Source organism: Lolium rigidum, chromosome 5, assembly GCF_022539505.1.
Source record: "Lolium rigidum isolate FL_2022 chromosome 5, APGP_CSIRO_Lrig_0.1, whole genome shotgun sequence".
Classification (NCBI taxonomy): Eukaryota; Viridiplantae; Streptophyta; class Magnoliopsida; order Poales; family Poaceae; genus Lolium; species Lolium rigidum.
The window spans coordinates 72,601,664-72,653,578 of NC_061512.1; the positions used below are offsets into that span (position 1 = coordinate 72,601,664).

Genomic DNA, 51,915 nt, shown 5'->3' on the forward strand with positions numbered 1-51,915 from the left:
CCGAATACTTAATCCAACCTTTATAACCACCCATTTATGCAGTGGCGTTTGATGTAATCAAAGTACCCTTCCGGCATAAGTGATTTACATGATCTCATGGTCGAAGGACTAGGTAACTATGTATCGAAAGCTTATAGCAAATGAACTTAATAACGTGATATTATGCTACGCTTAATTGGGTATGTCCATTACATCATTCAGCTAATGACATAACCTTGTTATTAATAACATCCAATGTTCATGATCATGAAACTATGATCATCTATTAATCAACAAGCTAGTTATACAAGAGGCTTACTAGGGACTCTTTGTTGTTTACATAACACACATATATCAATGTTTCGGTTAATACAATTATAGCATGGTATGCAAACATTTATCATAAACATAAAGATATATAATAACCAATTTATTATTGCCTCTTGGGCATATCTCCAACATTCTCAACCCTAAAGAGTAGTAGCACCAGGAAATATAATGAACAAACAGGAAAAATCTATAAACAGATTTACTCCAACCAAGAAATACCAAGTGTTGATTAAAACAAATGGGTAGTAACACGGGCCCAAAAATATTTCTAAAAAATATGCACTCATGGTTCATGTTTGTACCTCAATACTAAGTTTGTAGTTCAAAATAAACCTAGATGAATTTTGGTACAAGAAACAATACATGATTGGACTTTATAAATCCTAGAGCTCCAACGGGAGGCATGACTGGAGGAGAACAACAAGTGACATAGGCACCCCCAATGGGCCTGCCGAAGATGGTACCCGGGGTTTACTGAAGGCCCACGACCCGAAGAATAAGAAGATTCGGAAGCCCAAGATGCTATTAAGGAAAGCTAGAGTTGTATTAGGAAGTATAACTTGTAATCTAGCGGGACGGGTCAGAAACCTTCCCGGACTCTGTAAACTTATGTATTACGAAACCCTCGGCTCCACCTCCTATATAAGGGGGAATCGAGGGACAAAGAAAGAATCGAATTTACTGTCAACACAACCCTAGTTTCATATTCGTCGAGTACTTTTCGGCTGAAACCTTCGAGATCTACTTGCCCTCTACATCCAACGAAACCCTAGTCTACAATCCGTAGGCATTGACAAGTTGATACCTTGTCAATTGGCGCCGTCTGTGGGATCTAGAGGCGACAAGGAGCTGATCTCGATGGCACGTTCAAGATCGTCGACTTCATCGGTAGCAAGCAACATCATGGACGAGAGGTAAACGGATCGAAACTGGTCTCGTTGATTTTGTTCCTCACCCGCCCTCCCGTTTGGATGCATATGCGTATCTGGAGGAGCCCATGGAAATGACGTTTGGAAAGTTCCACTTCCGCGTCGAGAAGGAAGGATCATATCGTCTCAAAATTCCGATCTCGTCGGGATTATCGGCGGTCGATCCCGATATTTCGGACTCAGCATCGTCAACAGAGTCAAGCGACGGAGAAATTTCGTCGCCACGCTTCATCAGCACCAGGGCAAGTGAAAAGCTCGCCAAAATCTTCAGCGACATATCCTTCGAGTCATCCGCGGACTCCGATATAAGCGATGACTCGAGTAGCGTCGACAGCTTCAACTTCATCGACAGATCCACTACTGTGGGCAAGGTCTTCACCAATCTATATGATGGTGTCACCAAACCCAGCAAAGTTCAAAATTCAAAATATCATCAGGTTTATGCCATTGGAGAAACAAGTCGCGATCAGGAGGAGACATCAGAGGCTTTCGACGAATTGGGAAATCCATATGTCGATCCCTCTGACCTAAGGCGAGGTTTGGGCACTAAATATGTCGGGCCTACACCACGTGTCAGAGTTCAACTTCCACAAGCAGCATGGGATAGAGACGCGAGAGCTATGGATGGTTCTGAACCAATGGAGACAACCGCTACGGCGGAAGAATTGCAAGCATACCAGTATAGGCTCGCCAGAGAAAGAAGGGAATTGGAAAAACAGACAGCTGCTCTGAATAGAAGAAGGGAGGCAGCTTCCGCATCAAGCAGGCGAAGAGCGGAGTTAAGTCGACAGTCAGGAACTTCGGGAGATAGTCATAGAGAAGCTCGTAGGAGAGCAAGATCTCGGCTGCAAAACATACCTGAAGCAGAAAGAGAGACTTTAATCCAAAACCTCGATATGTCCTTTATGTCAATCGACATGAGGGGGAATATTATTCCAAAAACACCGGAAGCAGGATACATGGCAACGCAAGCTTTCATCCTAGCATCCAGGCCACCTCCCGGAGATCCAAGAGAAGCATTGTATAACATGGCCATGGCAGGATGTGGAGCCATGGGAGCAGCGTTCGCAGCTACACCTCCCGAAGGAACTGCAAGACAAAATAGTCCGAGACCTACTGCAGCAGTGCAAGATCCACCGAGAGCAAGTGGAGTTAGAAATACAGCGACTCAAGCTAGGGTGGACAGAGCGCGACAAGAGAGAAGAGAACATCGGCAGTCACCAGAACTTGTTGAAGAAGATATGTGCGGCCTCCCGTGTTTTACGCGACGGGTTCGAAAAACTCGAGTCCCGTCAGGATTCAAGTTACCCGATAGTTTCAAAAAATTCGATGGCCTGCAAGATCCTGAGGATTGGCTAGTCGATTACCTAGAGACGGTGAAATTGATAGGTGGCACCAGGGCAACAGCCATGCAGAGTATTCAAATACACCTGAGCGGAGCCGCAAGATCCTGGATAAAGAAGCTTCCCCCAGGATCCATCAACAACTGGGACAGTTTTGAGGATGTGTTCGTCAAGAACTTCCAATCAACCTGCAAAAAACCGGCATCACTAGAAGAGTTGAGATCGTGTCGACAAAAACATGATGAATCGATGAGAAAATACATCCAAAGGTGGAACATCATCAAAAACTCGGCAGAGAATATATCTGACGAGAGAGCAATAGATGCGTTTGTGGTATGAAATCGGCGAGGAGACTTTGTCGAAGACTTGGGGAGAACTAACCCAAGGACAGTGTCAGCATTGATGGAGATAACAAACAGGTGGGCAGACGGAGAGGATGATGTTCACAATAAGCGACACAGGTCACCAGAGGAGGACCGTAGCCGAAACTTTCAAAATAGAAGACGATTTCCTCGGCAATTCTCGAGTTACGATGCTCTTGGCCAAATATCAGCTGGTTTTCGGGGAAACAATGGAGGAAACAATAGAGATGAATATCAAAGAAGTAACGAGCAGCGAGGCGACAATAGAGATGACTCTCGAAATAACAGGCAAAATAGCGGGTCAAGGTTTCAAAGACCTTTTGTTGGGGCGGCCAGCATATGCGAGGTTTCAAAGACCTTTTGTTGGGGCGACCAGCAAAAGGTTTCAAAGACCTTTTGTTTCAAAGACCAGCATATGATCTGGGGGTTTCAAAGACCTTTTGTAACTCCCGAAGATATGATGAACGGGCCATGCCAGATGCATTTTTATCTCGATAACAATGGGAGAAGGCAGTCAGGACATCTGCAGAAGGATTGCCGTAATTTTCAAGCAATGCTGCGGGTTGCAGGGATAGCCAATGCTCAAGCAACAAATAGAAACCCCCAGGGGCCCAGGAGTGAGATCCACCTACCACCTCCTCCCGCGATCACGGACGAAAATTGACACCAGCTCAGAATAGCGGCAACACCACACCCACCTCCATATGTTGATCCTAACTCCAATGGCGCGGTCTCGATGATTCAGAAAGCTAGGCCGTCCAATAGAGCTCAGAAGGTAATCTCGCGGCAAGTGTTCATGGCAGAGAAGATGTCCCCACCAACGATAGAGTACCTAAATTGGTCGGGACAGTACATCGGCTTCACAATTGCGGATCACCCGCAGCAAGTTCCTCGACCAGGGCAGTCAGCACTTATCTTACCAGCGGTGATCGCAGGATTCGACGTATCTCGAGTTTTCATAGATGGAGGTAGCAGCCTAAACCTTATGTATGCAGATACATTAAGGAAGATGAACATATCCCTGGCAAATCTAAAACCAACTGACACGCCTTTCCATGGAATCACACCAGAGAAGCCGAGTTATCCGTTGGGAAGGATTAATCTCGACGTTCAGTTTGGGACCCGAGAAAATTACAGGATAGAAAGGTTGGAGTTTGAAGTTGTGGATTTCCCGTCACAATATCACGCCTTGTTGGGGCGACCAGTATATGCGAGATTTATGGCGGTACCACATTACACGTATCTGCTATGGAGGCTACCTGGACCTAAGGGACCAATCACAGTTAAAGGAAGCTTCGCGCTGGCCGATAAATGTGACAAGGATTTTCATCGACTATCAGAAACTTTCGGGATGCAAGCAGAGTACATGGCGTCAAGGCTCACGACTGATTAAGTAGGGAGATTTAACAAGGAACCAACCTTTAACACGATGAAAGATTCCAAGGAGGTGCAGATCCACCCGAAAGATCCGAAGAAAACGACGTCCATCGCGACAAACATGGACCTCGCATAGGAAAGCGCGCTCGTCGAGTTCCTCCGTGAGCACTGGAAAATCTTCGCATGGTGTCCAGCTGACATGCCAGGAGTACCCAGGGAACTTGCCGAGCACCACCTAAACTTGGATCCAATAGCGAAACCAATCAAGCAACCTCTGAGGCGTTTTTCGGAGCCAAACCGTAAAGCTATGCTTCGTCAGAAATTGATCGACTAAGAGAAGCTGGTTTCATTAAGGAGCTGCATACAGAGGCCACATGGGTAGCAAATCCAGTGCTGGTCCCGAAGAAAAACACTAAAGTCCTTCGCATGTGTGTCGACTTTACGTGTCTCAACAAATATTGTCCAAAGGATCACTTTCCCCTCCCAAGGATCGATCAAATTATCGACTCCACGGCAGGATGTGAACGTCTTTCCTTCTTGGATGCATACTCTGGTTATAGCCAGATCAGATTAAAAGAAGAGGATGAGGTCAAAACAGCGTTCATTACACCTTACGGCGTATTCTGCTATAGAACAATGCCTTTTGGTCTGACAAACGCGGGAGCAACATATCAGCGGATGATGCAGAAGTGTTTAGCAACACGGATTGGGAAAAACGTACAAGTATACATTGACGATGTCGTCATAACATCAAAAAAGGGGGCAACGTTAATCGAGGACTTGAAGGAAACCTTTGACAACCTCGACAAATTTTGTCTCAAGCTGAATCCGACGAAGTGTTCTTTCGGCGTCCCTGCGGGAGAACTTCTTGGGTTCCTGGTCTCAGCAAGAGGGATTGAAGCTAATCCCGAAAAAATCCAAGTTATCGTAATAATGAGGAAGCCAACAAAATTGAAAGAAATACAGCAATTAACTGGGCGAGTCGCAGCTTTAAGCAGATTCGTCGCCAGGCTGGGAGAAAAGGCGCTACCGTTCTACGCCTTAATCAAAGAAGGAGAGAAGTTCCAGTGGAACGAAGAAGCAGATAGAGCCTTCGAGGATCTTAAACGCACAATCTCGACACCACCAATCTTGGTGGTGCCAAAAGAGAAGGAACCCCTCCTATTATACATTGCAGCTACGCCCCAGGTGGTCAGCACGGTGCTAGTTGTCGAAAGAGAAGAAGAAGGAAAACTCCATGGAGTGCAGAGACCGGTATACTTCATCAGTGAAGTTTTATCGCCTTCAAAACAACGGTACCCGCAGTACCAGAAACTAGCATACGGAGTGTTTACAACCGCAAGAAAATTGCGGCACTATTTTTCGGCACATCCGATAATAGTGGTCAACGAGGCACCTCTATCCAATATACTAAACAATCCAGAAGCTACAAGTCGTGTCTCCCTTTGGGGAATAGAACTTTCTCCTCGGGACATCACGTATGAAAAAAGAAAAGCAATAAAGTCGCAAATTCTACCAGATTTCATCGCGAGTGGATGGAGCCGCAAAATACGAGACCCCGGATTTATCGAGAACCTGGACTATGAACTTCGATGGATCCAAAAGGTTAGAAGGAGCTGGAGCTGGCGTGATACTAATATCACCTGAAGGCGACAAATTAAAGTATGTCTTACGGATAACGTTCCCCAACGCATCTAACAACGAGGCATAATACGAAGCTCTTATACATGGGATGAAGATGGCGAAGGCTTGTGGTGCAACTCGACTAAAAATCTTTGGTGACTCACAATTGGTGGCCCAACAAGTCATGAACCAATGTGATGCAGTCAATGATAGCATGGTGGCGTACAAGGAAATGTATAACGAGTCGGAGAAACTGTTTGATGGATGCGAGGTAAACCACATCAGCGAGCTAAGCAATGATGAAGCCGATGTTCTTGCAAACATCGGGTCGCAGTGTCTCGCGATTCCTCCAGGCGTGTTCTGGGAGGAGATAACAGAGAGATCCACGAAGCCGAAGAAATCAAAAAAGAAGGAGAAGGATGAAAAATCCTCGGGGGTTGTGCAAGAAACACTGGAAGAAGAAGAGGAACATGATTTAGTACTGATGGTGCAGATCCCATGGATGCAGGCGTACATATCATACATCCTAAGAAAAACAATACCCGATGATCCAGTTGAAGCAAGGCGAGTTATTAGACGTTCCAAAGCCTTCACTGTGGTCAAAGGAGAGTTGTACAAACGAAGTATTTCGGGTGTGTTACAAAGATGCGTTACACCCGAAGAAGGAAGGGTAATTCTGAAGGAAGTACACGAAGGAGTATGCGGTCATCACGCAAGCAGCCGAGCTATCGCGGCCAAGGTTTTCAGAGCAGGGTTTTACTTGGTTGACAACAATTGAGGACGCGAAGGAAATAGTGCGAACTTGCGATGCGTGCCAGAGATTTGCCGCAAAACCTCACTCTCCGGCAGCAGAGCTGATGCCAATACCATTGTCTTGGCCCTTTGCTCAATGGGGCCTTGATATGGTGGGAAAGTTACACAAGGCCTCGCCATGAGGATACGAGTATATGCTCGTCGCTGTCGACAAATTCACCAAGTGGATAGAAGCAAAGCCGATAAATTCACCAGACGCGGCATCGGCAATAAAGTTCGTGAAAAGCATTGTTTTTCGATTTGGAGTACCTCATAGCATCGTCACAGACAATGGCAGTAACTTCACATCCAAGGAATTCAAGGCATACTGTGCAGATGTGGGCATCAAATTGCACTTCGCGTCAGTTGCGCATCCGCAAACAAACGGCCAAGTCGAGAAAGCCAATGGTATAATCTGCAATGGTATCAAGAAACGCTTGTTAGGACCACTGGAAAAAGCTCGACATACTTGGCCAGAGGAGCTGCCGAGTGTGTTATGGAGTATCCGAACAACACCAAATACAGTGACACAGGAGACTCCGTTTTTTCTAGTCCATGGAGCAGAGGCAGTACTGCCGATAGAAATAGAGCATGACTCTCCGAGAGTCACGGAATACAATGAAGAAGCTTCCAGGAAAGCATTGGAAGACGATGTCGATGCACTCGACGAAGCTCGAGACGAAGTGTTATCACGAGTCGCTAAGTACCAGCAAGATCTGGAAAACTACCACAGTCGACGTTTGCGACCAAGGTCTTTTCAGGTTGGAGACTTAGTTCTGCGGCTCAATCAACAAAGACATGAAAAGCTTGAGTCACCGTGGCTTGGACCTTACATCGTCACAGAAGTAATCGAGGGAGGCGCATACAGGTTAAAGGACAAGAAGTCAGGAGATGTCGAGCCAAATCCTTGGAACTTGGCACACCTCAGGCGTTTTTACGCCTAGAGTCGAAATATAGTCCTCCTTGTAAAGCTACAATGTACTGAAACGCCCGCGAGTTTTCAGACGCACTCTTTTCTTTTTCGGGGCATCGAGTGGGGCCGGAAAAGGTTTTTAATGAGGTGGGCTCGCGGTGCTGCAATATAGTAAAGATAGTGGAGATATATATCTTTTTCATCGACAGGCTCGGGGGTTCACAACCCATGACAACAAAATATATATATATACTCTCGCAAAATAGTAAATTCATCGAGACGCAAAAAATAATATAAGCTCCGGCCAAAGGCTCGGGGGCTTCGCAATATAGATTATACTTCACAATATATACAACTTCATTATCACGAAGAATTCGACAAAAATACAGACATGATTTCTCGCAATATAGTACAACTTAGTTAACGCCTAATATACTATCTATGGATAGACCTTTGTTATTTGCAACAATTGTCGTTTGTTCAACATAGCTCCCTTTGATAAAGAATTCAGAGTCCATCCGAAGAAGTTCGTCCATCATTTCTTCGGCTACAGGAGTTACAATATCATTGATTTTGTCGATGTTCCTTTTTCGTTTCGACTGCTTGGCCAGGCACTTGGAGACAATCGTCGTCAGGTCTAATTTTCGGTAGCAGATCTGTATCATAATCATTGCGAATCTTGCTCCAGCTGACAATTGAGCTCGCACAAAGTTATGGATACGAGGAGCGTCCCGAAATTTTTCCATCAGACCAAGAAGAGTGTCGGGTGTCTCGTTCCGAGGAAACATTGTCTTGTAAACCAGGGACAAGGTCCTGGTGCAGAAATCAAGGAACTCGCGAACTCGACGAGCGCGATCTTGAAACCTGACAATCTGTCGGGTACATTCTGGAGTGGCCCAGAAAAGAGAACCATGGTCAAGAGAAAGGTTAACGAGGAGATTTGTCCTTGTGTTTACCCTTTCATCTTCAGCAGTAGCGTCGAGAAAAGAACCTATTTGGCGACAGCATAAGAATTTCAAAAAGGAAACATCGGGAAAACAGAAGGAGTTTTGGTTTGCAAAAGCATACCTGACATATCCACACTGGCTTCATTCATCAAATCAAGCATAAAATTTTCTCGAGTGGTCGCTTTTGCAGCTTCAGAAACGGTGGCTTCCTTGGCAGCTATGGCATCTTGAGCCTGTTGAAGCGCAATTTTTTCCCTCTCGGATGATTTTCGAGACTGTTCCATTATCATAAGTGATTGTTTCTTCACAGACTGGAGTTGTCGGCGAAGTTCTTCCAAGTCTTCTGCCGAATTTTTACTCGATGAACCTTCAATACGTTCGACAGCAACAGGTGCCTTCGTCAAACAGGATGACGCAGGTAAAACATCGGAAGGACGAGGAGTTGCAGTATAGTTATCAAATATCAACTGGAAATAAAAGATTCGACATCAATCATCAATCAAAGATAAGATTTCCATTGATTCTCGAAGTATGCACATTGCTATTACAAAATAAGGGTCCCTAATGGACTACTGAAGCAGTTGTCGCCAAAACTACTAGGGTGACAGCGTCAAAAGACAGTTAAAACTAAAAGAGAGGACAAGGTGGTCTACTTGACCTCCGGCTTCGAAGAACTAGGAGCAGGAGTTGGATTGTATCCAAGGTAGGCGGGGATCTTCTTCGAGTTAGGCTTGGCTGCTTTAATCAGTGACTGCCACTTCTTCGTCTCCATCTCCTCCGTATTGCCAACTTTTGCCCAGTCAACTTCTTGCTGTCTGTCAGCAACCAAGGAAATTGTACCCTCAACGCCGACTTTCAACCCTTCTTGACGAAGTTGGAGCCCAAGGTCTTCTCGAGAATTGAAGCACTTGGCGAGAGCGACAAAAGTCGCGGACACCTTCTTCTTGAAGAAGTACGGGAAAAGCCGCGACAGACCAATCTTAGCTTCAGTAAGGCCTTCACGAGCCTCATCGCCGTGAATCTCGAGAAGAGAAAGCGCGTCAAGGAGTTGATCACCTTCAGGGTTGTCCAGCTCATATTCTTGATCGGTTCTTCCTGAATAAAGTAAAAAAGAGTTGGTCAAACAAAAAAGGAAACAAAGACGACACAAGGAAGCAGCAAGGATCTGAGCACTTACTAACAAAACGTCGACATTGCGACTCTAAGCGATCAACAATTTCTGTCTCGCGAGCAGATTGCTGAGTTATATGTTCGCTCAACGAAGTTTCCGCGTCGTGAAGTCTTTTTCGAAGATCTTCGACGGCGGCAACATCTGCTTCAGCTTTCTTGCGAGCATTTTCGCTTTGCTCTAACTTGGTAGCAAGAGAGTCAGCGTGTTTGTTTGACTCCGCAAGATTTTCTGGCATAATCAACGATAGTTAAATGCTATGACAAAATAATGGCAGGCGTGCAACAGAAAAAGCAGGAACAAGATAAAAAGGTACCTTCAAGCTTCTTGGCATGGTCACGGTACCCGACGAATTGGGTACCGAGGCGAATAAACTCCTTCATCAAAGGCTGAAGAGAACCCAAAAGAAAAAGGAGAGTCAATATAGGAAGGAAAAGTTCGATAGGACTTAAGCAAGAAACAAAGAGGAGTCGACAAATTCTGAAATGCTCGGAAAAGGAAGAATCAAAAACTTACATCATCCAATGAAGGAGTCGTGGAACTACCAGTCAGCAGGAGAGGTTCCTTGGCTGGTTCTACCCTAGCTCTCTTTGGTGAATAGGCTCGGGGGCTTGCAGGTGGAGTTGAACGCTCAATGTTTTGCTGAGGAGGCGAAGTTTCATCCCCATCAGGCTGAGCTTCAGATATAATTAAAGTACGCGACGTACTCGTTCGAGCAGTCGCGTCAATAGGTTGCCCTTCTTCCTCGTCACCACTACAACAAAATGGCGACAATATAAGAATCAAGATAGACAAAAACATTGAGAGCAAAAGCAACAAAAAGAAATAGGGAACTTACGAGCTGACAAGGGCATCCTCGTAAGGGTTGAAAAATCTCTTTCCAACATCAGGAGCAGTTTCTTCGGCACATACAACACCGGCTTTGGAGGTGCCGGAATCGACAACCTCGTCCCTCTTCCTCTTGTTCTTCGGAGAAGCAGCTGGGAGAGAAGAGTGTGTCGAGGCAGTGGCCTCAGAATCAGCTTCTTTTTTAAGAGAAGCCACGGATTTTTGTGAACCCGCGACTTCACTATCAGGGCGAGAAGTACCCTGGTTGTCATCCTCGACAACGGTGCGTTCTTCGACTTCACCACCTTCAGGAAGAGGAGGAAGAGAAGCTAGCACAGGGTGGTTCTGCGAAAAACAAAAGAGTGTTGACAACAAGTTATGCCAAAAAGGCGTTAGCAAAATAGTAATCGACAATATCAAAAGCTCGAGAAGACAATATAATAGTCAAAAGGAAAAATTACCTCGGGAAGGGGATTTGTGCTACTAAATGGCTTAACGCGGCAAGAAGTTGGAATGGTGTCTTTCTTGCTAAGCTTCGACATTCTTCGGATCAATTTCTCCAAGTCCTTCACAGGAAGGTTCTTGGAAATCCTCTCGACATCTTCATCACCAGCATACATCCTAAGGGGATTTTTGCGAGCTTGCAGAGGCTGCACTCTAATCCTAAGGAAGTAGGCTGTGATCTGGATACCCGACAATTCCTTGCCACGGGTGTTCTGGAGCTCATGGATGCGAGTCATCAGCGTTTCTGTCGCTGATTTCTCTTCTTTGGTAGCTTCAGCGTCCCAGGATCGGCGGCGAAGAATCTTGGTTTTTCCGTCAAAGGGAGCAATGTTGTACTCCACTGAATCAGAGCTCTCTTCGTGTACATAAAGCCATCTCTTGCGCCATCCTTGGACGGAGTCGGGGAATTTGACGTCGAAGTATTCAACGTCAGAACGAACATAGATAACAACGCCGCCGATGTTATAGGCGACGCCGTGAGAGCCATTACGGCGGACGCAGAAAATGCGCTTCCACAAAGCCCAATTAGGTTGGACTCCGAGGAAGCACTTACACAGTGTGATAAAAATTGACACGTGGAGGATGGAATTGGGCGTCAGCTGATGCAGCTGAAGCCCATAGACAAAAAGGAGACCACGGAGAAACTCGTGGATGGGGCGAGAAAGACCGCGGATGAGATGGTCAACGAAACTGACCCGATACTCCATTGGAGGTGATGGATAGCTCTCCTCCTTGGGAAAGCGCAGCGCGTTCTCCTTCTTGGTGAACCCCAGTTTCTTCAGCAGGTTCATATCTTGGTTCGAGATCTTGGATCTCTCCCACTCCAGATCTTCGGCGGCCATCTTAGACTCCGGAGTGCTATGCCTGGTCAGACGCGCGCGCGGTGGCATCAATGAGCGTGGAGGAGAAAGGTGTGAGCGTGGTTGAGCGCTTGAAGCAATGGGAGCAGTGGGGGATTTTGCAGAGGAGAAGCAGAGGTGCGGCGCAAACGAAAACACTGGCGGAGGAAGACGATGACTTTATATAGGGGTGCGGTGAGTCGACGCACCGTTAGATGAAGAAATGGTGGAATAGATGGTGTACACGTGGACAAGGGGTAAAAAGTAATTTCAGCTAGACGAGAAAAGACAGGAGCTACAATACGTGCGCCAGGAAAAGTGGAGGACGTGTGTCCCCCACTTGCACGACGTGTCAACATGGTATGAAATTTGGGCCCATGAGACAGAGGGAGAGAAGTTCTCGCATTTTCCCGATACAGTGATCGTGGCTATCGTCAGCAATGATGTCACCTTGGCAAGAGAAAATCTCGGATACGAAAGTTTGTAAGAATGGCGGCAGCAGAAGATTGTTGATTATTTCGAGAGCCTTTGATCAAATACAAGTTTTTGCCCAAATGCTCGGGGGCTACTTTGGAAAAAAGAAAAAAATTCGAGTATGACAAAATAGAAATGTCGAGAGCCTATGACCAAATGCAAGCATTTGTTCATAGCCTCGGGGCTACTCCCATCGGGAGCGCTGGTCGCGCACCCGATAAATATAAAAAGTTCGAGAAAGAATGAAAATACATTGACATGAGGCAATAAAGTGTTGAGCCTACAACCAAGCACAAGTCCTTGGCTGTAGCCTCGGGGGCTACTCCCATCGGGAACGCTGTTCGCGTGCCCGATGGAATTATAAAAAAAAAGAGAAAGAAGAAAAAGGAAGAAGTGAGCATACTTCGAGTTATACAAATAACTCTACATATACTCCCATCGGGAAGGCAAAATAAGTCATACATTGACTCGATAAAATGTGCTATTCCGACAGCCGAAAAAGCACTCGACAATATATTCTCAGAGCGCCAAAGTAGCGAATAATCTCTCGAATGCCGCAAAACATTGCGAAGGTAAGACCCCGAGATCCGTTCGAGCGGCGTGGCGCCGTCTCCGACGTCGGCTTGCTACTTTTTCCCGTATCAACCGATACGAAGAAAAATCCTAACGGACGCGTTAGGTACCCGATAAAATATGACCGGGACTCGACGAATGATAAGACCTTAAGCGGCACTCGTCGAAGTTTACACCGGTATCCCGAGATCATGTCCAGGGACGTGATCTTGAAGTAGGTTTTTGCGGATTGCCACTAGAGCAGTTAACTAGTACCTGATCCGTCAGATGAACTAGCCCCAACTACCATTATCCCTGTACAATATAGAATTGTGTATCTAAAGATATGTGATGAATTCGGCAGATGTATTGAATGATTAAAGTTGGAGATTTTCCCTGACTCTGCGATTCAAGCAAAATCTCGGGCATAGGCACCCCCAATGGGCCTGCCGAAGATGGTACCCGGGGTTTACTGAAGGCCCACGACCCGAAGAATAAGAAGATTCGGAAGCCCAAGATGCTATTAAGGAAAGCTAGAGTTGTATTAGGAAGTATAACTTGTAATCTTGCGGGACGGGTCAGAAACCTTCCCGGACTCTGTAAACTTCTGTATTACGAAACCCTCGGCTCCACCTCCTATATAAGGGGGAGTCGAGGGACAAAGAAATAATCGAATTTACTGTCAACACAACCCTAGTTTCATATTCGTCGAGTACTTTTTGGCTGAAACCTTCGAGATCTACTTGCACTCTACATCCAACGAAACCCTAGTCTACAATCCGTAGGCATTGACAAGTTGATACCTTGTCAACAAGCACACAAGAGAAGAATCTCGATAACCTCTTTCTTGAGAACCAACCCGTGGTTGGATTGTTAGGAGGGCAGTGGCACCTCCATGCCAACAAAGTTTAAATCCCATGTTTTACACTTTGTTATCTTATAGTTGAAATATTTTTTCAGTTGAAGGCGACGCTTCCATCGATACGGAGGCCCCTATGATGATTTCGTCAATATCAAGACCAGTCTGATCATCAGTTTCTTAGACTAAGTCCCTTGGAGATGCTCATATGGTAGGGTATGCATGCGTATGTTCATAGGGGTAAGAGTGCATGTGTGCATTTATGAGTTTTTGTCTTTTTACTGTGTTTCACAAAGAAAAAGATGACCTCCGCCTTGTCTTCCAAATCCTTTCCGTAGAGGGTTCATAAAATACATTTCCAAAAGCATAAATATGTGGATAAAATGACTAGTTAGCCCCGTCATCTCATTGGCATACCCTTATCATGGTGGCCATGTGTGACTTTCTGGAACACCAGACAATTTTTGTATCCCTGTTATACATAGTTAATCAATAAAGTCGCGGTTCTTAACCCTAAAAAAGTTGTCCACATTTTCTCCTTGATAATTATGGTTCTTTACGCCAACTGCCGTAGCATTTTTCGCAACAAGGCTTAGAATAGTGTGCTAAAAGAGAAATAGCAGCAATCTCCTTCAAATGTTAAAGACGCTATATTGTGCTAGTAGCGTGCTACATTTTAAATAACGTTTAAAAAACTAAATATAGACTAAAAATAGAAAATTCTAACAAAAATAACAGGTAATATAGTCCAAAATTGATAGAACCATACATACATAACCACGTACAAAAAACACTTCTCCAATTCTTTAGACGCCTAACATCAACATTCGGAAACAACATAGTATAAATATTTGTGAAAAACATCAACATTAGAGATATTATCTTCTAATTTAGAAGATGGACCAACATATTACAGTTCATACAAATAAAAAGCAACTCTTTTTAAGGAGCAAAACTTGCCCCTTTCGGCCAATAGGATGGAAAAAAACAGTGCACTAATGTTTCAATGTGATATCATGCTATTTCACCAATAGCATCATAGCAAGCAAAATTGCTAAAATTTAGCGTGTAATCTCCAAATATGCTATAACACGCTATTATCACACAAACAACGCGCTATTTAAACCATGGTTCATTTTTTAACAGGTTTCCTATTTATCAGCTAGCTGTTTTGCAATTGGGCAACAGACACTTTTTGGTCCGTCCGATTGTTCATGAATCTCGGCGTTTCTCCTCTCATTTACCTGTTCCCGTTTGTGTTTTGATTCAACGTTCTTTTTCTGGCCGTGCCTTTATTTTTGAAGTTCCTGTATATTCTGGCCGCTTGGCCTTTTGCTCTGCCTCGGGAGAGTGTTGGGAGAGCAGTTGCAGAGAGAGAAGAGCAGCGCCATGGCGGAGATGTTGGCGGCTAATCCGCCGCCGCTGCGGCCGCCGGCAAGCACGCAGGGTATGCGCCCGGCGACGGAGGGACTGCTGCCTCGGGAGAGTCGGGGGAGAAGCGAGATCTCAGAGACACATATGAGGAGCGCCATGGCGGAGTTGTTTTCCGAATCCGGCAGTGCTGCGCGCGGCGGCGAGCACGGCGCGGATGCGTCCAGCGACGGAGGGAGTGCAGCTGGATCAGGCGGCTCTGGGCAGCGCTGTCCGTTGTGCGGCGGAGAGAGATGTTTTTCATGAGCGTCGGAGACATGGCCGTCGCATGCGGTACGGCTTATACATCCCCTCGATTTCCTGCTTCTGTGCTCTTTGATTTTGTCAGTCTGTTGTAGATACCCTATGTTTTGTGCTTCTGCTCCACCTCGCTGAGGGTAACGTTCCTGCTGATTCAGTTGTAGGGGTGTGCGGGGATTAGATTTGTGGTCTATGGTCTGTTGGTGGTGCTATGCTGCAACTGCTGCTGTGTGTGTCTGATGTGAAGTGGAGGATGCTGATGCGTGTGTCCGTGTGTGATGCTCTGTCTGAATTTGAACTCTACAAAGTAGGCTAAAGGTGGTGTGTGTAAGTTTTGGTTTGGATTAGCTATGGTTTTAGTTGAATTTTCTTAACATACGTTTGATTGTACTCACTGCTTGAACAATCTAGGGGTTTAGTTGTACACATATCAGCTTTTTTTCATCTATATCTATGTGCTGAGAAGAAGTTTCACACGTTCTGGTTAATTTTTATTTGTAGTTTTGTTATAATGTCTATCTTTTTTCATAGACACTAGATGAATTTTGTAGGGTGTTGCATTTTGTGTAAGATAGTAGGGTGAGTAAGATACTCTTTCTATATCTTTTGTCGAAATGTCGTCAGTGTTTCCTTTTTTCAGTGCCTGCCTTTTTATTTACATGTTGTGGTAATGCAATCTTACGGAAATATTGAAGCAGCGAAATAGATGGCAACCCCTGGTACTATTCTTTAGTTTGCTCAATTTTCAGTCATTCCTTCTTTAGTCTTCATAGTTTCATTTGCTCATTCTTCGGTTTTCTATCATATTTAAGTCTCTCAGTTAGCTCAATAATTCAAGCGGTTATCATTTGCAGTTTGCTCATTCTTTATTCTTTCCTTCAGTTTTCTATCAAATTCATTTGCTCATTCGTCAGTTTTCTATCATTTTTAGTTCTCTCAGTTTGCTCAATAATTCAAGCAGTTATCATTTACAATTTTCTCATTCTTTAGTCTTTCTTCAGTTATCTATCAAATTCATTTTCTCATTCTTCATTATATATCATTTATTAAGTCTCTCAGTTTCCTCAATAATTCAAGCGGTTGTGAGAAGTCGAGCAGCGAAATAAATGCTAACCCCTGGTACTATTCTTCAGTTTGCTCAATTTTCAGTCATTCCTTCTTTAGTCTTCATAGTTTCAGCTTATCATTTCTTAAGTCTCTGAGTTAGTTCACTCATTTTTCGATAGCTCTTTCTTTAGTGTTCAGTTCCTCAAGCTCGGTTTTTTAATTTATAGTCACTTAGTATGCTCAATGTCTATTTTGAATTATCTCAGACTCTTCATTCCTTGGAACCCCTGTATTTTTCTTGCTGTACAAATCCACTCCAACCTATGGTCCTAATGGTTCATCTCCTTCCGGCATGAATCAGTCACCACTCCTCCTCAAGGTACCTCTATAAGAAGCTTTCTTCTTCTTTCTCTCTCTCTCACAGTTTAATTTGCTTACTCTCTTCATTCCTGGGGTACAAAGCTGTGAGAACGCAAGCGCGGAAATATGGTCAAGGAATGTTAACCCCCTTGTAATGTTCTTCTCATTGCACGTCTATTATTCTCTCAGTAACTCATTCTATGTCGTAATGCCACTTTTCCTATTTTTCATGTGCTTTTTCACTAATCTATTGCTGATATTTCTCCCGACCATATATAATTTCCTTAGTTTCGTTTGCTCAGTTATTAATCTTTATTTACTTAGTATCTAAGATAGCCATGGCAGAGAACGTTTCTTAGTTATTATTATATCACCACCTTCTTTCACATTTTGTTTCTAAGTTCCATTTTTTGATCTTGGTTCCTATCTATAAACCAAGGAAGGTATTCATGTTTTAGTTTTTATTCAGCAAGTATGCACCCTTGTTCAAACCTGCTTCAATTTTTTTATTTCTTCAGCATGTGCATTTCAGATCTTTAGTTCTGGTCGACACATTCATGTTAAATCTTATTCACTCAGTTAAACATGCTTTAAATTTCCGTTTCTGTGATTGAGTAGTTGCATACCCGGATCCCATGAACTGTACAACCACGGTTGAATGTCTCCCTACCGCTGCAATCCAGCTGAAGGTACCTCTCTCTCTCCAATGCGCTCTCTTTCTTTTGAATATGTCCATTACTTCATTGTCCTATCTTTGAGCTTCAACACTTCATTGTCTTAGTTTGTTACTACTTTGTAGCTTCTCAGTTAAAGTCTTAGTGCAACCTTCAGATTAAGTTCTTGTCCATCATTTTCTTGCATATGCAGTCAGTTGTTTTATATTTTATCAAAATTTATCGTCTTAAGTATAACTCTGATCAAGTAAGCACTCTGATCAAGTTAGCACTTTTCTTTTCTGTTGCCTTCATATTCGTGTCATCGCTCTTTTTAGGAATGGAAGATGTGCGGGTAGTTCTCAAGCGGTTCGTGTAGAGAGAAGTGGGAGACGGGGAGGAAGTAAGTACCATCTAAATGTAGGTTTTTGTATCACAACTTCATGGTTTTTGCAATAAAATTACCGTCTCTGATTAAATGAGATATTTATTCTCAGAATACAATTCTATCTAAAATTTACTTCCGCAAACAAAATAAATGTCCTTCAATGATTACATTTTTATCATACTACAACTTCCTCTTCTCAGTACACTACGTTCAATGTAGATGCTGTTTTGTTGCATGGCATTCGATTTTGCTCACCATGTTCTTGCACAGATGCCTGTTGGTTCTTCTTGCCCCTCTTGGTTATCTTCTTAGCCGGAGAATCTGTGGATGTGAACAATTAAAATAGCATTATTATTTTACATAGGATATGTAATCTATTTTTCTAAGGAAAGAAAGTGTACTTCTTATACCGGCGGTTTTGCATCACTAACCTGCATTTTTAGGTCTACATTTCCTAGCCCTCTTTGCTTTCGGTAAGTTGAACATGAGATGTTTGTTCGGGAAGTTCTTCAATGTGTGCTCACCACTTCCACAATGGCTGCACTTGTAGAACTTGTTTGTTTTGATTTTCTCTTTTATTGTTAGAAGCCATGGGCGCCCTTTTGTTTTAGCACGATTAGGATTAAACAGTTCAAAGGTTGAACTTGTTCCCTCTTACACTGATAAATTGAACAAGTTCGAAACTATTCTTGTTGAAGTAGTTGGAGCAGTGGATTGTGTCTCTCCTATGTTTTGTGCTACTCTATCCATTGCGTCCATGTGTTGTTCAATCTCCATGCCTCTTGTTGTAAATACTTCCTCCGTTCTGAAATAGTCTATATTCTAGCCCAAAATTTGTTCTGAAATGCTCTATATTCTAGCTTTTAGTCAACAACAACACTGAAAACGAGGTGATTTTACTCTTTTTATTGGATGTTATTTTCAATGTAGCTTGGATTAGTTGTTCAAATATCTAAGTAGTACTAATAAATGCACTACTAATTTGTCTCATTTTTCTAGAATATAGACTACTAAATTACATCCAAGCTTGGGCTACACAGAAATGAGTGTTTGGGCTTTTAAGTTCTGGGCTAAGGCCGTCCCGTTCAGGTATTTTGGGCATAGGAAAATCAGCCCAAACTGAGAAAACAATAACATGCCGGAACTCAATTGACTCAGTACAACTTATTTGACTCAGTACAGCTGTCTACAGCTCATTGGTGGAAAATCTGACTATTCCCGAATTGTGAACAGTAATGCTACACCTACGGACTCACGCTTACGGAAAACCAGTACGGGATTACGTGGAGAGAAGTGAGGGGATCACAGCCCGATAATCACGGCGCCCAGAGAAAACTGAACCAATCCCGTGATTCCACTTCCGTCCGTATCTTTAATCCGTAACAGAAGTGTCCGTAACAGGCAGCTGCTCATTAGTCACTCCCTTTTTTAAACCATGCTTGATAATCGTACGAAAACACTGTTTTTTTTAGTGAAGTACGAAAGCACTTTTTGGAATTTGGATAGGGACGATTTGGAAAAGAAAAACAAAAGTGGTCTGAAAAACCAGGTTGTAACGTTTTTGGGTAATCCTTACTTTACCCGGAACCGGAAAGAGAACCGGCCCATATAAGCCCAAGTACTCTACTCCCTAACATCGTTCCCTGGTACCGCCGCTGCTCCAGCGCTACTGCCACTCCGGAATCAGAACTCCTCTCCCCTGGTCGGCGGCGGCGACGGCGGCGGCGACGGGAGGATGGCGAGCGTGTACATCCCGGTGCAGGGCACGGAGGAGGAGGTGCGGGTGGCGCTGGACCACCTCCCCCAGGACGCCTCCGACATCCTCGACATCCTCAAGGCCGAGCAAGCCCCTCTCCACCTCTGGCTCATCATCGCGGTAAATCTCCTCGCAACTCGCCGAAATCCCGTGCTGTGTGCCCCGCCAAGGTTTCCTCGCGATTCTACCAGGTTCTAGATCGTCAGTGGCGGTGGTCAGATGGATTTCTAGGGCTAGGGAGGATCTCGTGGAATCTCGCCCCTGCAGATGCAGATGCGTCCTCTTTCAGTCCTTTCAAGGGTTTGGCCGATGTCGGCATAGCCTTTTGATTTTCTCTAAAGTGCCTCTGCCATCGCGTTCTCCGCGTTGTCCTGGTTGTTCAGGCCCAGCTATTTCGGTCTGGGGCTGATGCTAGTGACGTTGAGGAACTAACTGTTAGTAACTAGTACTAGAATATCATGGTGAGTTTTTGGGACAAATTGTGCGCGTGGAAGGAAGGTCCATTGAAGAGGAGGAGCTGGGCCACAAGTTCATTCTCGAAATCCCAATCCTGCCTTGCACGCGTGACTTGCATTTAATCTATGGTTTAGGGTTATACTTGCATACCCTATCACCTGATTTTATAGTTGGTTTTCTTGCGAAATTGAATTATCTGGACTGTTAAATTTGTATCTATGTAACTATTGAGGAAATACCCACCTGCGCTTTCTAATAACTTGTGAAATTTATTGGCAGAGAGAGTACTTCAAGCAAGGAAAGATAGAACAGTTCCGACAGATTCTAGAGGAAGGATCTGGCCCTGGTTAGTTCTTTCAGTATAATTCTCAGCCTCTATATTTATGATTTGAACAATAATATCACCTTTAATTATGCCACACTAGTTAATTTTCTCATGGAACCATTCCCTCTTCTCTGCAGAAATTGATGAGTATTATGCTGAAGTGAAGTACGAGCGGATAGCCATCCTTAATGCTCTGGGTGCTTTCCATACTTTCTTCGGAAAGGCCGAGAGAGCACCGCAGAAGGAAGCGCATTTCAAGGAGGCCACGCAGTACTACAATAGGGCATCCAGGATAGACGAAACTGAGCCATCTACATGGATTGGAAAAGGTCAACTCTGTGTGGCCAAGGGTGAGCTGCAAATGGCATCCGACTCATTCAAGATTGTGCTGGATGAGGATGGGGATAATTTCCCAGCCCTACTTGGTCAGGCTTCTGTTTATTTCCTGATGGGTGATGCGGAACAGCAACACAAAAAAGCTTTGGAATGTTACAGGAACTCGTTAGATCTCTATAAGAGAGCTCTGCGGGCCTATACAGATTGTCCTCCTGCTGTAAGGCTTGGTATAGCTTTTTGTCGATACAAACTTGGTCAGCTAGACAGGGCTCGACAAGCTTTTGAACGAGTTTTGCAGTTGGACCCTGAAAATGTTGACGCACTAGTAGCACTTGCAATCATGGACTTGCAAACAAATGAGGCCGGTGGCATTCGCAGAGGGATGGAAAAAATGGGAAGAGCCTTTGAAATCTATCCTTATTGCACTTTGGCACTCAACCACCTGGCCAACCATTATTTCTTTACTGGCCAGCATTTTGTGGTTGAGCAACTGACTGAGACTGCTCTCTCTTCAAGCAATCACGGGCTACTGAAATCACAGTCCTACTATAACTTGGCCAGATCATACCATAGTAAGGGGGACATTGAGACTGCTGGACGGTATTATATGGCATCTGTCAAAGAAATCAATAAACCGCAAGACTTTGTGTTGCCATTTGTTGGACTTGGTCAAATACACCTGAAATTTGGTGACTACAAACGTTCCTTAGCTAGCTTTGAGAAAGTTCTGGAGGTACACCCTGAAAATTGTGAAAGTCTAAAGGCCATTGGGAACATCTACACAAACTTAGGTGAAAATGACAAAGCCATAGAAACCTTCAAGAAAGTTACACGGATTGATCCAAAAGATCACCAGGCATTTGTTGAACTCGGTGAATTGTTGGTGGAATCAGATTGGGCTGCTGCCATGGAATACTTGAAAACAGCACGTAGTCTCCTAAAGAAGGCAAGTGAGAAAATACCTGTTGAGTTGCTCAATGGAATTGGACTTCTTTATTTTGAAAAGGCGGAGTTTGAGCTGGCTGAACAAAGCTTTAAGGAGGCACTAGGAGATGGTATCTGGGTTTCAATGATGGATGGGAGCGTTGGTAGATCTATGGTTAGCTGGAGTGTACAGTACAGGGATCAGACTTTCTTTCACCAACTTGAAGAACAAATGCCTGTTGAGTTACCTTGCGATAAGGTAACCACATTGTTCAACTATGCAAGATTACTGGAAGAGCTTCAGGATACTGTGAAAGCCAGCCTCCTTTACCGTCTCATTATTTTCAAGTACCCAGACTACATTGATGCCTATCTGAGGCTAGCGGCTATTGCAAAAGGAAAAAACAATATTCAACTGAGCATTGAGCTGATAGGTGATGCTCTGAAGATAAACAGTAAGTATCCGAATGCACTGTCTATGCTTGGAAGTCTTGAACTCCAGAGTGATGAAAACTGGCTCACTGCAAAGGAACGTTTCCGTGATGCTAAAGATGCTACTGGGGGAAAAGACCCATACTCTTTGCTTCAGCTGGGGAACTGGAACTACTTTGCTGCCAATCGCCCTGAGAAAAAGGCCTCAAAATTTGAGGCTACTCATCGGGAGAAAGCAAAGGAGCTATTTTTGAACGTACTAAAGCAGAATCAGAGTAATATGTTCGCTGCAAATGGTATTGGAATCTTACATGCCGAGAAAGCCCAATGGGATATTGCCAAGGAGTTATTTACCCAGGTACATGAGGCTGCATCAGGAAGTATATTTGTTCAGGTACCTGATGTATGGATCAATTTGGCTCATATATATTTTGCTCAAGGCCTTTTTCAACAAGCAGTTAAGACGTACCAAAATTGCCTGCGGAAGTTCTTCTACAACACAGATGCAACTATACTCCTATACCTTGCCCGAACACATTATGAAGCTGAACAATGGCAAGAGTGCCGGAACTCTTTGCTGAGAGCTATACATTTGGCTCCATCCAATTATTTGTTACGGTTTAATGTCGGCGTTTCAATGCAGAAGTTCTCAGCTTCTACTCTACAGAAGACAAAAAGAACAGCTGATGAGGTTCGTGCAACAGTGAGTGAGCTTGAGAATGCCATCAGGGTGTTCAGCCTGTTGTCTGTTGCATCGACGTACCATTCCCATGGTTTCGATGAGAGGAAAATAGAAACGCATGTGGAGTATTGCAAACATTTACTTGATGCTGCAAAGGTTCATCGTGATGCAGCTGAACAAGCTGAGCAGCAAACCAAGCAAAGGTTGGAAGTTACCCGCCAAATTGCTTTGGCTGATGAAGCTCGCCGGAGGGCTGAAGAGCAGAGGAAGTTTCAGCTAGAAAGAAGGAAGCAAGAGGACGAATTAAAGCAAGTAATGCAGCAGGAGCAGCACTTTGAGCGTGTCAAGGAACAATGGAAACATTCCAGCAACAGCGCTGGCAAGAGGAAGGATAGATCCAAGCATGACGATGAAGACGGGGAAAGTGGGAAGAGGAGGAGGAAGGGTGGCAAGAGGAGGAAGGATCAGAAGACAAAGATGCAATACGAGGAAGAGGAAGAGGATCAATACAGAAATGAACCAGAAGAAGATGATTATGCAACTATGACTGGCGGTGACAGGTCAGGGAAAGCCCCCGATCACCTTCTTGCGGCTGCTGGTCTTGAAGATTCTGACGCTGAAGATGAAACGGGACATCCCCAGTCTGCGATAGAGCGAAAGAGACGATCGGCATGGTCAGAATCTGATGATGATGAACCAGCACGGAGGCCAGCGGAACCTAGCCCACGCGCAGACGATCCGAGTGAATGATATAGTTTGTAGGACGATGCTCTCTTGAGAATGAAGGAGATGAACATGTATGCGATAACTTTATGTTCATGCAGACATTGGCTCCCTTGATGTGTAACAAAAAAGCAATGACGATCATCATTAGTTTAAGGGCGTCAAAGGTAACACAAATACATTCAGGTTGATGGGGTTTTAATCTAATCTCTGTATATCTCTGACGGCCCTCATGCTGAAGCACCGGCCATGTTGTATGCACTCTACGCTACAGGTATGGGATGTAATCGTGTTATCTTTGTAACTGACTCAATGGTGCCGAGGCAAGCGATGACAAGCGAAGAGTACAATCGTCCGTCGCTAGGTGCTCTGTTCCAGGAAATTAAATTTCAGCTGAAGAAAGTTGTTTTTGGCGCTGTAAAAGTTGTTGTATGTCCAAGGTCATTTGGCAACACGCAGTTTAGCTGAATCCTTATTTGGCCATTTCCCAGAATTTGAAATGGACACTGTATCTGGCGATTTAGCCAGCATGAACTTTGTAAATCAGTCTCGTTGCAAGAAAATTTAGATCAGGTACATGTATTCAACATTCTACCTTTTTTTTTTTAGATCCACATTGTACTGTAGAAGTCTTGGGTTATGATTTGACAACATGAACTATAAGTTTGTAAATCAGTCTCGTATTCAACATTCTGCTCTTTTGTTTTCGAGATACACATTATATTGTTGAGTAGATGATTTATCAATATGAATTTTGCGTCAAAGAAGCTAGCTCATACTCTCTCTTTGAGAACACTCGAAAATCCTGTGCAAATTCATGGATCCATTGTAGTGAGGTGACAAGCCATTGAGCTGCCACATATGGTTCGGAAGCACCACAGTGCCTTCCCGAGGGGCCCTGTTGTCGGCATTAGAACTTTATGCTTGTTTAGGAAATGGTGAAGAAGCTTCATGGTGGGAGACTGATTAAGCTCAACATCATCAAAGTGTTTAACACCATGGATTGGGCTTTCTTAGTGGAGGTGATGTCCAAGTAAGGTAATCAATGGAAAGGTCAAAAGATACTAGCACACAAATTGTTGTCACCTCCATATGCATAATACCAAATCACTCCAAATAACACACACCTCCCTCTTGTTCTTGCATACAAGTTTGATCAAAACATGGCATACATGAACGAAGTAACATATCCATCTATCAATAGGTCAATCAAAAAAATACTTCATTGCATCTTAGTACTCATGTTATAATAGAAGATCCACAATCAAAATATTACAAAGATGATCACAATCATGATAGACAGCTCATGTGATACTAATTAGTGAAGAACATAGAGAGAGACTGATGCAAGCTACTTCCACAAACCCATAGTTTAGATGTAAACTACTCTCTCTTCATCATGGTAGTTGCGTCATGGTGTTGATGGAGATGGGGGAGCAACCGGTGGTGACTCCAGCGTTCTCCCTCCAAATCTCCGCATGACTTCTCTGTTTTGTGCATTTCTCTGTTTGCGCTCACCTCCTCACGATTTCGCGATGGGTGCCATATTTATAGATGGTTTTAGGGTCAAACTCATTGGATGTAGTGAAAACCAAGGTGAAAAGGGTGCACCCCCTCCCCCCAAACAGAGCGGCCATGGGGTGGGCCGCGCCATGGGACCTCTCTCCTTGACCACGCGCTTCCTCTACTGCTTCTTCTCATCTTCTGACATTTCACGAAAGAATGATGCTCCAAAAACTTCAGCTCAATTTGACGTCCGTGAAATCCCTAAAACTCAAAAATATGCAAAATATGGTTTTCTATATTGCAGTATTAAAAACCAATAGAAGAGAACTGTATTGCAAATTCCCGTAAATCAATGTAAAACAACTAGAGAACCTCACATTTCATGCATCATATAATATCATATTAAAAGCACCAAAGTTCATGGATACAAGCTAGCCTTTTCTCAAAGCGGTCCTTTACTATCTTTCATTCTCCACTAAGCAATTTCGTTTGGAGGACCCCCCCCCCCCCCCACCCATCCAGTTCCACCGTTGCAATAGAGCATTTGCTTATATTTTTCCTCTTAACTATTTTGCCGTTCCAAAACAGAAAATCCTGCTTTTGTAGAAGTTGTTTTGGACCATTTTTTTTGAACATACATAAAATAAGTTTTCATGGCCACGGATTTATCTTCCACACATTGAAGGATGTACACTCCACCTTCAACCAGATGAAGAATCAAACCGTCAACCTGGTCATTCTCTTTTGCTCTTGCAATTAAAAATGCCAACATGCAAATGTGTTTTTTTTACTTAGCTAATGCAATGTTTTCTCGGTATTTTTGCACTGCACAATCAATTCTTTCGCTAAATATATATATGTGTGAGGGAGTAATTTTTTCCTCTTGTTAAAAGATAGGGAAAAAACGTATTGTGTGATTAACCCTATATAACTAGGAAGCTTATTCTATTTTTGGCTGTTAACTTTTGAATGTGCTCCTTTTGGGTACATCCTAAACAATTTTCGTATGTGTAAATTTAATAAATATTTAGTACTGCGCATTTATATTTGTGAGTTGCATGATGAGAATGCCAGAGCACTTTCCATTATAATTTTGTATGCATGAAGAGATTGAACACCCAGTGATACAAATTTCTTGTTTGTGAGGTGTAATTTGCAACACAAGTGACAATGTGAAATCCTTACCGATGTTTTTTATGCGTTACTTGGTTAACATAGTATTAGTTGGGGAATCTCTTTTAAGAAGAATAGATTTATGTTGAGTCGCTGAGCTAATTGTCCTCCTTTTTTCCCGTTATCATCTTGAGAAGCTTATCACTGTTACTCCCTCCTTCTGTTTTTATATACCCCACTATAAAAATCTGTTTTTCAACAAATATAAGGCCATTATGTCTTCCTAAGAAAAAATGATTTTGATTTTCCTCGTACAATTGTGCTTATTAATCTGAAAATTGAATGCAACTTGTAAGAAGGAGGCACAATATGCAATATATTTAACTACCACACGATAGGTTGTGTATTCAAGCGATTAATCACAAATTTATTACTAGTTGGCTTTGCTTTTCTTGGTGAAGGGAATATGAGTTAGTGGCCTTATATCTAAAAATAGAGGAAGTAATTATATTGATTGGTCCGGTCTATTTGAATTTATTCGCTCGCATGCCATATATGCAATATGGAGGTAAGTTAGTCTTGCAGTTCTGCTAAGATCTTGCAAGCTTGAGAACCAACCTGAGATTGGGTGGTTAGGAGGGTGGTTGTACCCCCAGCCCACCAGAGTTCAAACCCCAGGTTTGGCATCTGTGTGTCTCATAAAAGCGGAATATTCATTCAGTGGGAGGCGACGTTCCCGTCGACAGCGAGGCGCCTGTGGTGACTTCATCAATTTCAAGATCCAATCCGCCGGCTCAGTCTTCCGGAGGTGCTCATAGGGGTAGGGTGTGCGTGTGTGTTCATAGGGGTGAGTGTATGCGCGTATGTGAGCGTCTGCGTTTGTACTGTGTTTCTAAAAAAAAAAGATCTTGCAAGCTTTTGTGTATCTTAAAATTTGACTGTAATTATGCATAACAACAACCAAAAGCTTTTTTTGGTGAACTGATGAAATAAATCCTCTAGGGTACTAATACAACACTTTTGGTATGCTGGCCATAACCACTTCAAAATTCTCTAGATTTTTGGTTCATAGTTTCTCATCACGTGTCAAAATGTGATAGTGATACATGATGATTGTCATGTCATCTAACTTCCGTGTGGATACTATTCCTTTTCTTTTTTCAGCTATAAGGTTTAGAAATTTGCCTGAGTTAGTGGTACATTAACAATTTGCTCATTAACTGACAACCACTCTGTTTCATTTGTCTGTGAAGTGACAATTTTAATTTCAAAAGAAACCACATGCCTGCTGGATTACTCTCTCTCTCTCTCTCTCCCGCGACGATAGCTCCAAGCACCATTGCCGCCCTATCGTTCCCATAGAGGTTTGCGATTTTTTAGCCATCTTGATTGTTGCATACCCTGGATCCACAGTTGATGATGGTTGCCTCTCAATGTCTTGTTCGTGTCGTCTTGTGGTTGTATGGCCATGTTTTTCAAGTCTTTGTTAAGCTTGGTTGTGGGTGTGTGATTTATGTGAGCTTGGCTCTGTTGTTGTTGTTGTTGTTTTTCGTCCGATTTTCTCCTAAAAGCTACACATTTTTTTCTTAATTAATAAATGAGGCAAAACTTTTACCTCCGTTTAAAAAATAGTTTTAATTTCATATGTATTAATTTTTAGTTAGATATTCATTAAATTTTGTGGTGAACATTCTTGGTACTCCCTTTCATATTCACTAGCATAAATGGGCGCGGCGGCACGCCGCGCCGATTGTACAATGATATAGTGTAAATAGTTTTAAAACCACACTTGAATTGATACAAGTAATGAATACTTTGTTATTTAAATAATGTGTTTTAAGGTGGTTAATTTTTTTTATACAATTACGTGCTTAAAAAGTTGATCCTAAGAATGGTGTAAATAAGCGCATCAAAAGACACAAAAATTAACTCTGGTAATAATAATTGGTACTCACACAAAAATTAAGTCTAGTAATAATAACTAAGATTTTGAAGAGTAACCACATCCATATTGTGGAGAAAGCTCACTCAGGCGACTGAACAAGTAAATACAGTTGCGCTCATGATTGGGATTCCGTTTATGGCGTGAGGTGAAGTTAGAAGCATGTACTCACACAATAATTGGTAAATAAGCAAGCATCAGAAAGACTCAGCTCTCTGTCTTATTTCCATTTATGTTGGATTCGAGACTTTACATGTCACACAATTAATCAACAAACCAGTACATGAATTCATCAGTTTCTAGGAGAAGCTCACAAGTTCTTGGAGAAAAAAGAAAGACAAGTAGGATTATATTAAGAAAAGTATTACAAATATTCATCTTTCTAAGGTGTCGCAAAAGAATTTACGTTGAAGAAGTTAAGCTATATGTTTGTCGTCTTCGCCCTATCATGATCAAACTGTTTTAGGACGTGGCAGTAATTCACTTGGAAAAGAAGCGGAAAAACTTATTCAGTAAAAACAACTTCTATGTTTCAAAAAAAAAAGCTACTATTTTTTTTCTGTATTTGCCAAAATAATGTACGTTCACCAGTTATCTAAATGATGCAAATGTGAGATGCCAAGGACAATCCTGTACGCGATAGACATTCAGAAACAACTTGACTGGGCATAACATAGTGGGGAGTTGAAGAGTAAAACTATATAAAGAAAGCTATGTGACGGAACACAGCTACACTCCCACCAAGAGAACAATCAACGATGCAGATTTTTAGCCCAAGTGCTTTCGTTGATACAAAAATATAAATAATTGAACAAGGATGCAAAAGATAGTACCAAATAAATGGTTGGTTGATCTGAATTTTCCATGCCCATGCAAATAGAGAAGAACCAATAACTTCAAGGAATCAAGAAAAAAAAATCAGACAATGCTCCCTCTATGTTGTCCTCTCACACTAAAATATGTAGAGTTTGTCAATGTCTTTTTTAATCTGATCGGGCAAAAAAATTCTTATTGAACAAATGAAAGAACAACTACATTATTACAAACTAAAACTACTGAAACTTTTTTGTATTGCATGAACCTGAATGGTAATATCAACATACATTGAATGCTCACTCTCGAGATGGTCCGAGAGCAACAACCCATGTTCGGGGACATGAGGAAAGAAGAAGAAACAACAATCTCCAACCGCAAGGACATGAGGAGCGGAAAAATCACCTTGCCTCAAGTAAGCGTGAAGGTGGACCACGCGGAAGCCGTGCGAAAAAAATGGCTCAGCCCAAAGCTGAGAATCTGCCTCACCTTCCTTGTTAACAGAAGAAACCCTAATCGACCTGGAACACTCCGGATAGATAGCGTAGAACAACAACCCGAAGGAGGGACACCTCACCCGGGTTAACAACACACCACAACTCAAAAAACAAAGCACAAGATCTTGCATTCAGAATAAAAATCTTCTATGAAACAAAGAAGGATGACAATAAAAAGAAGTTGAATGTAAATAACCGTGAAACCATGAGGAAGGGCTTACCCTCAAGACCTATCATGAAATACTTGGTCATTTTGTTATCATTCTCTCCGTGAGATACATGGCAGAGGATATCTTTTTTTTTTTGAGGAAAAGTAGGATATCTACCATAAAGACCAAGTGCTCCATTGACACACAATGCATAGATATCCCAATGTGGTGGTGAAGAGGATGTCTTAGTCCTAGATCATGACTCTGATGGTGGAAAATACATCATATTGCGCTTGTTCTAGCAATTCAAGTAAACCTAGAAGTTGATTTTCAGTCTATCTTACTGTCCCTCCTTCCTGTAAGAGTTCCATCAAGGTGACACTACATGTGGTTTTACAATCATTCAGTGATATCTTAAGAGACAGATGGGAGCACGATTATGGCATACCACTTAGAGCAATAAATTAACAAATGATAGCAATTGATTTTATATGTACCATCAGGCTTAACAATTAACATACAATTATTGTAAATCAAAACAATAAATAAACATTTAATTGGCTTTACAATTTGGTTTGCAGAAGTATTTTCCTACATTTTGTCATATAAAAGGCAATTGACTTCAAACGTACTACCTCTGGACGCAATTAATTGACGCGTCTGTCCGCGAAAGACGTGCGTGCACAGCCCTCCCTCCGCGTCGATTAAATCCGACCGGAGGGAGTATACAATTGCAGCGAAAGAAATTTAAAAAAAAAATCGAAAGGGCTGATCAGTACATTCGGGACCTGCTCTAGCATTTAAAATTGTAATAGAAACTCCTGAGTGATGAGAGCATATCACTGGCTTGCGCCATTTGATGTCTCACTACCTGCTATAAGAACAATATCATGTAGAGCTGATTGTAAATTAATCATTACAAAGGAAATTAGGGAGGATTTGACCCAAGAAAATTATCGGAAATAATCGAAAAAATTGTTCCATCCATAATCAAAAGAGGAAATATAACCAATGTTATAACTTATAATACACACGATAGTTTAATCTAGAGCTGCCAGCTTGCCTAAACACGCTGAAAGCAAATTATTTGTACATTCTGATTACAAAGAATACATGGACAATCAAGTTGAGAGAAATGGCATACAGTTATCAGAAGTAGCTATCTAATTTTTACTTGTAAATTAATCCGATGTTTACTTATTAGCCCCTACAATTTTGGTATTCCGAATGAAAAGAAAATCAGCACTTGCAGTCGGCTAAGAAGTAGTCGTGATCCTCGCCGTTTTCAATCTATAATGCATTATCATGCTGAAAAATGAATGTACACCGCACAGAATCTTCAAAAAAAAATACGATTTAGAGAAGAAAAAGCATGAGCGTTGTCGTGCTAGTGGGGGATTCGCTCTTACACCCTTAGATAAGGTTAGGGCTATTTTACCGCTGATGGCACTGAGATTAGGTTGAGGCTGTTCTACCGCTTATGACCCTGAGATTAGGTTGAGGTTGTTCTACTGCTCATGACAACAGTTGTGTGGCATTCCTGTGCTTGAGTCACATCAGTTAGTCTTTAATTGGATTACATTCATGTGCTTTTACTGAGACTTGCATTACTTCTATTCTTATAATGTTAAAACTTTACCCCATACTTGGGGTAGTTTCCTAACTCTTAGAATTATAATACTGAAGAAATCCTAAAAGATACACATTTCAGCTAGCATTGTTACCATACATGTAAGATTTAACAATATCAAAGGTATCATACCATGTTTAGCTGTGCATGGATAGTATTTACGCATGGATCAACTAAATTGGCTGGAGTAAATATGCCAATCCCAATCACCATTTCGGGAAAAGATATGACAATAGCAAGAAGTATTTCAAACAGGGTAGAACGTAATGCATGAATCGTGATTACAATGTCAATGAAAAATAGAAATGTTCACACAGTTATAATCCATATCAAGCCGGTGTCGGGTTCCTAACTGTTCATGACAATAGAATATCACCATGCGACTACATTTATCAAGACAACACCTCTGCTGCAAGAGAATGCCAACCCACAAAAGAATATGATAATTATATATGGACCCTTAAAAAATATGTAGTCATGGACTTCAGCTTCAGAGTTTGATAAAGAGCTGGCCCAAGAGGAATAACCCGTGCTCAGGGTTCTGGTTAACAATTGCCGGTGCCACTCTGTAGGTTTGAACAGAAGTATGGGATCATAAGTTAGGTAGCTCTGTTCTCATGTGCTCCATACAATGCGGGAACTGCACCAAGGTCATGAGCTTGGTTCCACAACCTGGGATCTCTTGGAGCTCCGTAGATTGCCTTCATGTACTTGTTGGATGACCGGAGAGGTCGTTAAAGGTTCAGAGTCAGACCTATTAACGTTCCTTCCGACGTGTGTTGCAGAATTTCCTGCCAAACGCCAACAACAAAATTAATTTAGCATCATTTGCATAGTACCATACAAACTAATTGAGAAAAGCTGAAGGAGGATAAATTACACTCGTTATTTGTCCAGATCAAAAATTCACTCGGTTGCAAAAAATCAAAATATCTCGTGTGTCTATTGTTGGCCTTCAGCCTCAAGTTGTTATCTTGAAATAACAAAGCAACCGCATAGTTGAGATCAATTACTGAATGCTAAAGAATTGCAAGCAAAGAACCTGAGCACAGTTGAAACTTGTAAAGTTCAGTAATCAAACCTGTAAGTCCATGTGTCAGGAATATGTATAGCTTGGAGTTTTAAATATATAACAGGAAGAGTATTCTTCTAAGAACAACAAATTAGTTACTCCATGTTTGTTCTGCCGGACTAAAATACCGAAGATTGTTCAGGTCACTTTTTCCCACTTGTTGTACAAACAAACTCTTATATTACAGAAGGCAAGATTAACTATGTTACTACATAACTAAAACTATATCTACAATATAGAGGTGGTTGGAGACAATAAGGGGAGTCACAACGTGAGCAAGGGATGTCCATTAGATGGATTGTGCAGCGTTAGGAGTTTACCCAATCACCTCATGACTCTCTCTGAGACACTACATTTCCACTCGCAGTAGCACTCACAAGTCTCCTACCAGGATAAAGAGAAACGAAAAGTGAATGTGCTGCAAAAGGGAATCACATGCAAAAAGAGAGATATAGAAATAAACAGATTTATTTTGAGCACCCTGTTTCCACCTTCCTCTAATATGTACTAAAGATCACACATGGAAACAATGTTTCTGAAGTGTGAGCATTAGGGCATTTTTACCTCAACCAGAAGATTGCAGAAGATACAGGTCACGTGGCAGCTCTTCGCTGGTCTCTAACATGTCCTAGGTACCTAGTACAATCAGTAGAAAGAAATTGGAATGGCCAGGATATAATAGCATTGAGTTTCTACTCTTTCTAGTGATCTACGATCTTAGGCTACTGAAGCCTGAGAGATCCTGAGAGTTCTTGGCAGCTGAGCGATCAATGTATGGCTTTTATGCTATCCTAATACATCACTAACCACTCTTATATGAATTCACCACTAACCACTCTAACATAACTTTCTTGGCATTAATATACCATCTTACAGTTCCTGCTGTCATGACAGAATTCCAACAGCAAGAGATCGAAAAGAACGGATGCAAACACAAATATGATTATATACCATATAGAATTTTTTTTGAAAAACCGGTGTAATATAATAGATCATCAATCAATGGTAAAACACAGATTCAACTGGTTGATATGAGATACGTAGAAACAAGAGAACAATTGCATTGAGTAATGGTTTTATTATTTCTTAAATGGCATACATTACTTCAGTAGATCTATTTTCTAGAATTATGCAAATTTTAGCTAGAACTGAAGAAGCACGAATGAAATAGTACATTTACCATTGTATATATATCTTTCTTTTCCAAAACTTTACTATCATATAGAAGTTGGTACATTGTTCTAGGCTTTCATACATACACATAATAAAGCTACATGAGACAGATATTAGTTACAGTCTTGTCTAACTATAGATGAAATTATAGTTTCTATACTAATTATATGCTCCTGCAATTTTCTTCTAAGGAAAATGGATCATTACCTATTTAATTTAGAGTAAATAGCGTTAGGGGCACCACATAAACCAAACCAATTCAGTGGACGGAAACTAAAAAACTGTGGCTGAACCAAACCTATCTGTCCAAACTGTTAAAAATTGGAGCAAAGCAACACTCCATGAAACCTCTCAAATCTATATGTGTCATCGTGAATCCCTGCGTTCCATGTGGACCCTAGATGAATACCACGGAGACCTTGCATGCCTCCTCATCCTAGAAAATCGACAACCAAGCGTGGCTGCTCCACGAACCCCACTGTCCGTAGTGACATAGAACTCCATCATGATGCACCAAGGCCAGGGGTTCGCTACAACACAATGGAAATCTGATGTCCAAGACCGAGGTAGCTATGTTCGAGAAGGGGCACTAATTACTCTTCACCCCTGCAGCGTTGTTGCTACCTGAAAATTGACAGAAATAGAGAGGGGAGGCGAGACAGGAGAGGCATAGAGTGGAGGATGGAGTACATACGCACGGAAAACCTATGACGTCGCTACCGGTCTCGCTGTCAACGCGGCCGTCCCCGTCCTTGCGCCGTCTGCCACTACTGCCAGAGAAAGAGGAGGTGAGAGTGAGACGCAGGGTGAAGGAAGGGGTTGAGGTGAACCAACCAAGGTTGGTCATGGAAAGGAGGGAGCAAAGGTGGATGAGAGCATACCCGCGCATCGAATCCTCCACCGGCTACTATCCTCCTCCGCCCGGTGCGCAGGTGGTGCCTCTACTTCGTTTCCGTCAGGCTCTAGCTTTAGGTGGAGGGGAGCGAGGAGAGGCTCTCTCGTCTGCTCGGAAGATGCTGCGGTGGCTGGAGCCGCGCGCCGTTGTTTTGGAAGCGCGGCCCGTCGCATCCTACTCCGGTGACAGAGCGTCGGGCATGGGTGATGCATCACCAAAATAGGGAGCTCAGCGCCCGGAACCGCGTCGGTGCGGCGGCGTTGTCGTCGGCCATGTCGCCCGCGGCTAGGAGCTCTTTGCGGGCGCGCTCCTTGACTGAGAAGTGGACCATCCGCTCGCGCAGCGGCGGCGGGGACGGGCGCTTGATGAGCTCCCACACGTCAGCGTACGGTGGCACGGCCGTAGGGGAGGCACGCAGGTGACCTTGTTGTCGGAGAGGCCAGGAGTCCAGAAGCCGAGATCCGCGACAATCGTGGGGCGGTGGCCGCGAGCGGCGAAGCGGCTTGAAGCGCTTGGAGGAGGGGATCCGCGGGAGGTGAGAGGCCATAGGAGGAGGTAGAGGCGTTGGAGCAGCTGGAGGCCGTCACCTCCTCCTATCCCTCCTCTCCATGGTGACGTCGGACGGTCGTCGCCGGACCAAGCTGGGGCGAGGTAAACGATGTGGAGGAGGTCGAACTGGAAGCAGATGTGGGGAGTCTCCAACAAATTGACACGACACCAGCTCGTTAGTTGGAGAGGGACACGCGGAGAGGACCCAAAATCCAGTCAAAGCGGTGTATGCCGAACAAAGACATGACGCCTGACAGAGCGTGCAATACCAATCAATCATCTTTAGAGTGGGTCCCAGCCACGTATGAGCTATGAGCACACAAGAAGAACCAAGGCAGCCTACCATACGAACTCTCAGCTTTGGCAGAAATTCTAGGGAGCACCAAACAGTCCACACAAATAAAACACAGAGCACCAAAGCCTTACGTGTCAGAACCAGGTTAATCCTCTAACCATCCCAAAATTCTGAGAAAAAAGAAGTTTGTTGCCAAATTAGTATAGTATATATAAATAAATTGAGCATTTCGTTTTCTTGGTGTACTACCAGGGTGTGAATTTAGCATGACCACTGCTTGTTCATTAAATTTTATGGTGAACATTCTTGGTACTACTTCATTTCATATTCATAAATAAATTGAGCATTTGATGCAGGCAAAAAGCATGCTGATTTTGTGGAGCAGCTTGTTCCAGCCTAGAGAGATAACATCCACGCACGATCCAAGATAAATATTTACACACACAAAAATACAAGGTAGCAGGCATGTGTGGTGTGGGACTGAAATAAACATGATGACGCGGTGGGCCTTGTTGGCTTCTTCTTCCATTCTTGGCGCAGCCGAAGCTCCCAGCTCGTCTGCTACTCCGGCCACGACCAGGAGAGCACTCCTGCTCTTCTCCACCTCACCTTTGACCCTCGCCGCCGTCGCCGCAGCAGCTCAGCCCTCCTCCACTCCCTACTCCCAATCGAGGACCCTGCAGCTCGGCCTCGACAACAACGGGTGGGTACCTTCCATCGATCGTCTACTGCTATTCATGCCGATTCTGATTAGCAAGCAATTCCCATTGTCGTCATGCATGCAGGAAGATCAGGACATGCCCTTCCACCAATCCGGGCTGCGTGTGCACCAACCCCACCGTCGGCGCCTCCTCCTCCGTCGCCTCCCCGCTCATCATCCCGGACGCTACCTCCGCCGAGACCGCCGCTCAAGTACTCCAATTTTCATTCTCATTCACCTAGTTCGACTCAAAATTAGCTGACTCACAATTCACTCCCATGGCAGTCTTTGCGACAGGCCATCATGAAGACACAGAAGAATGTTGTCTTCAAAGTTGACCAGCAGACTCCTCACGGTATTTTCATCTGCGAGCCCCTTCTATGTTTATAAAACGGCCGAGATTTCTATGATTTTATCAGTTATGGCTTGGCTGCAACCATGCGTGCCACCCATTGAGTACAATTGTACAAAGCAAATGTTGTACTCCCTCCGATATTATGGATGGGAGGGAGTATGCTCTGAGTGCGTCCGCGTTCGTCTGTATATGAGAATGTATGCATGCAGGCCACTACATCCAGGCGGAGGTGGACGGCGGCTTTGGCCGGGACGTGATGGAGTACCTGGTCAGGAAGGACGCCGGCGTGGTGGCCTACCGTTGCATCGCCACCAAGGTCACCTTCATTTACCCGTTCACCACCGCCGTCGGTGACTCGCGGGGGCAGGAGCAGAGGGTCGACTCCGTCGCACAGGAACTCGGGTGGTACGCGCCAGACATATCATCCTCCATCGACTTCGATGATGTTTCGACCTGATTCAGCTGAAGATACAAAGATGCACTATTGCAGAACATGTAAAAGGTTGAAGGATAATAATGCCGTCCTATATCACGGCTTGCCATAGATATGTATGTACCATAGCTGTCAATTTGTGTTTGGAAAACAAGAATCATTATAGGAATCTCGCAGATAACAAGCTAACTATGGAACGATTTTGGGGAAACTTTTGCATGTCAATGGCATCTCTTGTTTGAAAATACGGGTCCTTTCTCCGAAGGAACTTTCACCAAAGATAGGCACACTCAGGTGGCATACAAGGGGTGCAAGGGACTCGCATGTGATTGTACTGCAGCATTTTCCGGTTACATGCTGATCGAGCTTTCGAGTTCCCTAGGAAGAAGATGCAGGAGTCAGACAATAGAATAGGGAACTTGCTGGAGGAGGTGGGGAGTCTGGCGGAGAAATCTTCTAGCCAAAGTAAGTGTTTTCACAGGCACTTCACTTTCAGTTTCTTGTCCTTATGATGACATTCGATTCTTGCATTTTTCTCACACAGGGGAAGGAGAAATACTATCTTTGTGATTTTCTACTCTTTTTAAATTAATTGTTATTATAAGCCTAACTGAATGAGCAAGATGCAACATGGCTTCAGCGAATTCAGGTTTCCACACCTACTGAAGCTTCGCTGCAGTCTTCAGCTAATGGCTATGTTTTAGATCTTGGTTATATATAACGTGACGCTTGACATGGCACAACTTGTGCTACATTATAACATATGGCTGCGCGTTTAGATTTCCTGGGGCTGAAGAATCATGCATTCTTTTTAAAATTTCAGCAGGAGCAGATAGAAGAGGTAAACCAAAGAGTCATTCTTTTGGACGGTGGTGGCCTCCTTAGGGAGAGCCATAGACTGGAAGAAGGGAATCATCAGCTCCTCTTGCCAGAAGATGCCGTTTGTATTCCTTGTTCAGGTTAGCAAACGAGTTGCTTGCTTTGCTGTGCCAGATGTAAGGTAGAGCAGTCTTAGTAATACCCAGGCTCAAATGATCAGTAATAACATGTACTCGCAAAGATAACTCGGTACAGATAAAATTGCAGCAGGATAGGACGTACAAAACACGGTACCAGGAAGAATGTATTTGTGACTTGTAAGGGTTGTTAATTTCGTGATATACACCGAATCGTCCATGGCAATCTAATTATTCAATTTGCAGTTAGAAACGTTGCAAATTTTGAAGAAAATTAACATTTGGTTCCTTGGTGTACCATTTTGCCAACATATCATGCATCACAGCGACCAATAGGCTGGCCATCACGCATAACGCAGAAATACATCGTCCTGGAATCATGCCAAGTTTCTTTCCAACTCCAATCTTCGGTACCAAGAGCTCCGACACATGGCTTCCTGGTGATAGAATTCAGAGGGTGATGAGGGACTGTGCGAGCAAAACACCAAAGTATGCTGCTCATCCTAGATAACCCAACGAGGGTGGTTATCAAGTGAAAGGATTTGAACCTTGAGCACAAGTCCAGGGCTAACACGGAAGTTAAGCTCATCGCTGGACAGAGCCGAGCCCATGCCCAACTTTAGGATACATGAAAAGAACAACGAAAAGGACCAATATATAGAACATAATATTAATGAGTATGTATTTCTCTTTTGCCTCGCACAGCCACACACACAAAATCCTGGTGATCTCTTATGCTTGTCTTTTTTCATTTTATAAGAATTTACACACAGATTTTGTTCTCAAATTAATCTTACACTTTTCTTCTTTGGAGTGGAAAGAATCTTGCCCTTGGAAAAACTGTTACTTCTCAGAGAACAATGCACTCGCTTATACACATTTTTCACGTTGGCAAGCAATGCTCTGCAATCAAATTTACATACAGCAACTACTGCTTCTGCCTTCCTTGCATACAACAACCACCTTCTGGCAGATCACCGTGTGTGTTATGTTAGGGTTTCTTTCCCTGCATCTGCTAACACAACAAGATAATTTTTGTTCATTCATCTTTGGTTTGGCAATTTTTTTTTTTTTTTGAAAAGCACTCTCTAATGCATAGCATCAGTAAGAGGAGCGGGAGGAAGCAGCTTGTTACCTTTCTAAGGTACTTCGCATGAAGTTTCAGTGCAGCCTCGCAAGCCTTCTTTGCATCCAAGTTCCCGTTAACATTGTTCAGTATCTAAAACAAAGAAAGAGATGTGGTAAACAAGATCAGCAAACCGAACTTCAGATCTACTAGAACCTATAATATAATCTTATTTCATTCTTAGTTCAGAATCCTAATAAGTGTTCCATTATAAAATAAGAAATATGGCTTCATCCCAGCTTACCCTTATAAGGTCATCTAACCCTCGGGCTTCTTGCAGGAGCTTCTGGCTGTTCTCCTTCAGAACACTAGCAACCAGGAAAACAGAGATAGGGACAGGGCCATCAACAGCGTTTGCACCATTCTTCAAGTTCGCCCTCTCGTACTTGCCAAACTGACGGGTGGGCTTTACTCTTGGCTTATGCCCTTGAGTTCTGTCAGTTGCAGCCCCGGCCTCTTCATATGTGGAGAACATGTCAGGATCATATTCTAGAGCCCACATCATCTGCGGACAGGAAATATGATCAGCTATCAATCAAACCCTTTATTTGCAAATGAGAGTTAAAACTTCAGGAAACAGTCCTTTAGACATTACAACCAGGGTAACACTTGGTTGGCCTTTACTGGTCTCTAGATAGTAGTAGTTAGTGAGTACCTAATGATGAAAATCCGTTGATTCAATGAGTCTTCTAAGTTTTCCTTTTGTTTTGATCAACAGATGTGCAAAATATGCAGCTTCAGTCTAAATTCATGTGCATTTCTAACTCAATTAATGTACAACAAAAGCGTGAATGCTCTTTTGCATGTTACAGTGATCAACCCAACAAAGCTGGTGTGTGATTGTTTACCAGTGTAACCATCTTGACCTATTTCTGAATCCCTGGTTGGCTGATACCATTCGTTTTATTTTGTGGACACAAAAATAACCCGACCACAAATAGTACGAAATATGCATTATTTTGGATGGCTTGCCTAACTAAACTTGACTTTGAACACCTTTGAACATATTAGTGGTATCATTAAAGAGAAGGAAAGAATATCTGAATATGGCATCTTAAATAGAGTGGGAAATCTTATTTGAATTAAAGGAATTGTAGACCTTGATAATTTGAGAAATGGATGCCACTGTATAACACAACACCACTGTAACAGATTTGATTCATAGATCAAACCTGATCTGGATGAAATGAACAGATATAATGTTTAAGATTTAGCAACACATTGAAAGAATTATTTACCTCCCAGAGGTACAAGGAGTCCCCAAATGACAATTCACGCCGAAACAGCACCATGAACATACGGAATGCAAAGAGATAATCACCCCCGCCAAGTGTTTCTGTGTTCAAGATTCAACAAGCACAGTGCAATAACATCAAATGGATATCCAGGCTGACTGATTGACAGATCGCTGAGTCCTTATTACATACCTAGGTGGTCATGTAACTTTGGGTCCAGCACCTGAATGATAGAAGCAAGGTGCTGAAGCTGGTTCTCAACCCCAACAGATTGCTGTGTGCATCTGAAATTCCCTCGCTTTAAAATCAGAAATAGACAACAATAAGTGAAATTAGAAGAAACAAGCAAGGCTGAAGACTGAGAGAGAAGCAGTGCATACCAGTCTACGCATCAATCTCTCAAAGCACCAAAATGCGTCTGCTTCATCATTGAGTAACACTATCATCGGTGAGCATAAATCACTCATTCCTGTTTAATATATGGAAAGTACATACATAAGAATCTTTTCAGACATTAAAATAAGCTTTATATCTGCAAATAGGAGGATACAGCCACCTTGACAATAACCAACTTCTTTGTCGATCCACGCGTACACAGCTAGAATATCCCACAACTTGGAGAGATTTTCTTTCTTCTCATAGAACACCATGGATCGGTCAGTGCGCAGAACATCAAGACCTATTATAACCACACCCACAAAACATAAGACCGGGGAGAATAGAATAATGGCAGACAACAAGAAGTAGTAGCACATAATCGATGCTTACACCTTACCAATTTGGTGCAATGTGAGCTTCCACTCGATAATCTGTTTATCCGTCAGACGGTCCACAGAATCAGCCACCCCATTTCCATTGTTGCTGCTGGTCGAACCACCTTGCGACGTACCCTGGTCTGAAGTCGCTTCGAGTAGAACCAAAGGGTCCTTAATAGGCACGCCATCCTCAGTTATGATCGGGGCTGTGATGATTTTACCACTGCCCACGTGAGAATCCATCTCTCTGCATTGTTCCTTCCATCTAGCATACTGCATTCTGCATAGGGCTCATGCTGTCAAAACAAATTAACAGTTGCCTTGAACAGGTGCTTGTGAATTCTTGGTAATAAAAAAGATATAATATGAAGAATGTGGGAAACACTTGCTTAGGTGTGTATCCAGACTTACACGTATTGGATGATATGGTAACTCACTGTAATTCTTTGTAACCCGGTGATACCAGCGCTTTTAATTAGATATTGTGTGCACTAGATAGCGAGCTTTTCTAGTTTCAGGCCCTCGGAGGTCGGAGCGCCCCCTAAGGTGAAGTGAACACAGACCACATTTTGATAACGGAAAACAAGCGTGAAGAGAGAGCTTGGCGGCATTCTTTCAATGTACCCTGAACTAGCATTATTAATTTACTTGTAGCCGAGAAAAGAATAGGCAGATGTGAGTACCTTCTGGTGTTCCTGATGTGGTCGCGCTCATCGAACGTGCTATCGGGATCGAAACAGCCAAGCAAGAACTCCCAAACCTCGTTCCTAATCGCAGGGTGCACACCCTAGACCACGGAGGAAGAAAAAGAGTGTTAGAGACGAGGGAGGGGTGCTGGAATGAAATGGAATGAATGAGAAGGGAGGGTACCCCTCTCTGTATCCGGCTTAGAACAGAGGCGATATGCAGGTTGCCCTGTTGCGTGAACGCAGCCTGCCATTTTCGAACGCTCAGCGTTCTGCCAACCTGAAAATTCAGTGATTGCAGCGTGCCCAGTGAGGGAAGTAGATGCAAGATCCATACAAAACTAGACTAGATTGGGAAGGAAGGAAAGCAGGGAGCAACGGGGGAAGCTGACCTTGATCTTGAACTTGGTGTCGGGAACGTTGCTGGCGCAGTCGGGGCGCAGCTGGTACAAGGAGCTTGAGGAATCGGTCTCCGAGTCCTTGCTCCAGCGCCGCCGCATCATCTTCCGAGTCCGATTGGCCGTTGACTTTCCTCTTCTTCTTAGTAGCGGCAGCAGCAGCCGTTCTTGGTCTCGATCTTGTTTGCTAGCAGGAGAGGAAGGCAGATGGATCCAAGAAAAAGATCAAGCCCACCTAAGCATAAGAATCGATTGATCTCTGCCCTGCCCACCTAAATAAGAAAGTTGGAGCTGGGAGATTCAAGAACGGGGATGCTGGGCAATTGGTAGTGGCGGCCGGCCGGTAGATGGGTTGCTGGTGGTGCGCTGTCTGTGCCGCCCTTTTCTCCCCTCACTGTGGCTGGATCAGCACCACCAGGGGAAGGAGGACCTACCGACGGAAGATAGTCTCTCACGAAACTAACCGGGAGTCAACTAAGGCTTTATTAGTTTCAAAAAGAAAACTGCGAGCAATTTTTTATTTCTTTTCTTTCGAAAGACAACCAGCGGTGGAGATTGTTAACATAAAACTAAACTAAAATGTATAAACGGTGGAAATTTAATACGAATCCGCGAAACGTTTACATGAAAGCAAAGAATTTCTCCAAGACTTGATTGTTGACCGTGCCTGCCGCCCGGTAAGCTAAGAATTTCTCGGATGATCATCGAAATCAACACACATGCCACAACTGGACACCCAGGGTCAGTTCTTGGATTGCTCCAGTGCATTTTTATTCCTGTTTTTCGGTTTTGATCAGTCAAATACAACATGAGTAAAAACAGAGCTTGAACCTATTTATGTATTTCGTTTGATGTCTATAATGTGTTTCGGTGTAGTTTCGGCTCATTCGTTGGTACTAGAGGAAAATTATGGTGAGCTGTTCTGTGCAAACATGTGATGTGGTTACCTATTTTGGATTTTTTTAAACAGGGGTAGGGTCCGAAGACCCTAGAAGCTGCATTGATTACCGAAGCGGTGGTTACAAATTACAGAAAAACTCCTACAGTTTAGGGAAATTCTGGATAAGGACTGAGCTTTTACAGAGAAGACCCTAGAAAAAATATGGAAAAAGCAATCAGGTCCTCCACGCTCCGCACCGCATCTGATTGAGTTGCTCACGCCACGCTGAATGGACACCGGCGCCGGGACGAACCACTTGGTCCGGCGTCGTGGCAGGAGCGATAGATCTTCCCCTCGGACTTCTTGGTCTCTGGGAAGTAGGATCTGCTGGAGAAGGGCCGCCAATCGGCCATGTGATGCAGGGGCAGGGCGAAGATGCCGGCATAGGTCCCCCGTTGATGAGCTTCCCAGGAAGAACGCCGCCTCAGCAACGGCGTCGATGAAGAAGTCACAGCTCCGTAGCACCTCTTGGGCAGAGACTGGCGTCGGTAGGCGTGAGGCGCAACATCAGCAGCATCTCCCTCCTCCCCACCACGACATGCCAGGGAGAAACAGAGCAGATGGGTACTCACCACCGAGCAAAACCAGTGAAGATAAGACCTCTTGGAAGCAGATGAACTGGCGACGGCGTGGCTGTGCTCCTCCTCGCCTCCTCGGCCGGCCAGGAGCTCGTCGACGCCGCTGTTCTCCGACGCGCACGCGTTTTCCCCCTCGCCTCCAAGGCCGGCCAGGAAAAGACGCCGCCCGCCGCTTGCACGCTGCAACAGGTGGTGCACCGCCGCTTGTTTATTGAAAGAGGCGTCAACCCCCTTCTTCCTTCTCCCCTCCGACCACCGGAGAAAAAAAAGAAAGAAGCAGGACCCTACAGCAGGCGAGATCCAGGCGGCCAGATCACTTCCTCCGCCTCCACCACCGGGCATGGAGCCCCCTACCGGCAAACTGCCAAACCTAACCCTAATATCTACAAAGAGAAGCCCGGCGCCTCCCCTCCGCCTCCCTCGGCCGACATCACCGGCGAGGTCAGCTTCGGTTTGGCCTGGGAAGGAGAGTTCTTCCCTCAGGTACTGTAGCAGGGTGAGAGGAGAGGAGGGGGGAAATGAGCGGTTCACCTATTTTGGATATGCTAATCTTACCACCATAAAGGGTTGTAGCATTTACATAGGACACATAAGTACCGCACTTGGACAACTAACATCATATTAGTGTGGAGGTTAACACTTGCGCCTAACGAACCGGGGGATGTGTCAACACCCGGATTTTTAAGTCCAGATGCCTATTATGTCATTCATCGCAATCCCAGGAATATTGTTGTTGCGAGGCATAATAGTTGAATATCATAGTCATCCTTATTCGACAACGGTAGCGGCGTGGAGAGCTTCTGAGCATCTCTAGATCCCCATATTGACCCGCATATGACTAGTTGGGTCAATATGAAGTTTTCGTCCGTTTTTATGGCTAGGCCAGACACCGCATCGGTGGTCTTGCCAGGATAAAATTTCCAAGCCGCAGCCCAAACCCTCAGAGAGCCGCCATATATAGCGTTCCACGGCCATGGATGGGGGTCGAACCCCATCCGTCTCTCCGCCCGCTCCACTCCCGCCGACGAGAAATCCACGCGCGCCGACGAGAAATCCGCGCGCGCCGACGAGAAATCCGCGTGCGCCGGTGAGCAATCCAGGAGGTCGAGGATGGCACGGGGGAGGGAGGGTGGGCGGCGCTAGATCCGCCCCTACGCGCAAGCTCACTGCCGAGGAGCTCAAGCATCAGCAGTGGGCCTCCGACGCCGCCCGCATCCGCGGGTCGTACCGCTGGCTGCACTAGGGGCTCAAGCCGCCCCGCGTGTTCGCGTGGCGTGAGTCACAGTACTACCGCGAGCTCGAGGCGTGAAGGTCGCGGGATCCGACGGCGCGCTGCTCCAGCTCCTACGACATGGAGGCGTCGAGCTCTAGCACGCCGAGTCGCACGAGCTCCAGTGCCCCGGCCCCGCGCCGCCTCACCTTCTTCGAGGGCACGAGCTCAAGCGCCCCGCCCCTGCCGCCGCGCTTTGACCCCGGGGACTACACGAAGGACGACGACATCACTGTCATCGCAGTGAAGCTGGAGATGGCCGCGCCCGCGCTGATGGCGGGTGACTTCGTCCCCGACGGAGCCCTGGGCACGGTGACTGCACTGCTCGAGAAGACCCGCCGAGAAGCAAGCGGAGTGGCTCCGCGAGCAGGCGGCACAGGACGCCTGCTACATCGAGCTCGACAGCGACTAGGCTGCCGGCTCCGCCACCGCGGCATGTAGCTCCCCGGTGAGCTTACTTTTGTTTACCGGCCACGGTGGGGCCATTAACATAGAGAAGCGTCACTAGGCTCCACCGTTCGTCTCCCCTATGTATCGAACAATATCTGGCGCGAATGAATGTTTAAATTATGCAGTCTGTTTATGGCATTACTGAACTGCGCATCCAAATTTCAACCTGCATATTGCGTTTGGGGTGGCCTGGATCGGTGCAAATAGGGTTTGCGGTTTGCCGCTTCTGCTAGAGATGCTCTTAGAGCGTCAACGGTAGTGGACGTGGAGGCCGCCACAACTTGTGGATGGCGAGGTCAAAGGGGCCACGGCTCGTTGACGGGGACGTGGTCCACACCGCGACATGAGAGGGAACGAGGGCTGGAGAAAGCTCTGCTGCTTCTTGGGGGCGAGTCGACGACACGGAGGCATTGGTTTCGCGAACGGCGACGTCATCCTTGATGCTCCGTCGTCGATGAGAACAACATGTCCGAGAGCTCGGTGAGCGTAGACAGTGAGGGGTCAAGCCTTCATGATATGGGGTTGCCCGATCTTCTCAGTAAGCGAGGTGGATGGTGATGAACACGCGATGAACACAACAGATATACACCATGATGAAGTGGATGATAACTTGTATGACGCTGACGAGTCTCTCGATTGGTCCCTGTCGCCAATGCAACAACTCTCAACCCTTCAAGATATTCGCAACTCCACACACTTGCACACGTAGTCGCCGACTACGAAGCGGTAAATTGCAACCTTCTAATTCCCAATGGAACAACAGATCACACAAAACTTTTAGTAGCAAAACACCATATCGATGCGAATTGGTGTATAGAATTCAATAGAGTTGCAAAGCAATCAACTATGAACTAGGGTTTATGTTAAACGTGATCTAAGGTTGTTTTGGGGGCGTCCTGGGCACTTATATACGGATTCAGGACGATCAGGAGTCGAAAATAACGATTACAAACCAACCTAGATTGGGATCTGGTCGAGACTGACAAGGACTCGGCCGGCGTGGGGGCCGGTGGGACCGGGCCAGGGGCCGGGTGGTCCGGCAGGAACCGAGCCAGGCACCGGATGGCTATCGGGTAGGCGTGCTATCTTCCCTGGATCGGGCCCGGTGATGAGGACATCCCTACCGAACTACTACCTCCGTCATTGCAAGATGAAGCTGATGTTGCTGTGAAGCTCAAGTCCAATGAAGTCAGAATTGGACCTATTACAAGGGCTCGTGCGAAGCTACTAAAACAACAGGTGAATTTGCTCTTGAATGATACTTTGATTGATGAGAACTTTATACTGTCTAAGTCTTTTTACTTATGTATGATCAGATATGAAGATGGAGCAAGCATCGCACGAGGAGGAGGAGAACAGCTGGACATGGTGCTGGATGAGAAGACATCCCATGGACGCGCGAGGGAGGAGAGGGAGGCATGCGCGAAGGAGGGAGAAGAAGAAGTGATGAGACCTTAGGTCTAGGGGTGTCCCAAATCCCACGAAATTGACCAAATATGTGGATGGAAAGAGATGGGGAAGAGGAAGAACACACACAAAACCAAACCAAACACACACACGCTCCCAACACAAACCAATTATACTCCCTTGGTAGGTTAGACCAAGCCAATATAATCACTTCTTGGAGAGACCCTTAGGTAGAATCCAAGAGGGGAAAGATTGGTGAAGGAGATCCACACTAGAACCTGGATGAGAGAGGGGAAACCCTAGAATCATCCATGAAGAGTATGAAATCCTCAAGAGTGCCTTGATACAAAGAACAATGGTTCTAGGGAGACAAAGCTCAAGTCTAATCTCAAATCTTGTCTAACCCTAATTGAGGTGGGGAAAGAGATACATATAGTCCAGATTCGTGCAAGGGGTAAAAGGGGTATTACAATAAAGTTTACTTGACCATAGATGATAAATAGATGGCTGAGATTGACATAAAGAGTTTCTGGTCGGGGCCACCCTGGTCAAACCGGCCATGGGACCCGGTATGACCGGCTTGATCTCCTGGAGTCATCGCGGGTGCTCGCCAGCATGGCCCGGTCAGACCGGCCTGGCTGGCCCGGTCATACCGGCCCTGGCTCGGTCATACCGGCTAGCCTGGCCGGTTAGACTGGTTAGCCTGGCCGGTTAGACTGGCTGGATTTCCTGGTCCCTGGCAGGGGTTTTGCGAAGCTACAGGACGAGGGTCGGTATGACCGGCCATGGGGGCCGGTCTGACCGGCTGGTCTCCTTCCACTTGATCTTCTTCTTCTTTTCTTTTCTCCTCTTCTTCTTTTTTCTTCTCTTCTCCTTCCTTGACCTTAGCTTCTTCTTCCTTGAACATTGGGGCTTCCTCCTCCTCGTATCCTTGATGAAACTTGTACCTAATGACACATAGAGTTTCGGCATGAGGTAGCAGTCCATCCAAGTGCGTGTCAAGGTCAAGTGTAGAGAGGATTGAGTTCACCTTGTCATGTAGCGCTTTCACTCGGGCTCGAGTCATCGGTCCACTTGGGGGACTAGTTGGCCTTGGTGTAGTGTCGTCCTTGGGCGGGGCTACATCATCTCCCCCCTTGGGAAACAGTCGTCCTCGACACTAGTTCGTCCTCATCTCCATGATAGGGTGAGAGGTCTGAGATGTTGAATGTGTTGCTCACCAAATACTTTGATGTTGGTATGTCGATGACGTAGGCGTTGTTGTTGATGTGTTTGAGGACCTTGAAGGGACCATCTCCTCTTGGCTTTAGCTTGAAGTTGCGTTCATGAGGGAACCTTTCTTTCCTTAGGTGTATCCAAACGAGGTATCCTTGTTCAAAAATCCTTTCCTTCTTCTTGGCGTTGAGGCGGGTAGCTTGGCGAAGTACATGCTCTTGTATGGTGGCTCTTGTGTCTTCATGTAGTTTCTTCATGGTGGTGGCGCGCTTGTCGAAGTCCATGTTCGTTCTCTCATGAAGAGGAAGTGGGAGGATGTCGAGTGCCGTGGAAGTTCAAAACCATATACGATCATGAATGGACTCCTTGATGTTGTGGAGTGCTTGGCTCGATTGTAGGCGAACTCCGCGTGGGGGAGGCACTCTTCCCACGACTTCAAGTTTCTCTTCACTAATGTGCGTAGTAGAGTTGAGAGGCTTAGATTCACCACTTCCGTTTGTCCGTCCGTTTGCGGATGCGAGGATGATGAAAACAAGAGCTTGTCTCCAAACTTTGCCATGACCGACTTCCATAGGTAACTCATAAACTTGACGTCTCGATCCAACACAATGCTTGCCGGTATTCCGTGTAGGCGAACGACTTCCCTGAAAAACAACGAAGCAATGTGTGAAGCATCATCGGTCTTATGGCATGGTATGAAATGAGTCATTTTAGAGAACCTATCCACTACTACAAAGATTGAGTCATGGCCATGTTTTGTTCTTGGTAAGCCTTGTACAAAGTCCATGCTTATATCCGATCAAGGATCATATGGAATGGGTAAAGGTGTGTAAAGACTGATAAGGGTTGTACCCTAGGGGAGGCCTGATCTTCACAGATTTGGGGACGAGGGTGAGGAACATGAAGAACACGGGTGGAACACGGAGGGGATCGAAGATACAAACGCACACAACACACACAACCGATTGTTCTTCGTTGGCCCGATACACCAACCCAATAGAATTGCAAGGAAAAGACCCACAAGGAGTAGAATCCCTCACAAAAAAATTTCAAGCAATTGGTAGAGTTCCAAAGAGGAAAAGAGTGCAAATAGATAGAATTGCAAGAAGCAAAAGATCCACAAACACTAGAATTCCTAGAATGGAAGAGACCAATTCCTTAGAAGAGTCTTGATAACTTCATAGATTCAGATCTAGAAGGGTTTCCCATAGGGAGGAGCAAAGCTCATGTCTATTCTCACAACAAGTCTAATCTCAGATCTGAGCCAACAAGGCTATTTATAGTGGGTGGGGCGAAGGGATAAGTTACATGCTGAATCAGGCAGTTTTGTGCTGTAACGCGTGCAGGCGGAAGTTCCGGTCTCTGCGGGCGGAAGTTCCGGTTGGAGCGGACGTTCCGGTCCTAAGGGGCGTAAGTTCCGGCCGGGGCGGTACTTCTGGCCAACTTCCGGCCTAGTTCCGAAAATGACGGTTTTGCTTGCAGTAACATCCCGGGGCTCGAGCTTGTTTTCTCGAATCGGGCGGAACTTGGGATGAAGTTTCGGCGGAGGAAGTTCCGGTCCTTGGGGGCGGAAGTTCCGGCTGGATCCTCTTCACTGAGTGCTTTCTTCACTTCTGGACATCATCTGGGCGGAAGTTCCGGTCCAGGAGGGCGGTACTTCCGGCTGGAGCTCCATCTTTTTCATCTTCAGCTCCCTCTGCATTGGTTTGGTCTCCATGGCTTGCGTCTTGTTCGATGTACCTGATTGAACACAGGGTATTCACATGAAGTAGCATGCCATCCAATGGGGTATCAAATGTATACGTGGAAAGGAGCGAATTCACCTCTTGGTGTATGGCATTGGCCCGAGCTCGTGTCATTAGGCCATGAGGAGGGCGTGTCGGTCTTGAGGAGGAGGTGTCCAAAAGCCACCCCGTATCATCTCCCCCCGTTGCGAAAGAGTCGTCCTTGACTCTAAGTTCTCCTCATTTCCATGATAGGGCGAGAGATCCGACACATTGAATGTGTTGCTCACTAAGTACTTGGATGTTGGTATATCGACAACGTAGGCGTTGTTGTTGATGCGCTTGAGAACCTTGAAGGGACCATCGCCTCGGGGCTTGAGTTTTGAGTTGCGTTCTTGAGGGAACCGGTCTTTGTGAAGGTGTATCCATACAAGGTCTCCTTCATTGAAGATCCTTTCCTTCTTCTTCATGTTGAGTCTAGTGGCTTGATGAAGTACTTGTTGCTCGCTTGTTGCTCTTGTATCTTCATGTAGCTTCTTCATGTATTGGGCTCGCTTGTCGATGTTCATGTTTACTTGGTCATGTAGCGGAAGAGGAAGTAGGTCGATTGCCGTTGGTGGTTCAAACCCATATACGCCCATGAAGGGGCTTCTCATTGTTGTAGAGTGCTTGGCGCGGTTGTAGGCAAACTCCACATGCGGGATGCAATCTTCCCATGCTTTCAAATTCTTCTTGACAAGGACTCGTAGTAGTCTTGAGAGGCTTCGATTCACCACTCCGGTTTGTGGTTTGGGGCTGTGTGATGATGAGAAAAAAAGCTTGATGTTGAACTTGTTCATTAGTGTCTTCCAAAGGTAGCTCATGAACTTGACATCTCGGTCCGAGACAATGCTTCTTGGTACACCGTGGAGTCTCACAATTTCCCTAAAAACAAGGAGGCAATATGTGAAGCATCATCCGTTCGGGAGCAAGGTATAAAATGAGCCATTTTGGAGAATCTATCAACCACCACAAAATTGAATCATGACCATACTTAGTTCGAGGCAACACTAGTACAAAATCCATGCTTATATCGGACCAAGGAGCATAAGGAATAGGAAACAGTGTATAAAGGCCATAGGGATTGGAAGTGGACTTACCTTGTAAGCATGTTGTGCACTGATACGTCTCCAACGTATCCATAATTTCTGATGTTCCATGCTTGTTTTATGACAATACTTACATGTTTTGCTTGCACTTTATAATGATTTTATGCGTTTTCCGGAACTAACCTATTAACAAGATGCCACAGTGCCAGCTCGTTTTCTCGCTCGTTTTTGGTTCCGGAAAGGCCGTTCGGGCAATATTCTCGGAATTGGACGAAATCAACGCCAAACCTCCTATTTTTCCCGAAGGCTCCGTAACACCGAAGAAGAGCTCGGAGAGGGGCCGGAGGGCCACCACACCATAAGGCGGCGCGGCCTGGCCCGGGCCCGCGCCGGCCTATGGTGGGGAGCCCTGTGTGCCCCCCCGCGCCGCCTCTTCGCCTATAAAATCCCTTTCGACCTAAAAACACCGTACCACTTGACGAAACTCCAGAAAGACTCCAGGGGCACCACCACCGTCGCGAAACTCCAATTCGGGGACAGAACTCTCTGTTCCGGCACCCTGCCGGGACGGGGAAGTGCCCCCGAAAGCCATCTCCATCAACGCCATCACCTCCATCATGCTCCGTGAGTAGTTCCCCCATGGACTACGGGTTCTAGCCGTAGTTAGTTGGTATTCTCTCCCCCATGTACTTCAATACAATGATCTCATGAGCTGCCTTACATGATTGAGATTCATCTCGATGTAATCGGTGTTGTGTTTGTCGGGATCCGATGGATTGTTACGTTATGATTGTCTATCTACAAAGTTTGTGAAGTTATTGTTGCTGCAATCTTGTTATGCTTAATGCTTGTCACTAGGGCCCGAGTGGCATGATCTTAGATTTAAGTTCTATAATTATTGCTTAGATTGTATCTACAAGTTGTATGCACATGTCACTGTCCGGAACCAAAGGCCCCAAAGTGACAAGAATCGGGACAACCGGAGGGGATGGCGGTGATGTGAGGGACACATGTTTTCACGGAGTGTTAATGCTTTGCTCCGGTGCGCTATTAAAAGGAGTACCTTAATATCCAGTAGATTCCCTTGAGGCCCGGCTGCCACCGGCTGGTAGGACAAAAGATGTTGTGCAAGTTTCTCATTGCGAACACGTACGACTATATATGGAAAACATGCCTACATGATTAATGATCTTGATATTCTATCTTAATGCTATTTCAATCCTATCAATTGCCCGACTGTAATTTGTTCACCAAACACTTGTTATTGGAGAGTTACCACTAGTGTAGATAGCTGGGAACCCCGGTCCATCTTTAATCATCATATACTCGTTCTACATGTCATTGGAAGTAGTATCAACTATCTTCTGGTGCCATTGCTCCTGTGTTACTATTA

The 51,915-nt window shown here is 44.6% G+C and overlaps 3 protein-coding genes across 3 annotated transcripts; 2 read left to right on the plus strand and 1 right to left on the minus strand.

The window, feature by feature from the left end:
* Positions 1 to 19,656: 19,656 nt before the first annotated feature.
* LOC124652472 (protein CTR9 homolog) lies at positions 19,657 to 24,099 on the plus strand. The gene is made up of 3 exons (XM_047191488.1): positions 19,657 to 19,814; positions 20,430 to 20,496; positions 20,613 to 24,099. The coding sequence occupies exons 1-3, from the start codon at positions 19,674 to 19,676 to the stop codon at positions 23,597 to 23,599; spliced, it is 3,195 nt and encodes a 1,064-aa protein (XP_047047444.1). The 5' UTR covers positions 19,657 to 19,673; the 3' UTR covers positions 23,600 to 24,099.
* Positions 24,100 to 35,652: 11,553 nt separating this feature from the next.
* Positions 35,653 to 36,905, plus strand: LOC124654834 (thylakoid lumenal 17.9 kDa protein, chloroplastic-like). Its single transcript, XM_047193820.1, has 4 exons — positions 35,653 to 35,909; positions 35,992 to 36,118; positions 36,192 to 36,261; positions 36,471 to 36,905. The coding sequence occupies exons 1-4, from the start codon at positions 35,698 to 35,700 to the stop codon at positions 36,716 to 36,718; spliced, it is 657 nt and encodes a 218-aa protein (XP_047049776.1). The 5' UTR covers positions 35,653 to 35,697; the 3' UTR covers positions 36,719 to 36,905.
* Positions 36,906 to 38,372: 1,467 nt separating this feature from the next.
* Positions 38,373 to 42,297, minus strand: LOC124654725 (rab GTPase-activating protein 22-like). The gene is made up of 11 exons (XM_047193721.1): positions 41,845 to 42,297; positions 41,637 to 41,732; positions 41,450 to 41,553; positions 40,787 to 41,046; positions 40,568 to 40,690; positions 40,392 to 40,480; positions 40,204 to 40,309; positions 40,015 to 40,112; positions 39,021 to 39,281; positions 38,786 to 38,869; positions 38,373 to 38,662 (listed from the first exon to the last, which is right to left on the minus strand). Exons 1-11 carry the CDS (start codon positions 41,953 to 41,955, stop codon positions 38,642 to 38,644), a joined length of 1,353 nt encoding a protein of 450 aa, XP_047049677.1. The 5' UTR covers positions 41,956 to 42,297; the 3' UTR covers positions 38,373 to 38,641.
* Positions 42,298 to 51,915: the final 9,618 nt, after the last annotated feature.

Coding starts and splice junctions, on each gene's coding strand:
- LOC124652472 (XM_047191488.1), top strand. CDS start 19,674: ATGGCGAGCGTGTACATCCCGGTGCAGGGCACGGAGGAGGAGGTGCGG. Junction 19,815..20,429: donor ACCTCTGGCTCATCATCGCG/GTAAATCTCCTC, acceptor ATTTATTGGCAG/AGAGAGTACTTCAAGCAAGG. Junction 20,497..20,612: donor AGAGGAAGGATCTGGCCCTG/GTTAGTTCTTTC, acceptor TCTTCTCTGCAG/AAATTGATGAGTATTATGCT.
- LOC124654834 (XM_047193820.1), top strand. CDS start 35,698: ATGATGACGCGGTGGGCCTTGTTGGCTTCTTCTTCCATTCTTGGCGCA. Junction 36,119..36,191: donor CCGCCGAGACCGCCGCTCAA/GTACTCCAATTT, acceptor CTCCCATGGCAG/TCTTTGCGACAGGCCATCAT. Junction 36,262..36,470: donor TGACCAGCAGACTCCTCACG/GTATTTTCATCT, acceptor GTATGCATGCAG/GCCACTACATCCAGGCGGAG.
- LOC124654725 (XM_047193721.1), bottom strand. CDS start 41,955: ATGATGCGGCGGCGCTGGAGCAAGGACTCGGAGACCGATTCCTCAAGC. Junction 41,554..41,636: donor TAAGCCGGATACAGAGAGGG/GTACCCTCCCTT, acceptor TCCGTGGTCTAG/GGTGTGCACCCTGCGATTAG. Junction 40,691..40,786: donor GCTCACATTGCACCAAATTG/GTAAGGTGTAAG, acceptor TGGTTATAATAG/GTCTTGATGTTCTGCGCACT.